Source organism: Manis javanica, chromosome 2, assembly GCF_040802235.1.
Source record: "Manis javanica isolate MJ-LG chromosome 2, MJ_LKY, whole genome shotgun sequence".
NCBI classification, from domain to species: Eukaryota; Metazoa; Chordata; class Mammalia; order Pholidota; family Manidae; genus Manis; species Manis javanica.
In genome coordinates, this window is record NC_133157.1 from 79,610,544 (window position 1) to 79,675,818 (window position 65,275).

Below are 65,275 nucleotides of genomic sequence, written 5' to 3' on the forward strand. Positions count from 1 at the left end.
AATACGTCAAAATACACTAGAAGGTCAATTAGGTCATGTTGACTGGTAGTGTTGTTAAGGTCATCTATATCCTTACTGATTTTCTGCCTACTTGAGCTATTATTTCTGAAGAGGGGTGTTGAAATCTCAAATGTAATAGTGGATTTTTCTGTTTCTCCTTGAAGTTCTGTCAGTTTTGCCTCATGTATTTTCTTGTTCTGTTATTGGATGCATAAATGTGTAGGAGTGTTATGTCTTCTTGGAGAATTTTTATAGCATGCTCCTCTTTATCCTTGATGATTTCCCTTGTTCTGAAGTCTGCTTTGTTTGAAACTAAAGCAGCTTCTTCAACTTTCTTTTTATTAGTGTTAGCCTGAATCTTCCTCCATTCATTTATTTTTAACCTATCTGAATCTTTATATTAAAGTGGGTCTCTTGTGAACAACACATAGCTGGGTCTCAAATACATATTTTTGATGTTATCTCCAATCATCAAATGTCACAGAGCTACCCTTATGGGTTTGAAATTTTTAACATGTACTCCATTATCAAGTCACATGGTCAAATGTGCACTATGAACTGTATCTATAAATCCTATTATACTGTGACTTTAATATTTATATTTTCATGATTTTTCATAGCAAATTATTAGTGTAATAGTTATTGGTGTTAATTTACTAAGTGCCAACATTAAAAATATACTACAGTTTTGAAAACTATTTTGGAATTAAAAAAATTTTCCTAATACGATAAGTACTTAAAAAATGGGACAGGCCAAGGGCATCTCTTGAACCACTGAGAGAAGCTGTGGTGTAAGATAATGTCTAGGATTGGTCACCTGGTTGGGTTTTAAGTGGTAAGTGACAAGAATCCCTTTGCATCTTTCCTGCATTAGGACTTGACTATGCCAAACAATTTCTCAAATGTAATTTGGGAAAATAAAGAAAATCTGGGCTTAACATATTCCTATTCCTGGGAAAAATGAGGTCTTCATGCTTTGTTGTTTTAACACAGTTGTGTTCATTTCTTTGCCCTAACATACTGGACTCATTTGCTAACAGTGTTGTTAGTAAAACAATGAAGACTATTAGTTACCACCACTAGAAGAGAGAAGAGATGCTGTGTGTGTGCCAAAGAAATGGTAGCTACAGACAACCTATTGCTGGGGCCATGATTTCTGCACATCTTGCTTCAAAGGACTCAAAAGCACATAACTTGATGGGATAAGAACTTGTAGTCTCTGGCTTACAGAGGAAGAATTTAACTTGTAGCTGGACATTATCAAATCATTTACTCTAGATTCTCTCTTCCTTTCCCCTTCTTATTTTCCTTCTTTTTATCTTTATAGAAATTCTGAGAAATATAATAACATGAATAAGCAGATATGGATAGAAGAAGTCTTTTTATATCAATCAAACCCTTTTGAATTCCTCTGGAATTAATGACAGAAAAAAACCCTACAAAGATCTATTATTAAAGTCTTTTTTATTGTCAGATGATAATAGATTGGTCTTCAATAAACTTGTTGAAAACAAATAAATGAAAGCCTCTGATTTTCAAAATGAAGTTTTAGTTCAGTCGCTGGAGTCATTAACTTTCTCAACCCCAAAACCAATATTATGAATTCTTCTTTTGTTTATTGATCCTGAGGGTTTTTTCCTCTTTCCCTCTTTTTAAATTAAAATTGAGGTGTAATTTATGTTCAGTGAAATGCACAGATCTTAAGCACATTGCTTGATGAGTTTTGACAAATGCATACACCTGTGTAACTCACAACCATGTTAAATTATGGGATATTTCCCTCACCCAAAGTTAACCTTGTATCTTATAACCTCAAAAAGTTCACCCACTAATTCTAATAGTTTGTATATTAGGATTTTCTCTCTTTACTACCATAAAATCTGAAAATAAATACACCTTTACTTCTTCCTTTCTAACTGTTATGCTTTTTATTACATTTTATTTATTATTTCACTGACTAAGACCTTTAAAACAAAACTGAATAGAAACAGTGAAGGCTGATACCATCTCCTTATTCCTGCACTTGGGAGGGTGGCGTGGGGTGTTTCCAGTCGTTCACTATAAATTATGATGTTCACTATAGTTTTTTTGCACTTGACTTTTATTGGATGAAGAAATGTCTGTTTCTCTTCTAATGTGCAGAGTTGTTTTTGCTGTTGTTTTAATTATGGGTGAGTTGTGAATTTTTGCATCTCTTGAAATGGTCATACAGTTTTTTCTCTTACTGTCTTAATGTGGTAATTTATATTAATTGATTTAAAAATGTTGAACCAATCTTGCACTCCTGGGATAAACCTGTCTTGGTCTTGATATAATATCAATTTTAAAATATATTGCTGGATTCTGATTGCTAATTATGCTTTTCAGGTTTTAGTATCAGGTTCATGTTGGCTACACAAGATGTTGAAAATATCCTCTTTATTTTTTGAAAAAAAGTTTGTCTAATATGAGTTGGTGTTAAATATTTGATGGGATTTGCCAATAAAACCATCTGGTCTTGAGGTTTTCTGATTGGAAATTATTTTTATTTTATTACTTTTTTAAAATTACAAATTCAATTCTTTAACAGATGTAGGGTGATTCAAATTTTACATTTTTTTTGTTTAATTTGGGCAAATTGTGTCTTTCAAGGAATTTTCCCATTTGAGCTAATTTATCAGATTTACTGACATACAGTTGTTCATAATTGCCATTATTTTTAAAAATGTCTGTGGGATCTTCTCTTTCATGAGTGAAATGGGTAATTTGTATTTCCTCTTTTTTTATCGATAAGTCTAGATAGTGACTGGTTACTGTATAAAACCTTTCAAGAGACTATTCTCAGGTTGATTCATTGTTTTTTTTCCTATAATTTGTCCACTGTCTATTTCATTGATTTCTACTTTGCCTCTGTTTTCACTGTTTTCCTTTTGCTTTAATTTCCTATTCTTTTATTAGCTTAAGGTGAAAGTTTAGATCGTTGCTTCTAAGCCTTTCTTTTCTCAGCTAGGGATTTCCCTTTAAACATTGCTTTAGCTGCATTCCATAACTTTTTTCCCATTATCATTCAGTTCCAAATATTTTCTAATTTCCTTTGTGATTTCTTTTTTGATCCATGGATTATCTGGAATTCTGTAGCTCAACTTCCAAATATGTAGGGATTTTACTGATAGCTGTTTGCTATTGATTTGTTGTGTCAAAGATCATTTTATTTGTTTTATTATTATTAGAGAATATTCTTTGTATGAATTCAGTTCTTTGAAATGTATGGAGGCCTTTTTATGGCTCCATGTCTGATCTATCTTCATGAATTTTCCACATACACTTGGAAAATATGTGAGTTGTTGGGTGTAGAGTTCTGTAAATGTCAATAGGTTAAGTTGGTTGATAGTGTTGTTCTGTGTATTCAATTTTATGCATGTTTGTTCTATCAATTGCTGAGAAAGAAATGTTAAAATCTCCAATTTTAATTGGGGATTTGTCTCTTTCTCCCTCAGCTCTGTCAGTTTTTGCCCTGAATATTTGAAGCTTCACACTAGATGCATAGAACATTAAGGACTGCTATGTCTTCGTAATGAGTGGCTTATTGCATCATTGTCAAAAACTTACCATCTTTGGTAATACTCCTTATCCTGAATTCTACTTCTTATAATATTAATGTAGCTCCTCCATCTTTCTTATAATTAGTGTTTGCATTGTATAACTTTCCTAACATTTTACTTTTAAACTGTGTCTACTCTTAAAGTTCATTTCTCAAAAACAACATATAATATGTATTTCTCACTTGTCTAATTCAACAGTCTTTACCTTTTAATTGTAGTTTTCAGTTCACTCATAATTGAAGCAATTATTGATATCATTGAATTTAAGCCTACCACTCTTCTGTTTTTTTGTAAATTTGCTTCATCTCTTCTTTGTTCCTCTTTTCACTCTTTCCTTCCTTCTTTTCTGATTAACCAAGTATTTTAAAAAATTCCTTCTTCAGTCATCCATTGGTTTTTAGCTATTTCAGTGCTTGCGATAGGGATCGCACTATACATCCTTATACTATTATAGTCTTTCTTGAATTAATATTATACTCCTTTATGGATAATGTAAGAATGTACTAGAGTGCACCTTCAGTTACCCCTCCCAGTTAAGTTGACCTTAGTGCTGATGTTGGCTCCCATTTCCCCTCTGTATTTTTATAAACCCCATGGTGCACTGTTACTATTTCTGATTTGAATAGTGAATTGTCTTTAAAAAAAAGAAATGGAGAAAATACTTTCTATTTACCTGCACATACCTTTATGGCACTCTACCTTCCTTCATTTTGATCTATTTTCTATCTAATATCATTTTCCTTCAGCCTAAAGAGCCTTCTTACATTTCTTTTGTTGGGGAAAATTTCTCTTGGTACTTATTTTTGTCTTTATTTTTGTCATTATTTTTGCAGAATATTTTCACTGGATATTAATTAGTCATTTGTCTCTCCCCACTCTCCCAAACCCCAGCACTTTAAGGACATCTTATCATTGTCTTCCAGTTTGTATTGCTTCTGGTGAGATTTCTGCTCTCATTCTTATTGTTACTATTTAGATAACATATCTATTCTCTGCTTGCTTTTAGATTTTTCTCTCTATCTTGGTTTTCAACAAGTTGAATATGATATTTTTATGGTTTTTAAAAGTTTTTTGGATATGTTAGTTTTCACCACATTTGGAAAAATTTTAATTATTATTTCTTCAAAATTATTCTTGTCCCTATATTGCTCTCCTGTCACTCTCAAACTCCTATCATGCATATTTTAGACCACTTGATATTATTTTAATGTTATTGATAATCTGTTGTTTTTAAAAGAAATCTTATAAAATTCATCTGTTTTCAAGTTCACTGATATTTTTTTTGCAGTGTGTAGTCTTTTGTTCAGTTCACCCAGTAAAATTTTCACTTCAGATATTGTATTTTGCAGTTCTAGAGTTTTCCTTAAATTATTTTATGGTTTTCTTTACTCTGCTGAGCTTCTCCATCTGTTTAACCATTATGTCCATCTTTTCCTTTAAATAAATAAACATATTTATAATAACTGTTTTAAAGTCCTTATGGGGGTAATTTCAACTTTGGTATCATCTTGGATCTGTTTCTATTGATTGTTATTTCTTTTGACTATGGCTTACATATGCTTCTTTGCATATCTATTACTTTTTATTCTATGCTGAGCATTGTATATGATATATTATTGAGAGCCTTGACTTTGTTATCCTTTTCTAAAGAATAATGACTTTTCATCTAGCAGGCAGTTAATTTACTGGCACATCAGTTTGACTTTGTCAAGATTTATTTTAACCTGTCGTAGGGTACATGTAGTATAGTGCTTACTCAAAGGCTTCTACTTAAAGCACTGCTTTTCTCAGATCTCAACTGAACACTCAAGGTGGTTTGCAGGGTTTTACCATTTTCGCTAGGCAGAGCTTCGATATTTCCCGCAGTTATCCAATGTGGAGTCACAGCTCAGTTCTAACCACCTCTTCCTCTCCAGTAGCTGTTTCTTCCAGCATGTGTGGAGTCTTGTCTGAACTTCTGCAGTTCAGTATTCAGCTGAAGACTCAACAGGACTCCTGTAGGCTTTTGGGGCTCTTTTTGTTGTCAGCTACTTCCGTTTGGGTGCTTTGTCCCACAAATCCCAACTATCTAAGCAGCCATGAAATTTTGTTTTCTGTGAATTATGAGACTGTTGCTCCTTGTTTGGTTTCTACTTCTCTGTGCTATGATTTGGAAAGTGCCCCCCAGATTGAAAGCTCAGGAGACTGGAATTTGCCTCCTGTGTTTCACCTCTTTCAAGCTAACTGGTATCTAAAGTCCAGAAGCAGTTGTTCCATATTGTCTCCTCATGAGGGTAAATTAAATATCTATAATTACTGTCATGGCTACAACTGGAAGTTAGTCCTTCCTTTTATTTTAAAAACAACTTTCAACCTATGAATTCACCTTTTCATGCTATCCATTGAATTTTGGTACTCTACTTGTGCTTGTATTTTTGTGAATATCTTTATGTTCCCTTCTTGTCCTAACAGAGGGACAGAGATGGTTGTACACAGCAATAGAAGGGCTCATTGATACACATACACCAAAAGAGTTTTCTGCTCCCTTCCTGTTGGTAATGTTTTCTTTCATAGTGCCAGAGGAATTGCCAGAGCTTGGATTTCTGCTAGAATTCCAAGTGAGAGGTGAAAGTACTGGCCAAGAATCTCAACTTGGCAAACATTAGTATATCCCTTGGGATATTTGAAGTCACTTGTCACCCTTCTTTGCCTCTATTACTTCCTGTTGACCTGTCATTCTGTAGACTGTAGTCAACTCTGTTCTAGCCACCACCTCTTGCCTTGATATTCTTATGTATTGTCCGAAATTTGAAATACTCTGCTCTAGTTGCAAAAACCTTCACAGTTAGCAGGACTTAAAACTCTGGAAAAGGTGACACATTGAATTGGCGTCTCATTGAAGTATAAATAACCCCAGGTATTTTCATGAGGACAAAGTTCTGTGGAGAAGGATGGTGATAAGCTGAGGGTATTGTAGGGAGGCAGTGGTGGGTTAAAGGTGGGAATGAAGGAAGAGATGCTGTGGTTGGCAAAGATAAACTGTGTGGATGTCACCCACTGGCTCCCCAGAGTTTGTTTTCTGAGTGTGAAGAAAGCAGTAGAAATGTTTGACAAGCAATGTTCGTGTTGCCCACCCATTTCTGGTGAACAAACGCAGACAACTGAGTGAGTCTGTAAGAGAAAATATCTTCTCTACTTCCAGGGCTCTCATTTGGCTGGTGTAGATTAGCAAAGAAAGTGTTGCCAGAGGAAATGATGCCCTGACTTAGTGCACCAGTTGGTGACAGCTCTGGGTCTTCCAAGATCCACCCCGTCAGCTCTCCGGCTGCAGTCTCTTTAAAAGTCTGTGCATGGCCTCCAGCAAGTCAGCAGCAATGATTTTTAGAGTTAAATTATGTGCAGCCTAGTTTTATCTATAAAGGTAAAATCTTTATATGTATTAATAATAGATCTTTACATTAATTGAGTTGTTTTCTCCTTGGCAATTCCTTTTTGCCCTCTCGCTTTTCTCTTCAAACTGGACCCCAAAATATCTTACCTTGGATACAGGTTATTACAAGCAGAAGGAAAAAACAAAATAGTCCATTTCTTAACTTCTGAGGTCCAAATGCTTGTTTTGATTTTTAAGAACCTTGACTTTTGAATCTACAAAGTCTGAGTCCTGAAGCCTTCTTGCAAGACTTTCTTTCCAGTAAATATCACTTAAGTTCTATATTCCCAAACTTCCATGACTAGATAAAGATTATCAAGGACGGGGGAGGGAGAAGAAGGTCAGAAAAGGTGAATGAGTGTAGGTGCTCATGGCATTTCCCCAGAAGGGCCCTGTGTCCTGTCCCAGCCCTGTTGAATCCTGGAGGTGGGCGGAGGGATCTGAGAACAGAGAGGACATATGCTATCTTTACTGTTAATAGTTTCCAGTTCCTCAAAATGACAAATATCAAAGTATAGTTTTCACCAAACTGAAAGCATGACTTTTACATAAATATATAGTGAGCATGGGAAAAAGGTAATTTATTTGATGAAGGAACCAACTGGAAGGTAAAGCTAGTTCAAAGGAAAATGTAAGAAAGCAGTATGTAACTGAATAATGTATTCTTACAAGGTAATACAATTGTACACTTTGGGATTATCTGTTCTATTGACAGAAATAATTTGTGAGCCTACTGGACAAAGATAAAGTGCAACTTACCAATTTTCTATAAGAAAAACCTGAGCCTTAATTAATAGTAAGTAGTGAGTCAAACAAAGTTGTCTTCCCCTGTTTTATGAATTCTCAATTGAAGGGTGATTTTGTCCCTGGGAAGATGAAAATTAATTCTTAGTGGGCAAAAAAAAAATCTTAGGTTTTACAATGGTTTGTGCCTTCCAAAGCTCAGCCCTACCCGAAAGTATCTTATTGCTGACTATTTTTCTCTCATTAGGGTAAATCAAACTAATTAATCAACCAAGTGATTATTCATTAAATCAATTAGACTAAATTAATTCATTAAAATCAAGATGGAATGTAATTCTGTTTTTCTCTGAGAGAGGGATCATAAAAAACAGATAAGAAACTCTGCCCCACAGCATCAAATGACCTGTAAGAGAGCCTGTTAGATGATGTCCATAAGTTTAAAGAACACTTACCCATGTTTTCATCTTATTTTCAGGCAGTAAATAATTTTTCTTAAACTAGCAAGCTGTGGATTAGAAATGGCTGTGTGGGATGTCTAGAAAGAGAGGGTTGAAAGCATGAACTTCAGAGTCCCTACAAAGGTCTGGGAACAGAAACACACCTGCTGTGGAATCCAAAGACTCCAGGATTCGGCTGAGACACAGTCAGGGCTGGCGTGCAGCAAAGGCTGGAAGTGAGGGGTGCTCTGGCAGCAGCCACAGTCAGCCCGACAGGTGCCAGAGCAGGCGGATCCTGCTGGGTGCCCAGTGTTCTCACACCCTTTTGGACTCCACTGTACCCACAGAGGTAGGAGCAGAACTGGCTGTGAACTGAATCTGATTATGTTTTCACCAGTCAGCACACTGGGGACTCAAATAGAAATTAAGTTCAGATAGAGGAAAATATAACACATCACATGTATGATAACCCCTCACTTGTGGCATGAGATTTTGCCCACTAATGTGCTGGTGAGGACAAGGAGAGGAATACCCAGTGATGTGGTGGGGACAGAGTGCTGGACCCCCAGGTGCCTCTTGGGAATCTGAAACAGCTGCTGAGCAGACCCATAAAGGAGCATGCCCTGGGTCTCGGCCAGCTTTTCCTATGGCAATTCTTACATATGCTGTGATATGGGTGCATAGGGATTGTTAACTTCGTTAGTCAAAAGCCCCAAATTCCAGTGCCAAATTAGAGATGGTGGTCTTTTTCCAGAAAGTTCTGCCCCTGACTCTTCCCTTTTGCTCATCCTGCTACCTTTCCAGGTGGTAAAAATCCTGTTGGAATTTAAGTGCTTAGCATTTTCCTTTCAGAGCTTCTTGAATCCCAGAAAAAGAGCCCTGAGCATGTGAATTGAAGTGCTTGTGAACATTTCTGGCAAAAGTTTACTGCCAAATAAGATACCAGTTCTGTGGGCTGAGTTAACCAGCTCTGCATAGATAGAATTATGGCCATGGCCTGTGTCAGCCACTGCTGCCCCATTTCTTGCCCCCAAGAAATTTCACTGGAGTCTTCTTAGTGTCAAAATATAGTTTCAGAAAGTTGAAACCCAATTCTCATAAAATATAGAATGGTCTTGTGGCAAAAATTGCTATAACTCTTTAATGGATAAGCCAATAAGATGGTGAAGCTGGTTCCAGGAGGATTTGAGGAACTGGGTATTTATTTACAAGCATTTAAACAATGATAAAACAAATTACTAGTTTAGATACAAAACCCATTAATGTCCCACAGGGCAAATAAAGCCCAAATCTTTGGGATTATTTTATATACTAGATGGAAATCATTAGTGTTTCTCCTGGACAGAAGTTACGAGACTTCACAGAATCTAATTACTAGGTAGCAAAGTTAAACATAGTATGTTGTAGATAATTAAATAATTATCTACAGGCCTTTTGTCAGGCCTATAAAGCCATGCCCCAGTGTGGCGTTGAAAGGCTGTCTCTGCCTTATATCCAAGTTTGGGATAATGTATCTTCACAGAAGCTCTTTGAAATACTGGTGACAGTGTCTAGTACTTTATCTCTGAGCTATAAATGCTGCTGTATCAGTGCTTTTGGACATAAATATATATATATCATAATTTAAGAAAGCACACAGAACATTACAGGGGGCTCTGGATTGGAGAGGAAGAAGGGACAAACTGGGAGATACAGCAAATGAATGGCATTTTGTGTCATTGAGCTTTATGTAAGTATTACTTTGGATTTAACGAGAGATGTTTAGCTCAGTTTGAGTTAAAAAGGAAAACAGATTATAGTTCATGATGCGTGATCAAAACCGAAAGTTTCTGTGATGACTGCCCTTGCACTGTTCACCATGTAAAAACTTGTTCGTTATGCTTCAGAAGATTGGAGACTGACGAGAATTAGGCTTGGGGTTGATTAATGATTGTGCATTGAGTCTCCTATACAGAATTTTATTGTTGTTAACAACCATATGATCAATAAATATGAGAGATGCCCTCTCAAAAAAATAAAATAAGAAAAGGAAAACAGATCAAAGAAAACAGGTTGTTTGAATCTGGTTTGGCCTCTGACTAAATATGTAAAATTGCTGTTGGTGGCAGCTTGTCTCCAAAGTGAACTCTGCCTCTGCTTGAACGCCCACTGCAGCTCCTCCCAGTGTGGCACGGACTGGCCCGGGGCGTCCCTTTAACCAGTGGAATGTGGGAGGGGTGACACTGTCTGAGCCTTAGGAAGATATGACAGCCTCTGGTTTTGTGGTCCTGGAAGCCAGTCTGCATTTAAGGAGTTTGTCCTGCCAGAGAGAGAGAGAGAGGCCACCGGGAGGAGCCCCAGAGGGAGAGGGGTGCGGCGCTGAGCGTTCTGAGGGGCCCCCACGTGAGTGACGATGCCATCGTGGGCGCCCCAGCCTGGTCGGGCCTCAGAGGACCCCGGGCCACTTTGTCGGGCAAGGAGACCCCAAGGGAGAGCAGCAGAAGTGTCACCCATTGAATTGTGACAGATACTACATTGTTGCCAGGACGCAGTAAGTTTTCAGTTCTTTTGTTACCTCAGATAGATTCCTAAGACCTTGTTCCCAGCAAAGCCTTCTGGGACTCCCTCCAGCTCGACTGCTCCGACCCTTCCTCTGAGGGACACGAGAACAGGCACCCAGTGTTCGCTGAGTGAAGGAAGCATTTTGCTGTGTTTGTTACACTCATCTGTGGCAGTAAACACTTGGAAAACAAAATGAAGAATTTTACTAAGTTTCTCTTTACCCAAAAGGGAAATTGCAGCCCAGCTTGTAGGTTCCTTTATAAAAAACCCAAGTCTGCTAAATACCCTTATATTTCCCTCATGTTTCTTGGTTTGAATTTTTCATTTCTGTCAAGGCTTTGTTGAAACCCCACCACCTCACTCTCCCCTCCTCCCCGCCGAAGTAGTGCCCCGGACACTTACTGGTTCCTTACTGAGCTTTGTTCTGCTTCATCGCTAGTCACTGCCCAACACATTACCCTTTATTTTTCTATCTCCCTAGAGTGTTAGCTTCCTGAAGACAAGGGCTCGGTCTTTCCTGCTCATGTAACCTCTCCAGCCCCTAGAACATTGCTCGGAACATATTTGCTAGTCAGGGAATGTTTGTTGAATTGACTAATAAATCACTACTTTTTCCCACCTTGGAAAAGAAAGACCATAAACTTGATGGACCTTGGGAGTTTCAAGAGGAAAATCCTGTGACGTCCCAAAGGAAAGAGCTTTGTGCCTCTATTGGCTGCCCTAACGGAGGCACAGGGATGGGGGAGAATTTCTTTTTTTTGCCCAGAGAAAATACAACAGAGAAGAAATGCCTGGGTGCTATGGAAATGCAGAGGAATTTAGGAATAAACCTCTGTGGTGGTGAAACTTTGGAACTAAATGCCTTAAAAGCAAGCAGACAAAAAGCCATTTAATAAAAGCTAAAGATGTCATTGCCAAGCAAAGACAGACTGAGTGAGAGGCCCCCCACGGTGAAGGGAAAGCTAATGAGAAAAGAAGGGTTTGGGTGGGGAATTGAAACTTAACGGCAATGATGAAAAATTGTGGCATATTCTCTTCAAAAGAAGCCAGGGATGCACAATTTCTTGAGTTACTGTAAAGCTGTACAAATCATTGGATGAAGATGCCTCAGGGAAGAATCCTGAGTGATATTTGGTGAGAGAAAGAGAGGCTCTACATAACCAAATAGGTCTTTTCCCTCTATGTGTGGGGAGTTTTATTTCTGGGAGCTCGGAGCAAGCCTGAAAATGGAAGAATTACTTGAGGATGAGATTTACGATGGCCACAAAATATGTGTCTTCTAAGGAAACCTGGTTAAAAACAAGTTTACAAGATTTTAAACAGAAACATACTTTATTTAAAAAAGTACAATAGTCTCATGATTGTTTTAAAATATTTGAGCCTACCCTAAGATAAACCATTCCCTTCATAAATCTTGTCTACACAGTAGCTTTTGAATGCAGAAGAACTAAGCTTTGAAATCGTGTAATCCAATGTGAAATAAAACCAAACCCTCTTTCCTTTGAATTATTCAGAGAAGCTAATTTTAGTATTTACTGATGTTGTACAGGTGGGAGGTTTTCAAGCTCCTCAGGATGTTACCAATAAAGAAACATCAGTACCCAGTGCAGCTTCAGATGTGGTTCTTGGTTTTCTTGAAACATTCTAAAACATCCAACCTCAAGCTGTTTCTTTCTGTCCACTGCTTGTACTGTGTTAGTGACTCAGTTTATGTTTTATGAGCCAGCTGCAGATCCCACGGTGCCCCTGCTCTGTCTTGCTTTGGAGTCTTTTCTTGAGACCTAGGAGAAAGGCAGGAGAAGATTTCACCAGGTCTGAACTAGGGACTGTTTTGAATCATGGGGCTCAAGGAGTGAGAATGGAAGGTCATGGAACAACACCTAAGCAGGTAGCTGCTGTGAAAGAGATGCCAACCCAGCATCAACTCGGTTCTGAGTTGCATCTTCTTGGTTCTCAACACTTTAAATCTTAAAAGGGCTTCAGAAATCACTCTATCTCCATTCTGATAGACAATAACAAACACAGAAATAATATCAGATTTTAGAAGAAACCTTTTAAAATGGTCTAACTTTATGGATAAGGACACTAAGGCTGGTAGAAGTGAAGCAAGTTGTCTAATGACCCAGAACGAATTGATGGTAGAATTTCAACAAAGGAGTGAATGATGTTCAAGTAACACTTAACGAAATGTTTTGGTGCAGGGAAATCATGGACAGTTTTCATGTCATGGCCTTATATGCTCCTGTATGTTGGCCTAACTGCAAAATGTTTTATAGAAAGAAAAATTTAGGGACTTTCAAACCACTAGGATTTTTTGACTCTGAGTCCAGATGATAGATCTAAAGGAACCCCTGTGCATATAGAAACTAGTACAGGACGTCTGTTTTATAATTAATTTTGTTATTGTGATAAATACATGCACATAATTAACAATTAAATATTCTCTGCCTTACTTGATTACCACCATGCCGTTTTTATTCCTAAAGAAACCACTTTTCTTCTATTTCTTCTGGTATTTATACCCAAATTACCATATAATATGCTATCTTATAGAAACAGTGAGATAGAGTGGTTCTCATTGATTATGGACATTATTTATTTACTTTCTATTATGGCAGCAGAGGATTTAGCTCAGTCCAAATGTTACTTGTACTAGAACCTGAGAAGGAATTTTTCTCAAACCCTCATGAGTGTGGACTTAGAATCAAATTTTATTCATTTTGAAAAATCAATGACATTTTTTGCAACCAAGTGTTGTAAGGCAGGTTCATATTTGTTCTCCACAGCATGCACAGAATGGAGTCCTTTACAGATCTAGTCATTTATGGACCAAGTCTTTTGAGATATGTATTATTATTCTTATTTTCCAACATTCTATAATGAGACCTAGTGAGCCTAAGTCCAGGGTTATATAATAAGTAATTGGCAAAGTCAGGATTTAAACTCAGATCTCTTTGATTCCAAAGACCACCTTTTCCCTAATGCTTCATTCAGTCCCTGAAAGGAAGTTTCCCTCAAACAGAGCTCCCTTTGTGCTCTTTGGGCATCATGGCTGCTGTGCTGCTGTTACCATCTTCTTGCACTAGAAACCTCAGAAAAGAGAATTCTGTGGGTCTGGAGGAGAGATGCAGTGTCATCTCAATAATTCATTGCATGAAGAGGTAAGAGTGGAGTAGAAGAGGATGCCTTAGGGGAGCCAGGGGCCAGGCTCCCATTGACTTTGTGAGAGAAGAGGGCAAGGCTGAGGGTAGTAGGCAAGCAGATCTCACACAACAGTTTCTTCCCTCCTAAGGCCCCTTTGAATACAGCTGGGTGGGGACAACTCGGGCTACTAGCAGAAAGCAATTCTTTGCATGTTGCCTTGTACTTTCAGTACCGAGTTTGAGAAAGTGCTGTGTTGAGCTAGGATATTGCTGAATATCATTGTAAGAATGAAAGTGATTTCTACTCTTCCCTTCTCACCTAGACTAGGAGGAAGATGGCTCTTACCTAAGCACGTGATTGTATTCTTAAAAAGAGTAATTTCAAAGTTTTGGCAGCATCTTTGGTCAAAAAAGGGAATGATTGTTTTGAGGTGTTTCTCTCAGTGATGGGGTATTTCTAGCATCAGAATGTCTGAAAGTGGGCATGTGAGTGTGTGTGTGTGTGTGTGTGTAAGTGGTGGAGGAGGAGCCAGAGCAACCAAAAATCGCAGGCATAGTAACATGAAGAGGCAACTCCATGGCGATAGAGGTGGCGTTATAAATCATGGCCTAGTACAATGATGTCTGGTGGTTTTAAACCTGACTGAGAATTCATAATTGTTTTTGGAAGAGGTCGGTATATGTGCACGTATGTGCGTGCACGTGTGTTTTGGTCTGTTTGATTGACTTAGCAGCTACTTCTCAGGCAATAAGAACAGAGAACAAAGCTGCAGGTCACACTGGGGAAAAGACTTTTACAGAATGGGTGTTGGGGTACCTATACCCACCAAAAACTGAAATAAGTTTGATCTCTGTTCTGCTGGAACCCTCAGAACTTAGGCTAACATAAATATTTGAGCACTGAGGAAATGCAGCCCTGCTCGCTATGGGTAGGGCACGAGGTTTTCTAAAATGTTCATAGACATTCACAGGAGTGGGAATTAGAAGAAGGTACTTTTGCAAAAGGGTACAGAACAGTGAATTTAGGAAGTATCCATGAAGGCTCTTTAGAAAGTTTAGACTTAATGGATGCTATTTCCTTTTGGACCTACAAAAAAGCCTTCATGAGGATACAGAAAGACACAGATCTTTCTCCTCCATTCTGGAATTCCCTTGTTAGCTCGAGTCTTCAGTAAAGCCTCGTGTGTAATGTAGTGGAGGAAAGAGAGCCACAACAGTGAAGGCAGGTATGTCTTGCCCTCCATCTAGCCCTTTGGTGAAATCTACTGGGCAGGAGGTGCTCTGGGAACTGAGCAGCCATGCCTTGGAGGTAGCATGGTAAGGGACAGTCAGGGCTGCTTGCCAAGTGAACAACTCGGGAGAGAGACACATGACTTGCCTTCCTCACCTTTCTTACACTATGTTAAGGAATGGTGATTACGGAAGTCAGAGGCTGACACTTCGGTTACCGGCCTTATTTGAGGAGCCACTTAATTCTACCACAAGCTATCTGGGCTGTGAAAATCAGGGCTCATTTATCTTTGAAAAATCAGTATCTGTCTCATTTTCCTATTATAGTTATTTGTACTTTAGAATATTGAAGAGACAACGAACGTGTGGGTACTGTCTGTGATTCAAAACAGAAAATGAAAATATTTGCTCTTGATAACTCCAGGAAGTCTGTGATTCAAAACAGAAAATGAAAATATTTACTCTTGATAACTCCAGGAAGCAACAGCATGGTTTTGTGAAACTTTTCAATTGTTCACAAAAAGGGGTAGAGCAATGAGATAGCAAAAGGAGAAGAGACACAGTGTGTGTCCAGGAATTCCAAAATACAGGTGGGTGTGGACCAACCACATGAGAGAAAGCTGTGTGCACTGGCTTCCATGTGAGAGAAAGTGGGGGAAGAAGGGGACATTGGTGTGTGCCGGCCCTGAGAGCAGGGGGGTCCCCACACTGCCGGCAGGTGCTCCCTGGGAAGTAAGGCCAGTGAGTTTGAGAGGGGGGGCTAAATCTGGGAGAGCTCACCCATTCTCATCACGGAGTAGTGTAAGGGACGGGGGAGGGGTGGGGGTGAGGAGTGGGGGCCCAGTCCCATGTGCGCCCAGGCCTGAGCAAGCTGGGCTTCCTCCCAGAGCAGGGCCCTCACTAGTAGGCGCTTGTAGGTGGGCAGGAGACAGATAAGGGAAATGGAGAAAGATAGGGCCCAGACACAACTGGAGGAGGGGATGGGGCAAGGGCGCATCAGGAGGCAAAGTGGGAGGCACAGAAAGGGGGGCTCTGGGAAGACAGACAAGCTACTGGTACCAAGTCTTCTTCTAAAAGCCCTGGAAAATGAAATGCACATGAAAATGAGCAGCAGAACAATAATAAGGGAAAATCCCATACACAGATATTCAAGGAGAAAAGAGAATAAGGAACAGAGTAACATCCTATGGACGACCAAAGCCTGCTGGGAAGATAGACTGCAGTACAGAGCTTAACCTCTTCATATTAAAGACACGGAAAGAGAGAATTGGAGAAGTTTGGGAAACGGTCAGACAACTGAACAGTGACAGAGCTGGGATGATGGGCCATAAACATGTAGACCTTATGAATTTTAAATCTGATCCTCTTAAATATCATAGACATCTCTAAACCCTTTAAAAATGATTCCTTGTTATCCCTGTGATACATTAAATGTGAAGCTCAGACTGGCAGAAAAACTCTCCTTTGGGGTGCTACATGGCTCCAACTGGTCAAGAAGATCTAAATGCAGTTCAGGACTTTTTGGGTCACTTCATCTGCTGAAACTTAGAAAAAAAGAAAATGTGCCCTTAGGACAAAGGATCTTTTATGAAGGGAGCCCATAATTTTACAGATTTAATTTAATGGCTATGTATTAATCGGGCATGATGATACTTCATCCTGATCCCCTTAAAGGTAGGTAGATTTGTGAAGTCAGACAGGGTGGTAGGAAATAGGTCAAGAAAAATGGAAGATTATACCTTCTCAGAATTTTGTGTGAGTTTAAATTTGTGTGTGTGAGTGTGTGTGTGACAGAGATTGAGAAGGAGCAGAGAAGAGAGAAGGGGAAAGAGAAGGGGAGGGAAAAGGAGGGGAGGGGGGATACTGAGAAGGAAGGAGGAAGTCAAGAACGAGCTCTGGCTTCCCCCCAAATGCTAGAACTAGGTTGAGACCCCCTCTCCTGTGGATGCATTAGTGTGGGAAAGAACGTGTGCTTCCTTTTGGTCTCAGCTTGGTCTTTACATTGCCTCTTTAAGTGCTGACTTGGTCACGCAGGAAGTCTCCCAACTGTGTCCCCATCACCCCGTAATCTCTATTCAGGTAGAAGATGGGACAGGGAGGAGGCCCAGAGAATCTTCATTTCCAGCTGAACCCTTAGTGGGGGGGGATGGGTAGCGCTGTAAGGGCAGCAACGGGAAGGTCAGCCCAGGACTGGGTCTGCTTCCACGTGGCTCCTACTTTGCTCCAGAAGATGATTTCCCTCGAGAATTCAAGTTTCTCCATTTTTATTTTCCCTATTATTTCCTGTGTATATTTCCCTGTTATTCTGCCTATTTCTTCTCTCTCCTTTATGTGTCATTGATGTTTTCATAATCTTTGTGATTGAAAATCTAATTCTGGACTCTTTCTATCTCAAGTTATTCCTGACTGTTTGTTTTCCCAATGGATGACTCGCATCTGTTTAGTTCCAGGGAGGAAAGAATTCCTTGGGGTATAGTTCAAAGAATTTGGTGGGTTTATAATGGGGTAGAAACACAGATGAGTGTTAAGAAATATTACCCCACCACCCTGACATTATGTAGATAAGCTCTACATGCCATCACTTCATTACAAGTGGGTGCCATATACAATCTTGGTAGCCATCTCTCTAAGGAGAAGGTGACAGCATAACCTTGACAGAACTGAAAATGGACCTAGGAAAATGAAGGAAGCCAAAAACTATATAACAAGGAGGCACACCTGTGAACATTCCCCATGTATGTGCAATAAGCTTGCTGTGTGAGCACAACAGGTCCAAATTTATGATGTTGACAGAACCTACATCTTGACCTCTGAGGCTAACCTGTTTGGGTTACTACAGAATTTGCAAATTTAAGTCATCCTAAGCTGGTACACTTTGGCTGGTGGCCAAGATCAGGTCCAAAGTCCAGACCTTCCAGTGACCGAGTACAGAAAACTGTTAATGCTTTGGAAGTGTTTCAAATCTTTCAGGCCATTTGGAGATCATTTGGCATTCTAAGAAAGGTAATTCACTAAAACAAATTGTAATAGTATGAAATAGCTAATGCAACTCTCCAAGTCAGTTGTTTAATTCTTATTCCCTCACAGGCTCAGGGCACCACAGTTGGCATTCATCTCTTCCCACCAGTTCTCACATTGCTCTGAGTGCTAGTCTGTTAGAACACTTGGACCAATCTGCCTTGTGTTAAAGTTGTTTGGCACTAAAGTGAAACAAGACTCTGTCATAAGGGCATCATAGGAAGCAGGCTGAGCTGGAGGTCCAGGTGGGCCCAATGCCTCTGTAGGAGCTAGTGGGACAAGAAAGGACTTCCAAGTCTAGGCAGGAAGAACAAGAAAGAGAAGTCAGACACTAATTAATGTTCCAACTCTTCAGCTGATGTTGGGTTTTCAGAGAGATGATGGTTTGGCTGAGGTTGAATTAAGAAAGAATTGGTAGGAGTTTCAAGATCCATGGCACACAGCGGAATCCCCAAAGACTGGGAATCTAACAGAGAACACATCTCAGGGCTTATCATGTTCCTTCTAGAAAATCATGAAGAAGTTAGTTCTGATACTTTGGGGAAGTTCCCCCAAAATGTTTCTAGATTGATTTAAGGCAGGTTCCCAATCTTATTGCTGTTTACATTTTGGATCTAAAATTTCTTTGTTGTTGAAGGCTGGTCTAAGCCCTGTAAAATGGTTAGAGGATCCCGGGCCTCTGCTCACTGGATGCCAATAGCATCTCCCTGCTGAGCTGGGTAACTGCTCTTCCCTCCTCCTGGGAGCCCTTGAGACCCAAGTGAGGTTGAGGACTCTGGGGGACTGTAACTGTGAAAGCCAAGGGTCTCTGGGAAGGAGTGCACCTCCTTTTTTATACTTTATCATCTGGGGGATAAAGCAAGTTGTGGTACCCCTGTGTTTTTCGGAAGGGAGAATTCTAAAGGAATTCTGCAGAGCAGTAACTTCTAGTCTGTTCAAGGAATACTGCAGAGTCCAGTAATTCATCTTCCCTCCTTGATCTACAATCAAATTTGAACCAGCTGAGTCTGCCCAGCAGGGCAACTCTCAGTGACAGATGCCAGCTTGTTCTTCTAATTCCCTTTCCGTCTGGGGATCCTGTACTGGACGGAGCACTTTCTGTTATTCCCCCTCTTCTACATCTCAAGAAGCCTTGATTCTCAGGTCTTAGGGGATTGCAGGACAGGAAGAGAAGTTCCCTGAGAAAAACCTTTTTCTGGTTTTCGTTCTCAAATCACAGAACAGACTATGCTGGGTCCTCTTGAAAGAAGGGAGAAATATTTCCCAAGTCAAGAGGGCAATAGAGGTGTGTCGTTTCCAGAGACATCCTTTTCCCTAGCAGTGCCCTCAGGGAGGTCATAGAATCTCAGAAAGGAGGTATACCTGGTGTCCCTAAGGATGTTTAGATGTTACACACCAAGACTCCTGCCTTGGCAGTGATTTTCATGCCCATGTTTGATCCATGAGGATAATGCCACCACTTCCACAACTATAGACATTTGACTGTCAGGTAAAGGTTACATATTGGCTACAATGGTATCTCCCATCTTGCATGCCCATCTACAGTGCAACCTTGCTGACCTCCCATCAGAAGGTGGGGCCCATTTCCTCTCCCCTTGAATCTCGGCTGGCCATAAGACTCTCTTGAAACCAACAGAATGTGGTAGAAGAGCCTCTTCCTGACACCCAGAGTTAGATTAGAGGAGTCTGTGAAATTTCTACCTGATTCTCTTGGGACATTTGCTCACTGAGAAGCCACATCTGGAAAGCCAATGACCCTGAGATTTCCGTACTGGGGAAGACACTTTGCACACGTTCTGGCTGACAGCTCCTGCTGACCTCCAGTGGGAAGTCAGCCACATGCTGCAGCATCTGGGTAATGAGCCCAGTGGAGTGTCCCGATACCCAGAGCCCAAGTCAGCCCCTGACCACAGGCATGTGAGGGAGTGAGCAAGAATGGCCCGGCCCAGCCCTTGCCCAATTCCTGAACCTCGGAATCATGAGAAACAGAAAATGGTTGTTTTAAGTCACTAAGTTTTGGGATAATTTGTTACACAGCAATAGTAACTGGAACAACTTCCCTGAATTTCCAGGTCTCTTCAACAAGCCTAGGGCTTCCTCATGGCACTGGGAAGGGCAGGCACCTCACTATAACTCTGTCAGAGAGAGGTCCTGAGTCAAATTGATCTGATTTTACTTTTGATATAATAATATGACTCATCCTGAATACATGAGCTTGAGAAGGAGAATTGATATTTGCTATACTTAACTGCCCAACTGTTTTTTCCTTTAGAATGAGTTCTTCCTCAGATTTTCATCCTTTCTGTGAATAGGCTGCTGGGATCCTCATCAGACCAAGCAGATGTGTCTGAAACCTGTGGTCAGCACCACTGCGACTTCTTCTGGAATCTGGGTGGAGAGAGCACTCCCTCTAATGGATCACTGGCAGAGTTAGTCCAGCTTGGGACACCACCATAACCCGAGGGCCCTTCGGGTCATGAACTAAGCCACTTCAGGAACCCTGGCCATCATTGCCTTGTCCACTGCTGTATACCCTGCCCTGATATGACATTCCTAACCCATACTATATCCCAACAATATCTCATTGTGGATTTAATTTGCATTTCTCTGATAACTAGCGATGTGGAGCATCTTTTCATGTATCTGTTGGCCATCCGAATTTCTTCTTTGGAGAAGTGACTGTTCAGCTCCTCTGCCCATTTTTTAATTGGATTATTTGCTTTTTGTTTGTTGAGGTGCATGAGCTCTTTATGTATTTTGGATGTCAAGCCTTTATCGGATCTGTCATTTACGAATATATTCTCCCATACTGTAGGACACCTTTTTGTTCTATTGATGGTGTCCTTTGCTGTACAGAAGCTTTTCAGCTTGATGTAGACCCACTTGTTCATTTTTACTTTTGTTTTCCTTGCCCGGGGAGATATGTTCATGAAGAAGTCACTCATGTTTATGTCCAAGAGATTTTTGCCTATGTTTTTTTCTAAGAGTTTTATGGTTTCATAACTTACATTCAGGTCTTTGATCCATTTTGAATTTACTTTTGTGTATGGGGTTAGACAGTGATCCAGTTTCATTCTCCTACATGTAGCTGTCCAGTTTTGCCAGCACCGTCTGTTGAAGAGACTGTCATTTCCCCATTGTATGTCCATGGCTCCTTTATCATATATTAATTGATCATATATGTTTGGGTTAATGTCTGGAGTCTCTAATCTGTTCCACTGGTCTGTGGCTCTGTTCTTGTGCCAGTACCAAATTGTCTTGATTACTATGGCTTTGTAGTGGAGCTTGAAGTTGGGGAGTGAGATCACCCCACTTTATTCTTCCTTTTCAGGATTGCTTTGGCTATTCAGGGTCTTTGGTGTTTCCATATGAATATTTGAACTATTTGTTCCAGTTCGTTGAAGAATGTTGTTGCTAATTTGATAGGGATTGCATCAAATCTGTATATTGCTTTGGGCAGGATGGCCATTTTGATGATATTAATTCTTCCTAGCCAAGAACATGGGATGAGTTTCCATTTGTTAGTGTCCCCTTTAATTTTTCTTAAGAGTGTCTTATAGTTTTCAGGGTATAGGTCTTTCACTTCTTTGGTTAGGTTTATTCCTAGATATTTTATTCTTTTTGATGCAATTGTGAATGGAATTGTTTTCCTGATTTCTCTTTCTATTGGTTCATTGTTAGTGTACAGGGAAGCCACAGATTTCTGTGTGTTAATTTTGTATCCTGCAACTTTGCTGCATTCCAATATCAGTTCTAGTAGTTTTGGAGTGGAGTCTTTGGGGTTTTTTATGTACTGTATCATGTCATCTGCAAATAGTGACAGTTTAACTTCTTCTTTACCAAACTGGATTCCTTGTATTTCTTTGTTTTGTCTAAGTGCCATGGCTAGGACCTCTAGTACTATGTTAAATAACAGTGGGGAGAGCGTACATTCCTGTCTTGTTCCCGATCTCAGAGGAAAAGCTTTCAGTTTCTCGCTGTCCAGTATGATGTTAGCTGTGGGTTTATCATATACGGCCTTTATTATGTTGAGGTACTTGCCTCTATACCCATTTTGCTGAGAGTTTTTATCATGAGTGGATGTTGAATTTTGTTGAATGCTTTTTCAGCATCTATGGAGACCATCATGTGGTTTTTGTCCTTCTTTTTGTTGATGTGGTAGATGATGTTGATGAATTTTTGAATGTTGAACTATCCTGTCATCCCTGGGATGAATCCCACTTGGTCATGGTGTATGATCCTTTTGATATATTTTTGAATTCGGTTTGCTAACATTTTGCTGAGTATTTTTGCATCTACATTCATCAGGGATATTGGTCTGTAATTTTCTTTTTTGTGGGGTCTTTGCCTGGTTTTGGTATTAGGGTGATGTTGGCTTCATAGAATGAGTTTGGGAGTATTCCCTCCTCTTCTATTTTTTGGAAAACTTTAAGGAGAATGGGTATTATGTCTTGTCTGTATGTCTGATAAAATTCCGAGGTAAATCCATCTGGCCCGGAGGTTTTGTTCTTGGGTGGTTTTTTGATTACCACTTCAATTTCTTTGCTAGTAATTGGTTTGTTTAACTTTTGTGTTTCTTCCTTGGTCAGTCTTGGAAGGTTGTATTTTTCTAGGAAGTTGTCCATTTCTTCTAGGTTTTCCAGCTTGGTAGCATATAGGTTTTTGTTGGGAGCAAACCTGTGGGCCTTTAGGCAGACTCGGTCACAAAAGCCTTAAGACAACAGCAACGTTTGAGTAAAGTCTTTCCTGTAAAGTCAGCAACAATGAATCCATCCACGCGTTAGAAACAAGTTTTCCCCTATTACCAAGAAATGCATTTAGTGAACTCCTAGGTTAGAGCTAGTGGTTAGGTTACCTCGCAACATGTGCTTTTCTAGGTTAGAGCTAGTGGTTAGGCTACCTCGAAACATGTGCTTTTTCTGTCCTTTGTTAATCAAGAAACACCCTCTGCCCCAGGAGAAAGCCCCTCCCTTAAAACCTCCCTCCCAAGGGCCCCAACCCCCAAAATGGCGAACTCCCCGCTTCTCTTCTGGGTCCTCCGTTCCCGCCGGCACCAACCAAGACCCAATCACCCCTGTACACCTCCCCGCCGGCGCCACCTAAGGTCCAATTATCTCCTGACCCACCCCTTACTTGCTAACCTGTATAAATTGAGCCTGCAAACAATAAACTGTGCCAGCTTGATCAGACATTCTGTCTTGCTGGTCTTTCTTTGTGTCCCTTGCCTCTCTTTTTTTTTTTTTTTTTTTCAATTCTCTCCTCCAGCTCGTCGACCCCCGTTGATAGTCCTGCAGGTCAGAACAGGTTTTCATAGTATTCTCTAATAATTCTTTGTATTTCTGTGGAGTCTCTCATGGTCTTTCCTTTCTCATTTCTGATTCTGTTGATATGTGTTGATTCTCTTTTTCTCTTGATAAGTTTGGCTAGAGGCTTATCTATTTTGTTTATTTCCTCAAAGAACCAACTCTTGGTTTCATTGATTTTTTTCTATTGTTTTATTCTTCTCAATTTTATTTATTTCTCCTCTGATCTTTATTATGTCCCTCCTTCTGCTGACGTTAGGCCTCATTTGTTCTTCTTTTTCCAGTTTCAATAATTGTGATGTTAGGCAATTCATTTGGGATTGTTCTTCCTTCTTTAAATATGCCTGGATTGCTATATACTTTCCTCTTAAGACTGCTTTCACTGCGTCCCACAGAAGTTGGGACTCTGTGTTGTTGTTGTCATTTGTTTCCATATATTCCTTGATCTCTATTTTAATTTGTTCATTGATTCATTGATTATTTAGGAGCATGTTGTTAAGCCTCCATGTGTTTGTTAGTCTTTTTGTTTTCTTTGTACAATTTATTTCTAGTTTTATACCTTTGTGGTCTGAAAAGTTGGTTGGCAGAATTTCAATCTTTTGGAATTTACTGAGGCTTTTTTTGTGGCCTAGTATGTGGTCTATTCTGGAGAATGTTCCAGAAGAAAGTGTATCCTGTTGCTTTTGGATGTAGAGTTCTATAGATGCCTGTTAGGTCCATCTGTTCTAATTTGCTGTTCAGTGCCTCTGTGTCCTTACTTATTTTCTGTCCAGTGGATCTATCCTTTGGGGTGAGTGGTGTGTTGAAGTCTCCTAAAATGAATGCATTGCAGTCTCTTTCCCTCTTTAGTTCTGTTTGTATTTGTTTCACAAATGCTGGTGCTCCTGTGTTGGGTGCATATATATTTAGAATGGTTATATCCTCTTGTTGGACTGAGCCCTTTATCATTATGTAGTGTCCTTCTTTATCTCTTGTTACTTTCTTTGTTTTGAAGTCTATTTTGTCTGATATTAGTACTGCAACCCCTGCTTTCTTCTCGCTGTTGTTTGCCTGAAATATGTTTTTCCATCCCTTGACTTTTAGTCTGTGCATGTCTTTGGGTTTGAGGTAAGTTTCTTGTAAGCAGCATATAGATGGGTCTTGCTTTTTTATCCATTCTATTACTCTGTGTCTTTTGATTGGTGCATTCAGTCCATTTACATTTAGGGTGATTATTGAAAGATATATACTTATTGCCATTGCAGGCTTTAGATTTGTGGTTACCAAAGGTTCAAGATTAGCTTCTTTAGTATCTTACTGCCTAACTTAACTCACTTATTGAGCTATTATAGACACTGTCTGGTGATTCTTTATTTCTCTCCCTTCTTATTTCTCCTCCTCCATTCTTTATATGTTGAGTGTCTTATTCTGTGCTCTTTTGTGTTTCCTTTAACTGCTTTTGTAGGTAGTTGATTTTATATTTTGCCTTTAGTTAGTATTTGGTTGGTTTGCTTTCTTTGCTGTGATTTTATTTTCTCTGGGGATATCTTTTTAGTTTTAGGAGTGCTCCCATCTAGAGCAGTCCCTCTAAAATACCCTGTAGAGGTGGTTTGTGGGAGGCAAATTCCCTCAACTTTTGCTTGTCTGGGAATTGTTTAATCCCTCCTTCATATTTAAATGATAATCATGCTGTGTACAGTATTCTTGGTTCAAGGCCCTTCTGTTTCATTGCATTAAATATATCATACCATTCTCTTCCGGCCTGTAAGGTTTCTGTTGAAAAGTCTGATGGTAGCCTGATGGGTTTTTCTTTGTAGGTGACCTTTTTCCTCTTGCTAGCTGCCTTTAAAACTCTTTCCTTGTCCTTGATATTTGCCATTTTAATTATTATGTGTCTTGGTGTTGTCCCCCTTGGGTCCCTTCTGTTGGGAGTTCTGTGCACTTCCGTGGTCTGATCGGTTATTTCCTCCCCCAGTTTGGGGAAGTTTTCAGCAATTATTTCTTCAAAGACACTGTCTATCCCTTTTTCTCTCTCTTCTTCTTCTGGTACCCCTATAATGCGGATATTGTTCCTTTTGGATTGGTCACACAGTTCTCTTAATATTGTTTTATTCCTTGAGATCCTTTTATGTCTCTCTGCATCAGCTTCTATGTGTTCCTGTTCTCTGGTTTCTTTTCCATGAATGACCTCTTGCATCTTATCCATTCTGCTTATAAATTCTTCCAGAGATTGTTTCATTTCTGTAATCTCCCTTCAGACGTCATCCCTTAGCTCTTGCATATTTCTCTTCAGCTCCATCAGCATGGTTATGACTTTTATTTTGAATTCTTTTTCAGGAAGATTGGTTAGGTCTATATCCTTCTCAGGGACTGACTCTGTGATTTTGGTCTATATCAAATTCTTCTGCCTTTTCATGGCGATAGTGGTAGTTGTTCAGAGCTGGCGTGTGTGTCGGCTGGGAGAATGTCCCTTCTTGCTGGTTTGTGGTCTTCCTCTCCTGGGAGAACAGCGACCTCTAGCGGCTTGTGTTGGGTAGCTACGCACAGTTGGGGCCTCTGATTCTTGCCCGGCTGCTGTGGAGTTAAGCACTGCGATTGCTGTGGGCGTGACCGGCCTCAGTCTGCTGCTCCAATATGGCAGAGCCATATCAGAGGGTAAACAGGCCAGAGGCTGTTTATTGCCATGAGTGTCCTCCGAGCTGCACTGCCACCCAGGGGGTTAGGGTGCCTGGAGTTCCCTGGTATTCCCAGCTGCTGGGCTAAGTGTCCCAGAACACTTCCATCCAGCTGTGGGGTCCTTATACCTTTAAGACTTTCAAAAAGCACTCGCTTTTCTTTGTCCCAGGGGTGTCGGCTGCAGAGACCCACTCACGGGTCTTACTGTCCCATTTCCCTAGTATCCAGCACTCCACGCACTGTGTGTCCGTACTCTGGTGCGGATGGCTAGGGCTGGGTGTTTAGTAGTCCTGGGCTCCCTCTCCTTCCCCACTCTGAGTCCTCTCCTCCCACCGGGAGCTGGGGGGAGGGGCGCTCAGGTCCCACCGGGCAGTGGCTTGTATCTTACCCCCTTCACAAGGTGCTGGGTTCTCTCAGGTGTAGGTGTAGTCTGGCTGTTCTTCTGTGTCTTCTGGTCTCTCTTTTAGGAATAGTTGTATTTGTTGTATTTTCAAAAATATATATGGTTTTAGGAGTAGATTTCCGCTGCTCTACTCATGCCACCATCTTGACTCTGACCCCCCAATGATTATATTTTTATCCAAATAATTTACTCAAACAAACAGGTTTGTAGCAAAAGGCAGAGTTGGGTGCCTTATAACTACAAAGGATCAAGTATTTATAAACTTTGCATACATAGTAAAAACCTTCATGTCTATAGGGTTGTATGATACTGGAATATCTCAGGGAGTTTGCAGACTCTCTCTGGACATCTTAACCATAGTTTAAATTAAAAATAAGATCCTGCTTTCTGAAATGGTGTAAATTAGAGCTGTGTGGGTAGGAACAGAGATTCATGGAATGCCTTTCACTATGTTTTAAATCCTTGAAACCATTACAAAAATTTAGACTGACTCCCTAATTCTTGCTTAGCTAAAATAACATACAATACTATACAGGAACTAAAAAGTTATTACACTGGAGGAAACTACTGTCAGAGATGCTCACATTTACCAAGCATATCACTTTAAGTTGGCTGAAAGCTAAAAAGCTTGAGAGCTGACAAGATTTCTACAATTCCTTTTTATATTTACTTTAGCACCTGTTGAAGGGGACAACCTGGTTGTATTTTTCACTGCAGCTGTTGGTTGATATAAAATTTGTCCCTTTCCCTCAAATACTGCAAAATAAAGTATTTACTCTTCTCCTGTTACTTAAAGTCAACTGTTAGATAATGTACTTTCTGCTAATTCCCAGAGCACAAAAGTAAAAGCAGCAAGTTCTGGTTAGGTCTGTCCATTCTGTTCATTCACACATATATTCAAACAATCAACCAGCATTAACAGATGATCCACTAGGTATTGAATTCAGTTATCTTACATTGACCCAAACCAACAACAGAAAGTTTTAAAGAATTACCAGAACTTTTATTAAAAAAATTAATATGTCATAAAGCTTTATTTTCCTTTAAAGAGGAAAAAAAAGGAACAAGTTTCATGAAATCAAATAAGCAATGGTAAGGTCTCCTAACTTGAGAAAATCGGGAATCACTGGCCTACTAGTTCTAATTGAATGAAAGAATTGTTAACTGCCATAGCTGGGTGTTCATGCCAATGGCAGCAAGTGAGACCAACTAGGGTGGAGTAAGTAACTGTGTGGAAGCCCTGACAAGTGCTTAAACAGACTGATTCATTGAGACATCAGTGTACATATATCTATCTTGCTTTAAACAATACAGCAGTTCCTGAAAAGTTTTGTGTAAATGAAACAACCACAAACACAGTAAGAGAGCTTGGTATTTGAAAAAATTTCAAGATGTATTCTTCTGTGAACAACCACTTCCACTTTTGTAAATCCAGTATTCACTTTCCTTAAGGCAAAGTATACCTGGCTGCTGCCTCTCTGAACTGCAGCATCAGCGTATTCACCTAACACTGCTCCACCTGGGCCAGTGACACTATTTCCAAGTTTGTGTTTCTATTAAGTAGTGTAAAATACGAGTCAGCCAGCTGCATCTGGAAAAGCAGGCATAGGAGTGGGATCACCACCTTTAACAATATTTCCAAGTCAACAAAAATTTTTGAGAGTCTACTTTGTGCAAAGCACAGTAATAAACCTTATCAATTTGGTTACAAATGTACTTCCTTTCTCTGAAACCTTCAGTCAGGGCCTAGATCTGGAACCCTACAATAAAGTAATACTTCTAATCCTCAGGACTGGCTTTAACCAAGTTAGCTGCTCAAATCCTTCAATTTGGGGTGTAATGGAAGATACTGAGTTTTCCAAGGCTGAAGCTTAATGACATGAGAATCACATTTCATATAACTGGTTAGTGACAGTTTTTGCTGGTGACAAAAAGTTTTCAAATGTTTCTTTTTTTATTTTTGTACTTCCTCTAAAGAGAACTCTGAATTTCCAAAGAGACCCTACAATGCCAGCTGCTCATGGCCCCCTAGGGTCTCCAAGCCCTTTTCCAACTCATGGAGGGCTAATTCTGCAGCTTCAGGTGTTTCCACCCTTTGCCAGTTCTGGGGAAAGCCCCACCCCTCCAGGAGGTACTTTACCCTAGACCAATTCCCCAGTAGGGGTTCCCAAATTGGAAGCCCCACACCTGGGGGGATAATAACAGGTGATGGCACCCTCTGCCACTGCATCTGCTGGGGCCTCCCCACCATCCTCCCAAAGGTCGCACCCATTATGACAGATTTTGGGGTCAGAGGCACCCTGCTTACTGCTGCCAGATGTAAGCCTGGGGAGAGGAAATTCTGGGGGAAAATACTTCTAAAAACTGAAATCAGTCAAAGGGAAAAAAATTAAGTTTAAAACCCGTTTATTGCTTACAAACTACAGTCCACTGCCATCTCGTCGCTCTTCCCTGCTCTGGAAGGAAGCAAGCTCCCAAGCCGGCCAGCCCCTCCTCTTAACCTCTCAGGTTCAGACATGCCCTCAGTTGCCCAGGTAATTACCCATTGACATGGAAATGAACTTCTCTCCACCCCTGAGGATATGCAAATACACTAAAGCCAGGCAAGATACTCTGAAAATGTTACAATTTTACCCACATCCCCAACAAGAAAATGAGGTCATGTTCCCTGGACAGCAGCAGATCATTTAAATTATAAAGCTTATTTACCTGCAGTTTCAGGTCTTATTCTTCCTATTCAGAAGAATACCTGCCAGATTTACAGAAGAATTACAAACAATAAAGGCCATTCATACCCTCCAACCACCCAGGAAACAGCTGAGAAAAATTGTTTCTAGACCCTTCTACAATTAATCAGCTGAAATCAATATTCAGGGGCTGGTAGAAACCAAGTTGAAATTATGTACTGAGTTTTCTGTTATAACTCTTATACAGTCATTACAAAGTCATAAATACTTTGATTTCCTTCTTAGTTGGAAATCTCCCCATATAAAGAAGCAACTTTACTTGAAAAGGTGGGCCAGTTCCCTCATATTCAAGCTGCAATTAAGTTTTTCAGGAAAATCACAAACTGTCTTTGTTCTGAAAATTTCTACAGAAGCAGAAATACGGCTCAGGAAGAAATTCAAATCCCAGCTATCTTTAAATCCTCAGACTTCACTTATTCTTCTCAAAATGCTTGTTCATATTGGGACATTGGAAACAGAATTATCCTGCACTTAAAAACAAGAAGGAAAAAATTTAAATACCCTAGACCTCTAATAATAGTCAAATATACCCCAAAAACTCCACCTTGGTGAAAATAGGGACACTTTTTTTGTGCCTTTATGATGTAAATTTTTACCCCCACCTTATTTAGTCCTTAAGAGTCATTTTTTTTGAAGCACAAACTTTAGGGAGAAGTTTCTTAACATAAGGAAAAAAAGAGAAAGGTATTTGGAAATTGGGCCCGTAACATCCTATCCAAAAATACTAGTAATTACAAGATCTTTGCTCTGTGTGTGTGTGTGTGTGTGTGTGTATAGTAAATGTGAGAGTTTTCTGCTTCCATGTGGTATTTCTATAATTAATTTGTGAAAGAGCTACTTTTAGTTGGTTTGAAGACAAGTGCTTATAAGAATTGGGCATTCTAAGCTCTCAGAAATATAGAAGTTCTTATGGTCTAAAAAATATTTGGTATTAAAGTAGATTAAGTTTTGTTGGCTGAATTAAAATAGATATGTCTTTAGAGTTATCGCAGTAAAATTAGAACTTTCATTCTGCCTGGGTTTACTGAAAGTTATTACCAGTTCATTTAGACCTTGGTTCTTTGTCTTCTCAAAGGAAAGAATTCAATCAAGAGACAGATTTAGGACAATCTTAGAAGCAGGAGTTTATTAGGCAAAGGGAAATCACACTCTGGTAAAGGGTGGGAAGCAGGCTATATGGAAACCAGAAGCCGCCCCACTTCAGGGTTTTAGCAGATTTTTTAAATGGTGGAAAGCTCCTGCCCACATCTTAAATAATTTTACATGTTGGTTGACAGTTGCAGGATATATAACCTTCTTTCTGTTAGGAAAGAGTATTGAAAGGAAAGGAGCGACACACAACAGCAATTTACCGGAGAGTTCCGCTTTATTAGGGAAAGGTGCTGGGATATATAGGATGGGGCATAGGGTGATTGTGGTGTTACTTCTACGGGGCTGGTGGCTGTTGGCTAGGTGCTGGGATTGGGAGGGGGGCGAGAGGTGATTGGGCTTCAGGTGGCGCCGGCGGGAACCGAGGACCCCCGAAAAGAAGCCGGAAGTTCGCCATCTTACTGGTGGGGACCCTTCAAGTATAAAACCTAAATGTGATTTATTCCCACTAGGATGTTTAAACAATTTTAACAGTGAGGTATTAACAAAGGGCCACGTGGTGGAAACTGCTCAGGCTGAGAGTGGGGGTGGGGGTGGGGGAATTGATATGGGTCTGGCAATACCTGTTTACGTTTTTTAAACCTACAATAAGATTAAGACAAATGTAAAGGAAAGATATAACGGGCTTAGGAGGCGTCCAGGGAAGAATGTGAACCCTGTAGTACTCAGCCAAAGAGGAACAAGGGGAGGGACTCACGCACTAGGAGATAAATTACTGGCGCCAAACTCCCCAGGTGTGCCTGCCCACCAGACACCTGATCTTGCAAGACTGTCATTAAAGCTTCGCTCCACTGTTCTCTTTGTCTCCGTGTCCACTTTTTGAATTTGGACCAGTGAGTGTGTTTCTCACATTTCTAGTTCGCAGGTGCTTACCCACAAGTACCTAAGTGAAACCTGGGGAGGGGGGCAAAACCACTATGTAAATGTATTATAATTATAGCATTATGAGCCCCGAGGTAGCTCCAGGTCACCTTCTGAGACTTAGTGTGCTGCGGTCAACCTGTATTGCTGGTCTGAAAGCCCCCTGAGCTTTTTACCTCTTGTTTGTCCCTGATAAGGCAGGAGACTGAACCATAAACAGGAGGATGTGGGACGTGTTCTGCCATCGGTGACAAGGCAGTAGGTGGGTGTGGGAGGACCTTCTCCAGGACAGGCTGGGACCTGCTCTTGTCTGCCTCGCTACCCAACAATGCCAAGTAACTTGATGTTATCTCTGTTACAGGATGTCCAAAAGGAAGCAGTAGCTTGGAAGAATGAACACTGATGCCTCATGGTTAGCTTTTCATGGGCAATCTAACGTAATTATTACAAATGAGTACACTGAATAGGTGTGTAGGGGCCAAGGGCAACCTGCCCCAAGACATGCCTTTGTGATGTGCAGATTATGTCAGCTGAAAATAATCACAGCACACAAGACTCAGAAAGAAACTTGACATTTCAATCCACCCACCTGCTTTACAATGAATTTAGTTATACAAAAAAAAAAACCAAGGTTTCATTTTTTTTCTACCTTATTGTACTTTCAATGTTTGTATACCAAGTTATCTCGAAGACCAATAAGAATGCTGAATTTAAAACATAGCATATGAACATCTACCCAATAAGAGTTAACCAGATTTTAAATTGAATTTGAAATTATTAGACACACATAAGCACACATAAAGCACCTTTTATGTTCATAATGGCAACAGTCTCAGAACATTTTTATATGGTCTTTGCTGCCATATGTTAGGACATAACACATATATCATAGATAAGGCTGTACATTGACTTTTGACAATTTACCTTATTCTGTATGGATAGGGAGGGTTCACCTAAGTATCACTGATAACAGGGATTCAGCCCAAAGTAAAAGACCGGAAGAACAACAATAATCGTGTTTTCAAAACAGAATTTACAATGTTGTTGTCATGGTTAATTATATATGATACAGGCATATGGAAGGACACTAGTTGAAAAACATGATCTTCTCTGGTATTTTCAGCTGGCTCCCGTCGGGTCAGGGCCCCACTCTGACAGGTGACCTTTAAACCAACAGGCTTTGTGGCCGTGCTGTGTGCAGGGGGATCCTGAAGCTTCTGTTAAGTACAGACCACAGATGTGTTTTGTGTTCCCTTATATAGTACCCAATATTCTACCACCTTCAGTACTAACCTGGCATAAACTCAGCATCTTCCTCTGCCCTCTGTGCGCCAACATCCGAGTGCACGTTGGAGAGCAGGCCCTGTCAGGGGGCAGAGGCTGCCTGCCCAGGGACTCTAGCTTGGGCCCACCACCAGACCCTGCTGGTGATGAGTGAAAAATGAAAACACACACCGCACACTGCAGAAACATGCCTGTCTGTACCTCTGTATCAAACTCAGTGGAGTCCATTCGGGGGCGGGGGGTGCAGCAGTGGGTTGTTCAGCCAGGGAGAGATGGGCTGGGCTCCAAGTTCAATGAGGACAAGGGAAGACATATGGCTAAAGAGAAATGTAGGTCAGTGGGTGGAAAAGTGTATGACAGAAACATCAAGGCTTCTAGCTGGACGGAGTGCTTTGGGCCCTTTATGAGATTGTCAGCCAGATTTGGCCACCAGAGGGGATGGGGGCAGCCAGCCTCACACACAAGGTTTCCTTCAATCACAGGTCCCAGAGAACAGGTGATGAGGGGTCATCGGGCCGATTTTGCCAAGGGAGATGCAGAGAGAGCCTGTGACAAGGTCCTTTATGGGGGACAGGGTGGGGTACACCAGGAAAGGCAGGGAGATGTCACTGATGCATTTGAATGTCCGTGTCAAAGTTGGGGGTAGGAAGGGAACTTGTGTCACGGCTGCCTCGTCACAGGGGCCTCTGGGCCACTGCTCACGGCCTGTTTGTCGGGGTGCTGAGACAGCAGGAAAATGGGGAGTTTGAATGGTTACCATGCACAGACTCCACAGGATTCCCGTGAAGGCAGGCCTGGGCAATCAACTCTGAGGGGCGAGAGGATAAGGCACCAGATCAGGATGAAGGGTGGGCATTTTTACCAAACTGACCCAGCAGGATTCCTGCTGGAAGTGGACCAACAGGCCCAAGGACACAGCCCAAGGTTGGGTCCTCCAGGGCTCAAAGGAGTCTGACAAGACTTGGGACAAAGAGAAAGACTCCATTATCAGCTGCCTCTCCCTTCCTGCCTCCATTTCTGGGGCTGGCCTGGGAATCAGGAAGACAGGTTGGTAGCAGCTTGGGCCCCAGTGTCCTGCATGGAATTCTAGGGAGCGGGCCATGCTCTCAGTCATGGGCAGTGCTGGGCAAAGTACACACATGGCATCCCTGGGCTGCACTGAGTAAGCCAGCCTTGGTCAGAGTGGCTTCTGGAAGCATATCAAGGCAGCATGAGTGTCCCATGGTTACTGTGGTTCATGTCACATCCACATGGACGGGGCTGGGTCTCCTGCAGACAGGACCAACATGCCCTCAGTCCTCCGCATGGACAGGCATGTTGGGCAGAGATCAAGGTGTCTTGATCAACCGGGCAGGAGACACAGAAAAGAGCCACAAGCCAATGTGCCCTGTCACTGGGGGTCCAGTGTTGGGTAGAACTGGAAGCAGGTTTTTGTCTTTCCCTGCCACAGGCAGAGCAGACACACACTTCACACAAGGACCTGCCCGTAAGCTGTGTAAAGTGGGAACTCCCACTTCTTGTTTTCTGACTCCATTTTAGTGGGGTTTCCTCTTATTTTCACAAAGGGAATATTTATATTTGGAGCTCTGCAGATGGTAGATGTTCTGGAAATGTTCATTGGCCATCACTGAACTGAAAGACCAGACAAGGTACTCCTTTCTCCAGGTCCCAGTTTCTTCAACTGTACATCCCTACTCAGGAACACTGAAGCCTTGCCTCTCTGGCTAAGTGGGAAAAACAAAGTTAGTGTAGGGGTAATTGAAACAGTCGTTTAAAAAATGCTTCATGTCCACTTGATTGTTTACGAAGACACAGAGTAATATGAATTTGGGGAACGAAGAAGGTTGGGCAGAATGTAGTTGGAAATGCTTTTAATCAAATATTTTAAATGACAATAGCACGTTTTAAAGCAAACGGGCCCTTCAAAGGCGTGCTCTTTCCCCTTATGTAATTTACTTGGTAAAAGGATCCCAATAAACTAGCAGAGCCATACAGCCATGACATACACCACTGTGATCCAATCTATATTTGACACAAAAAAGTCCACTTTATGTTATTGTGACAAAATGCCAGGTTAAAAAATACTGTGTACAGTATGATCCCAATTTCATAAAATAGCATTTATACCCATCTATCTATACGGGCATCATTTTGAGAATGGATACTTACTGCCTCATGCTGTGGGAAAGTGTGAACTTATTTTCTGTTTATTCTCCTCACAATATTTTTTTAACTAAATAAAAGCATTTCCATTGGTGGAGGAGGAACAGGGTCCTGCCTGCTAGGGCAAGGCTCCTGAAAGTTGAGAAGGGACCCCGGGGAGTGAGACGGCAGGTGAAGGGGATCCTGGCCTCCCCCTCCGAACCGCGGGAGGCTCCACCCGCAGGCTCAGGCCGGGGAGGCGGGGCGGGAAGCGGAGACGGCGGGGCGGGGCTGGCGTCTGCCCAGGTTGCTGCGCCGCCCGCCGTGCCCGGGAAGGCGGGCGCACCGGCCTGGAAGGCCGCAGGGAGAAGCCAGTTCGCGGCCATGGGGGCTCCGGGAGCGGTGCTGGTGATGGGCGTCAGCGGTTCGGGGAAGTACGTCCCGAGGGCCGGGGGCGGGCGGGCTCAGAGGAGAAGGAGGCGCGGGCGCAGCGGAGGCCCGACCCATTGCCATTCCGGGGACAGGAGGGCCCTGGTTAGTTCCCCCGCTTTCTGTTGCAGATGAGAAAACTGAGGCCGAGAGCATCTGGTCCCTCACCCCGCGCTCCAACCTGCTCGCCCCGGGGCGCCTAGCCCGGGAGCACATCAGATACTCCGGTTTTCCAATGAAAGCGCTTTGTAAAGAGGAGCCTACTGGGGTGCAAATAAAGTAAAAGGTTCCAGTCGCGCCCTGGAGAAGCTCGGGCGGTCACAAGTGGCCTCGTCAGAACACAGTGGAAAGGTGCAAGGGCCAACGCACAGGGGCAATCCTTGTCCTGGCCTCCTACCGACCTTTGTCGGGCCAAGCAGGGCAGCAGCTCCCTCCTGCGAGGTCGTGGACGTTTGTGATTAAATTTTAGAAAGGGAATTTAACCTTCCGGTCTATTCTCCCGTTTTTTTGACCATTGTTTACCAGCTTAAATTGGGAAAATTCAGTGTTAATAGTGAGGGTGACCCCGGGGGTCTGTGAGGAAGAGAAACACTAATGGAAGAGCCACGGGGCTTGGTTCTGCTCCTGCCTGGCTGTGTGTGGGCTGGGACAATTCATGTACTCCGTCTTGGATCCATATAAATCACACTTCACCAGCCATGGAGTTCTGCTGGGAGGGTTAGTGATGGTGAGTGTGAACCATGTGATTTATATGGTTATATTCATGCATTCTGTAAATATTTATTGAGCTCAATCTTTATTCTGTGTCACTGATGTATACTGAGTAGGACAAACAAAAGCCCTGCTTTTTCTTTTCCTTCACTCTCCTTCCTGCCAGTCTTTACACCCAAATCTGGTTAGCTCTTCCTTGAGATTATGAATGGTGGCTGGCATGTGCATTCCTGGCTAACTTACCTTGGTCTTGAGTGTGATTTCTGTTATGCACAGCTCTGGCTTCACCAGCCATGGAGTTCTGCTGGGAGGGTCAGTCCGCAACATGTGAGTGAACAGACTAGAGAAGCCCCTTCACCTGGCCTCTTCAATCCTTTCGTTAAATCCGGGAGCAGGTCTCTGCTGGGTACAGATGTGTTTTTAACACCTCCCTGATACTTTTTTAGAAAAAAGGGAGGTGACCCTTGGTAGGTAACAGTATCCAGCTAGAATTTAATTGCAGTGCTTTGTTTTCATTACATACCCCTTTTTGGTCACCTTCTATTTAAGACAACTGATGGTGGCTTCCTGTGTAAAGGAAAGAAGACATTTCCTTCTTTGACAAGTTTGTTTAATTTTAAGAAGTGAAGCAATTAAAAATATCCACGTAAAAAGTTACAGAGTTGGTTTACAAAACAGGAGAGAGGGCATGATGAAATGGTAGGAGGATACAGGAAGTTGAATGATGGGCATTTGGGCAACATTTCAGAAACTGAGAGCAAGAAGGGGCTTCATTTATCATGAATTATCTGTCAGCCTCTAGCCATGACCCCTGGTGCTAGGCTGTAGTGAGCCTCAAAACGGCTCAGACCATGTACAGGGGGCTGACCATTATATGCTGGGAACTAGTAGGTGCTCCGGAAATACTGAGTGAAATGAGTAGTGAATACATAAATGTAGCTCAGTCCCCTTGTTTTGCAGGTGAGAAAACAGGTTTAGAGAAAAGATGACTTGCATAGGAACACAGTCATTTAGTGGCAGGAAGGCGACTGTGGCTAGTTCTCTGGTTTGAGACCCAGGCCCTTTGCACTCAGTGTGTTGCCTCTTAGGGCAGGAACAGACTGTAATTCTCCGTGGCCTTAATTTGATAAGTGTGTCCCTTTTAACCCCTGAGCAATGTTTTAATGCTTCTATGAGCTCCTTGAAGCTTGTGTGGGTTCTGGGAGGCTACATCTGCCTCAGACCCCTCCTTCTAATATCCTCAGTAGAATCTTATCACATTATTCATTTAGTATTTTTTTTTTTCAAAAAATAAGCATCTTTAGAGTGGGCCAAAAACTTCAGTTTCATATCTTATATATTGCTTTTGGGGAGAAAAATTAGTGGTGACTGGAAAATTATTTCCCTGAAGTTCCTGGAGAAAACTAAAGCCGTTCTCTAGACTCCAGAGTCAAGACCATCAGCCTCCCTGCTTTCAGTAGTGTGCAGGTATTGGTGTGTAATAGTGGTGCGGCAGCAGTCTCTTTCCAAGGGCATCCCAGGATGGAGGGAGGCACCACGCAGGTTGGGAAAGGCTGTCATCTGAACATCTGTGTCTTCTCTACAGATCCACCGTGGGTGCCCTGCTGGCCTCTGAGGTAAGCTGTTCTGATGCCTCCCAATTGCAAGTGCCATTGTGTCCTCTCATTCTCTTCCTCGTCCCCGGCCTTTCTTCTGGTCTCACCACAGACACCACTTAGCTTGTGAAACCCAGTGGAGCATTTTCATTTTTTCTCCTTGGTGATTACAAATACCGATCAAAGAAAAACCAATCAGAGGAGTTATGGCTGCCAGGTGAGTGGGGCCAGTGAAGCGGCATTACAAACCTCCGCCTTCCTGCCCTTAGTGGTTATCCTCAGGCTGCTGCTCGGGAAGAGAGAGGTGGGGTTTTTCTACACCTGCCCTTAGTATTAGTAACGCCATGGTGGCTGTCACATATACCCTTTCACTTTGTTGTTAAAGCTAGGATGGAAATTCTATGATGCAGATGACTATCACCCGGAGGAAAATCGAATGAAGATGGCAAAAGGGATACCGCTGAATGACCAGGTAACGTTCACTGTCTATTTCCAACACAAGTATTCCAGCTGGGAGAAGCAGGGTGGGATCTCTGAGCGCTTGGTACAGTCGGGTTCCTGCATGAGATAACTCATATACACGCTCCAAACACCAGGCGCACAGTGGGTCCTCTGTGTATGTCAGCTTTGGCCCTCAACTTTTCTCTGAATTTAGCCTCAGGCACAATGCTGTCCTCTGCTCTAGCTTGGGCAGAACCTGCCAGGACACTTTGTTGTGGAATTTTAATCTGCAGCATGTAATCCCAGCAGAGGCTCCCTGTGCTTCATACATATGGGAGTTCATCCTCTCTTCGCAGGTCCTGTCAGCCTGCCGTCCTCACCAGTCTCTGGCATCCACCCCAAAGCCACAGTAATCTTTGCCAGTTCAGACCTGGCTCTTTGGAAGTTTCCCATCAGTCCTAGGGTCAGGAACAAACACCTGAACTCCTAAATGTGCATGGTCAGGCTGGTACTAAATGTACACGTGGTAGCCACATGTGCTGGTGGTCCCCAATCCAGACAGTGCAGAAAGAACATTCCCATCACAGCAGAAAGCACTACTTGCCCCAGGCTCTTTGGGTGCCATGTACCTCTGCCCTATCACCACTGGATCCACCCTGGCCACTTTTAGTCGCTTCTTCACAGTAGGCTGCTCCCCTGCCAGGAATGCACTTCCTCCCCATCTTCTCAGTTAACCCACTCATGCTTCACGCCTCATGGACACTCTCCCTGACCTACTTACATAAAGCCTCCCTTCATAGACTCTCATACCACCACATCCCTTATTGCACTTGTCACAGCTGCAACTTGGCATCTGATGGTGTGAGAATTTGATTAATATTGATCTCTGCAACTAGATATTACCTCCAAAGGGGCAGGCAGGGACTGGCCATTTCTGTTAACCGTTGTGTAACCAGGGCCTGACAGTCAATGTCAGAAAATATTTGTGGCACATTATAGCGAAGGAATGGGTGGATGAATAGCTCCTCATTCTTGATGCACCACCAAGGCCATTTCCCAGAGAGTCTCGCACAAACCAGAGTTACAAGCAGTGGATTTGTCAGCATAACCAGCTGTAGCCCAGGAGAGACTAGAAGGGCAGGGTCATGGGCCAGGTCCACAAAGCAGCTAAGATCCGGGGTCCCAGTCAGGCCCATGTGCCGAGTGTCCAAAGGGCAGGAACAGAACAGTACTGGCCAAGACCAGCACAGCTGTTCTCACTTTTGGTGACCTTGGCTCACCCCCAGTAGCTCACTCTCTTCCCTTTGTCCTGTCTTGAAGGATTAGTCACTAAATCATTACTAGATCCAATTCTAGAATGCTCTGAGTGTACACCGAGTGTGTATCTGGGAGTGCAGCTTCAGTCTGCAAGGGTTCAAGCCTTGAACCGTCAAAATTAAGCTTGCAACATTTGAACTCTGAAGATAGGAGGAGGCAACCATAAAAGAGATACAGAGTAATAACTCAAACATAATAATGCTGTTATGCTAGAGATAAGAGACATACTATACATGACCTGGCTCCACCACTAGGCTTGTGTGACCTTTGCCAAATGACTTAGTCTCTCTGTGCCTCACTTTCCTCCTGTGAAGTAGGTGTGGTAACAGGACCTATTTCATTGGGTTCTTAAGAGGGAGAATTAAATGAGAGAATACAAAAATGTGCATAGAGGAGTGCCCAAAGCATGCAGTAAATATCAATTCTTATTGTTGCTAATAACACATCTATATATACATGTCTGTGACATACCATTGCTATAGAGTATGTAAAATGTTACTGTACCAGTGTTATTCTTCTCTTTGGTAAGTATGAATAAAAGTTAAAGAACAAACAACCCAAATAGACAGATTTTAATATGGCATTTAAACATCCTTCCACTTGCTCACAAGTGAGGCTTGTTTAGTGGGCAGCATGGATGGTGGGAGGGGGTGTAGCATTCCAAAGTGGAACTTACTGGACAGAAGAAAAGGTTATCTGTTACTGGAAGAAACACGGTTAGTGACTAAATATATTCAGGAGAAATAGTGCAAGTTAGCCAGACTTCAGAGAGAAGAAAAGCAGCACGAGAAGGAGGTAGAAAGGTAGATATTTCTTATGAGAGCCCAGCGAGTCTAAGAATGAAGGTGTGGGTCCCAGGTGGGGTGGCACCCATGCCCCTCTGGCCACCCCAGCAGCCAGTCCTACCTCCTGATACTGTGATGCAGATCAAGTAGAGAGTCTGAAGGAAGGCATATGGGTCCCACCTGGGAAGAGTCCCAGGAGGGCTTGTGGAGGTTCTTGTGCTCAAGAGGCCAAAGTTTGAAAAGAAAGAACGTGAGATGAATATGTCAAGGGCTCCTGAGTCTTCAAATGTAAATTAATTAAAATAAGATGTAAACTCTAGTCCCTGGATACACTACCACATGTCAGGTGTTCAATAGCCACATGTGCTGGTGGTCCCCAATCCAGACAGTGCAGAAAGAACATTCCCATCACAGCAGAAAGCTCTACTGGCCAGCGCTGGTCTAGAAAGGCCGGCCCTCCAGGCTGTGATATGATGTTAATAGCGTGATGAGGATGATGATGCTGATAACAGAGGACTTACAAGCTGCCAGTCAGTCAGTGTCCCCAGTGTCCCCAGTGTGCCAGACCAATGCTGTCCTGGCAGCCTGCAGGGACATTTGAACTGGCTTCAATTTCAATGTCTGTTACACAGTTTTTTGATAAAAATTGTCCTACTTATAAATGTGATACTTGCCTTGTATAAAACATTTTGAAAGTACTGAAAAAAAATTTCATGAACATGACCCTTGGTGTCATCTTCCATAGTGAATTTTGGAGTTGCCTTCCTTCCTTCCCTTTTTTTTTTTTTTTTTGGTATTAATTTTTTTAAATGGATTCATTCTTCTACTGTCTCAAGTTCACTTCTGAACCAGGTAAATCCAGTCCCTCATCCTTGCTGCTACCCTCCTGCTCTTTTCTGCCCCTCGCCTCGCCTCCCCTAGTAGTGCTGGGCTTCAAGAAGACACTTCACTTTTCCAGATGATTCCGTCAGATCACTGAAATCATAGCCCCAAGAATCTTTGTCGTCATGATGTTCTGATTTAACTCTTGGGAGAACATTCACTGTGCCTATCGCCTCTAAGCTCTGGGCTGGGGCTGGAGGTACACCATCCCCCACACCAATCCTTGCACACAGGGACTATCAGGGATGAGATGACCTTGAACATCAGATCCAGCAGGCAGAGGTGCTCATTTGGGCTATGTTGTTTCCCCCTGTCTTTCCCCTAAGACTCTTTGTGTTTGACTTTCATAATTTATCGTATCACCCATAGTAACTATTCACAGGTCAGTAAATTTGTTGTTCTCCTTTTTGTCCCAATTGCTGCTGCTTTTACAGAGGAGATCTGGATCACTCTCTTTCTTCACAAACATATGAATGAAAAAGTCCTCCCTAACACCCTTACAATAAAGTCCAAGCTTCCTGACAGGTCATTCAAGTCCTTGACCATTTAGTCCTGCTCTACTGAACCTTCCATTAGAGAGACTATTATAGAAAATAAAGCAAAGAGGTAAAAAAAGAAAAAGATCATCTAAACAGTGTTATCCTTTCATCCCCCATTAGTCCATGAACATGGTAGAAAAGCACCAGAGGAATACAAGAAAGGAAGTTAGAAAGATGCAGAGTTCAGATGGGACCTTAGAAGTTAAACTCAGAGTGATCATGTGTAGAGTATGAACAAAAAGCACCCAGACGTGTCTGAGTCACCCTTAGTGCACAATAAACATTTGTAAATGGATGAAGGGAGTTGTAAATCCAAATTTGTGCTTGAATTGGCACCTTGTCCCCATGGGCAATATTCTATCAAAAAATGCTGCACAGCTCAGTAAGTCCAGCTACTTATTCCTGCTACCTACAGTCTTTGACATCCTTCTTTCCCCCCCTTGCCATGAGCCCAGAGAACACTATTGCAGTGGTACTTTCAAGTTGCATAAATAAACTTTCAAGTCCAACTTTTTTCTCCTCACAGACTTCCCCAGATCATCTGGGTTTTTAGTATGATGTCTCAGAAACCTTGCCAGTAATAAACATTAGGCATATACACTTCTTTTCCAAGGACATGGTTCTCCCCAAAAGCATGATGTTTGTGATTTGCAAATCTGGAGCTGGAAAGCCTCATATTCTTGTTACTTTATTTACAAGTAAACACACTATTCCACTGAATGCACCAGACAAGTGCTAACATAAACAGATGTTTTATTTATTAAATACACTTGAACTACAATATGTGTACACTGTAGTAGTTTTAATTTGAGCAATGATTTCTGTAAATTATGTAGTTACTGTTACTTAGAATATCATTTGTGTAAGTGGTGTGGTGGTTGTCGTTTGATCTCTATCTTGTGGGGATTTTGTAATTTGTATTGAACTCCTAAGTGGTCTCTGGTTGAATAGTGTGTACATGAAGGTAAAACCAAAAGAAGAAAAATCTGTGATCAATAAAACTTCCTGGACCCTCAGCCCTATACTAGCCCAATTTGTTTGATATGAAAAGGAAATGCTATGTATAATCCTCCTCTGCCTTCTGAGAAGGGTGGGTCCTAGTAATTGGTGGGTGGTTTGCCTTGGGGAATGGCTTTTCACTTACTGAAGACTGAATTACTCTGAATAAAAAATGTGGAAAGCAAAGCCTGAGCCCAGGAGAGATATCCAGGAGCCAAAGGTGGTCCCCAGAGCTGGAGAACTCGAAAGGCTCCTGATGGAAAGATCAAGGGGTGAGTTGCAGGGGAAACCAAGGGCTTAACCAATGTCAAAAGAAGAAAAGAAAGTCTCAGCTGCCAGGATTAAAGTGGCAAGATTTAATTAAACCTAAATAACCTTCTCCTCCAGGTTTTGGAACTGCATAAACAGGAGGGTGAGGGCTGAGGTGTTGGATGCCCTTTGCAGAGATGGGAGATGAGGCTGTAAGCCTGTGTGAAGCATTGAGCTGCACCTGGGGGTCTTGTATAGTGTCTTTAAGTGAAGGATGCCTTTGAGTGGGGATTACAAATATTTCTATGCACTGGATTCAAGAAACAGCAAAGAATCTAGCTTTCTCTCTTAGGTCATGGGTGAAAAAATGTCATTCTTGGGAACCACAGAGCTTACTATACTAATCCACAGTATATGGCAGAGACCAGGCTGAAAAATTACTAAAAAACTGGCCTAGAATCGATGAAACTACTTATGGAAATGTTTCCAAAACTCAGCACTTCCACAAGGGAAAGTATCTGAAGATAAGCCTGCAATTAAAGTACAAATCATACAGGGAAATGAACCACTAGGAAAATCAGTAAAAGCACAAATGGAAGAGGCTGCACTATAAGAAATAGACATAACAGAATCAAATAGAAGCCAGGAACAATAAAATTTGAAAAAGAATGAAAAATACTAGAAGTGAAACAATAGATAGATTAAACCACTTAAACACAGCTAAAGAGAGAACTAGGAAAGTAGAAGGATAAGGATTAGGGAAAGAACTAAAGAATTAGAAAATAGTCAAGAAAAATTAAGGGACTTGTATGAGAAAGTGAGAAGTCTCACAACTAAAAGGAAGCCAAGGAGAATAGAGTAAGTGGGGAAAGACAATATTCAGAGATAGTAACTGTTTTCTAGGGCATTAGTCCTCAGACTAAATATGCAAAATGAATCTTAAACAGGATGAACAGTAAAACTGCAAATCATCAAAGACAAACAGGTTTTTTTTCCTACCTAAAGCTACCAAAGAGAAAATACATAGTCTACAGTTTTGCCCAATATATCAAGAGAGATTTCTCAACAGTGGAGGCCCAAAGACACTAAAGTAAGTATTCAAACTGTTGAGGGAATATAGCTGTCAACCAGGAGTTTTCTACCAATTGGAATTTTATTTACAAGTAAGAACAAAGTAATGACATTTACTGACATACACAAAGATGGAAGGGAGAAATGTTAATCTAGTAGAAGAATTTAAAACCCCTCTCTTGAAAATGGATACATCAAGCAGATGAAAGAAATTCATAAGTAAATAGATGTGAATAAATATATCAAGCTTGACATAAACATGAATAAAAAAATAATGTGGCTTGAGAATCAAAAGTGTCCAAAGATGTCCATATGTGTAGTCTCTTCCTCTTAGATACTGCATTACCAACACAGAATCAATAGAACCTGAATTTAACATAATGCTTATTAAAGAAATTGAATCTGTAGTCAGAGATCACCCCTTGAAAAGGCCCCAGGCTCAGACGGTTTTTCAGATGAGGTTTAGTCAACTGGGACTGCTCTAACAAAATACCATATGCTAGGGGACTTAAACAACAGACACATATTTCTCACAGTTCTGGAGGGTGGAAATCCAAGATCAGGATGCCAGCATGGTTGTGTTCTTGGTGAGACCTCTTCCTGGCTTGCAGATGTGGAGTGCGTAGGAGACAGGAGAGAGACAGTATGAATTAGGTTTCTGGTCTCTTCTTATAAGGGCACCTAAACCCATTGTAATGTTTCTGTGCCTAACTGCCTGGTGACTTGACCTCTCAGCCTGGGTGTGGCCCTCAAAACCACTAAGATGTCTCAAACATGATTAACTGTTTCTGTGCAAACAATACCTAGAAAAGTCACATTGTGTTTGCTTTAATTTCAGGATAGGATCCCATGGCTCTGCAACTTGCATGACATTTTACTAAGGTAAGAGCATCAGGCACTGGAATAAAGAAAATCCATTAGAAAGTACAGGAAAAACATGCTCTTCAAATCGCAACTGAGTGGTAAGACTGAAAATAAAGGATCCCAGAAGTGGAATGCACTTTCCTCAGGTACCCAACGATGATTTTAATCAGCCATAGATGTGTAGGTTAGTTGGGTTCTAGAGATGAACCTGGACAGCTCCACAGTTAGTAGCTGGGAATCTTGGAAAGTCACTTGGCTTCCATAAGCCTCTTCATCTGAAAATGGGGATAAGTATAGTTCCTACCCACAGACTATTGTAAGAAATTAGTGAGATGAGGCATGGATGGCCCATATAATGGTATCTAATATGTAGTACGTGTTCCAAAATGGTAATCGATGCCACCACTGTTACAGCCATATCTTAGTCATCACTATTTCTTCCCTGTTTTGAGCTGTGGCAACCAGGAGGACCTGGGGTCATTTGTAAATCAATAGATCACTGGCCACCAGAACTGGCATCCCAAATTGTTCTACTCTATAGCATGCCTCCGTGTAAAAGAGGTCCCCTCCACCAATCAGTGGGCCTGACCCCTGGGAATCTTGGTTGGGACATGGAGGATAAAGAAAAGGTGGGGATTGGGTTATATATCTTGCTTTCAAAGATGACATTATATTTATAAATCTAAAATCATCTGAGTCATATGAAATTAGAATATACTTAAAATAAAAAATTCAGTCTACTTTTTCCACACTGCACTGACATGTCTGGCAATCCTATGTTTGCATGGGCTTATGGTTTTTATTTAGGGGCTTAGGGTTTCAGGGTTTAAGAACTATCCACCTGGGTCTCCAACATGAATGGATGTATCGGAAGTCAGATATACTGACCTGTGATGGAAGCAGAAGTGCAGATCCTCAGGAGAGCAGAGATGAGACCTCCAGACCCAGAATAAGTTAAGTGCTCACCCATTGCCCTTGGAAAGAGCCAGAAGGCTCAAGTACATGTTTGTTGATGACACACCCACTGGGTCTTTCCAGTCTGCAGTGGCTATACATTAAAGGCAGCCCCCTTCACAGTTCTCAGTTTGAACTGAACGTTCTACTAAGTCCTGCCCATCTTGCCTCAGGACGGGGGCACACAGTGACTGGGTGGAAGCAGGAGCTCACGCTCATGCTTTCTTGGACCATTTGGTTTCCCTTCGTGGTGCCTTGTTACTCTGCCTCTGTTTTTGGCTCAGGTATTTTTCTTAGCACATCCCTGGGAATGTCTAATGTCCTCATGGTGCCCACACAGGGCCTGTTGCTCCCTTTTCTCCTGCGCTAACTCTACTCTGATAACTTCCCCCGACTCTTCCAGAGTACTGTAGAGTAGCAATGGGGAGAAGCCAGTCTGAAATTCAGATCACTGAACACCTGTGGACAACCTGAGCCCAACTGTGTGAGGGTGTAGGCAGCCACATCCTACACCCTTGGAGCAGACATTTCCAGAGCATTCCTGTGACCTGGGCACCTTGGCAACTTCCTCACGACAGTACTATGGCAGGAACTCTGAGGAGCCCCATTTAACAGAAAAGAACTGATGCTCAGAGAGGTACATACTCTGCCCAAGATAGCCCAGTTCACTAGTGGAAGATCTTGACCTCAAAGCCAGGACTACCTGATACTTGAGCACAATTTTGTAATGCCTGTTGCTGGCAGAGGACTGGTGTACTCAGCCTAGGATTAACACCAATTATTTAATTTATTTTTTTGAAGTTCATATAGCAGGGTATTTTTTTGTTTTTTATATTTTTTATACTAAGATATCATTGATAGACAATCTTATGAAGGTTTCACTGAGCAACATTGTAGTTACTTCATTCACCCATATTATCAAGTCTCCCCCACATACCTCATTACCGTCACTGTCCATCAGATTAATAAAATGCTATAGAGTCACTACTTGTCTCCTCTGTGCTATACTGCCTTCCCCATGCCTCCCTTACATTATGTATGCTAATCATACTACTACTTAATCCCCTTCTCCCACCCTTCCCACCCTTCTTCCCCACCCCATTTCCCTTTGGTAACTCCTACTCCCTTCTTGGAGTCTGTGAGTCTGTTTCTGTTTTTGTTCCTTGTTCCTTCAGTTTTTTGCTTTGTTATACTCCACAAATGAGGGAACTCACTTGGTACTTGTCTTTCTCCTCCTGGCTTATTTCACTGATCATAAAACCCTCTAGCCCCATTCATGTTGCAAAAGGTAGGATTTGTTTTCTTATGGCTGAATAATGTTCCATTGTGTATATGTACATCTTCTTTATCCATCCATCTACTGATGGACACTTAGGTTGATTCCATTTCTTGGCTATTGTAAATAGTGCTATGATAAACATACAGGTGCACGTGTCTTTTTAAATCTGTGATCTTGTTTTCTTCAGGAAAATTCCTAGGAGTGGAATTCCCAGCTCAAATGGTATTTTTATTTTTAGTTTTTTGAGGAACCTCTGTATTGCTTTCCACAATGGTTAAACTAATTTACATTCCCACTAGCAGTGTAGGAGTGTTCCCCTATCTCTGCATCCTCACCAGCATGTTATTCTTTGTCTTTTGGATGGTGGCCATCCTAACTAGTGTGAGGTGATATCTCACTGTGGTTTTAATTTGCATTTCCCTGATGATTAGTGATGTGGAGCATCTTTTCATGTGCCTGTTGGCCATCTGAATTTCTTCACTGGAAAAGTGTCTGTTCATATTCTCTGCCCATTTTTTAATTGGGTTATTTGCTTTTTGGGTGTTGAGGCATGTGAGTTCTTTATGTATTTTGGATGTTAACCCCTTATTGGATATGTCGTTGATGAATATATTCTCACAAACTGTAGGATGCCATTTTGTTCTGTTGATGATGTCCTTTGCTGTACAGAAGCTTCTTAGTTTGATGTAGTCCCTTGTGTTCCTATTTTTGCTTTTGTTTCCCTTGCTTGTGAACATGTGTTCAGGAAAAACTTGGTCATGTTTATATTCAGGAGATGTTTGCCTATGTTGTCTTCTAAGAGTTTTATGGTTTCATGACTTACATTCAGGTCTTTGATCCATTTTGAGTTTACTTTTGTGTATGGAGTTAGACAGTAATCCAGTTTCATTCTCTTACATGTAGCTGTCCAGTTTTGCCAACACTAGTTGTTGAAGAGGCTGTTATTTCCCCATTGTATAGCCATGGCCCCTTTATCATATATTAATTGGTCATATATGTGTGGGTTTATATCTGGACTCTGTTTTGTTCCACTGATCTATGGGTCTGTTCTTGTTACCCAAGTGTCTTCATTACTGTGACTTGGTAGTAGAGCCTGAAGTGGGGGAGCATAATCCTCCCAGCTTTATTCTTCTTTCTCAGGATTGCTGTGGCTATTCGGGGTCTTCTCTGGTTCTATATGAATTTTAGAACTATTTGTTCCAGTTTCTTGAAGAATGCTGTTGGTATTTTGATAGGGATTACATTGAATCTGTAGATTGCTTTAGGCAGGATAGCCATTTTGACTATTAATTTTCCTATCCATGAGCATGGGATGTATTTCCATTTATTGGTGTTTTCTTTAATTTCTCTCATGTGTCTTGCAGTTTTGAAGTTACACATCTTCCACCTCCTTGGTTAGGTTTATTCCCAGGTATTTTATTCTTTCTTATGCAATTGTAAATGGAATTGTTTTCCTGATTTCTCTTTCTGCTTGTTCATTATTAGTATATAAGAATGCAACAGATTTCTATATATTAATTTTGTATCCTGCTACTTTACTGAATTCAGTTATTAGTTCTAGTAGTTTTGGAGTGGATTCTTTAGGGTGTTTTTTGTACAGTATCGTGTCCTCTGCAAACACTGTTTAACATCTTCCTTATCAATCTGGATGCCTTTTATTTATTTCTATTGTCTTATTGCCATGGCTAGGACCTCCAGAATTACGTTGAATAAAAGTGGGGAGAGTGGGCATCCTTGTCTTCTTACCGATCTTAAAGGAAAAGCTTTCAGCTTCTCACTGTTAAGTATAATGTTGGCTGTGGGTTTGTCATATATGGTCTTTATTATGTTGAGGTACTTGCCCTCTATACCCATTTTGTCGAGAGTTTTTATCATGAATGTATGTTGAATTTTATTAAATGCTTTTCCAGCAACTATTGAGATGACCGTGTGATTTTGTCCTTTTGTTGATATACTGGATGATGTTAATGGATTGTAGAATACCATCCTTGCATCCCTGGGATAAATCCTACTTGATCATGATGGATAATCTTTTTGATGTATTTTTGAATTTGGTTTGCTAACATTTTGTTGAGTATTTTTCCATCTATATTTATCAGGGATATTGGTCCGTAATTTTCTTTTTTTTGTGGTGTCTTTTTCTGGTTTTGGTATTAGAGTGATGCTGACCTCATAGAATGAGTTGGAAGTATTCCCTCCTCTCCTACTTTTTAGAAAACTTTAAGGAGGATGGGTTTTAGATCTTCTCAAAATGTTTGATAAAATTCAGTGGTGAAGCCAGCTTGTTCCGGAGTTTTGTTCTTAAGTAGTTTTTGATTACCAATTCATTTTCATTGCTGGTATTTGGTCTGTTCACATTTTCTGTTTCTTCTTAGGTCAGTCTTGGAAGGTTATATTTTTCTAGCAAGTTGCCCATTTCTTTTAGGTTATCCAATTTGTTAGCATATAATTTTTTACAGTATTCTCTAATAATTAAAAAAATTTTTTTATTAAGGTATGATTGATATACACTTATGAAGGTTTCACATGAAAAAACAATGTGGTTACTACATTTACCCATATTATCAAGTCCCCACCCATACCCTAATGCAGTCACTGTCCATCAGTGCATCAAGATGCAACAGATCCACTATGTGCCTTCTCTGCTATGCTGTTCTCCCTGTGATTCCCCCACACCATGTGTACTAACCATAATACCCCTCAATCCCCTTCTCCCTCCCTCCCCACCTGCCCTCCCACACCTTTGGTAACTTCGCCTTTGGTAACCACTAGTTCATTCTTGGAGTCTTGGAGTCTGCTGCTATTTTGTTCCTTCAGTTTTGCTTCACTAATATACTCCACAAATGAGGGAAATCATCTAGCATTTGTCCTTCTCCACCTGGCTTATTTCACTGAGCATAATGTCCTCCAGCTCCATCCATGTTGTTGCAAATGGTAGGATTTGTTTCTTTCTTATGGCTGAATAGTATTCCATTGTGTATATGTACCACATCTTCTTTATCCATTCATCTGCTGATGGACACATAGGTTGCTTCCATATCTTGGCTATTCTAAAAAGTGCTGCGATAAACACAGGGGTGCATATGTCTTTTTGAATCTGAGAAGTTGTATTCTTTGGGTATATTCCAAGGAGTGGGTTTCCCAGGTCAAATGGGATTTCTATTTTTAGTTTTTTGAGAAACCTCCATATTGCTTTTCACAATGGTCGAACTAGCCTACACTCCCACCAGCAGTGTAGGAGGGTTCCCCTTTCTCCACATCCTTGCCAGTATTTGTTGTTAGTCTTTTCGATGCTGCCATCCTTACTGGTGTGAGGTGATATCTCACTGTGGTTTTAATTTGCATTTCCCTGATGATTAGTGATGTGAAGCATCTTTTCATGTGTCTGCTGGCCATCTGAATTTCTTCTTTGGAGAACTATCTCTTCATATCCTCTGCCCATTTGTTAATCGGGTTATTTGCTTTTTGGGTGTTGAGATGTGTAAGTTATTTATATATTTTGGATGTTAACCCCTTGTCAGATATGTAATTTACTAATATATTCTCCCATACTGTAGGATGCCTTTTTGTTCTGTTAATGGTGTCCTTTGCTGTACAGAAACTTTTTAGTTTGATGTAGTCCCATGAGTTCATTTTTGCTTTTGTTTCCGTTGCTCAAGGAGATCCATTCAGGAAGAAGTTGCTCATGCTTATATTCAGGAGATGTTTGCCTGTGTTGTCTTCTAAGAGTTTTATGGTTTCATGACTTACATTCAGGTCTTTGATCCATTTTGAGTTTACTTTTGTGTATGGAGTTAGACAGTAATCCAGTTTCATTCTCTTACATGTAGCTGTCCAGTTTTGCCAAAACTAGTTGTTGAAGAGGCTGTTATTTCCCCATTGTATAGCCATGGCCCCTTTATCATATATTAATTGGCCATATATGTGTGAGTTTATATCTGGACTTTGTTTTGTTCCACTGATCTATGGGTCTGTTCTTGTATACCAAAGTGTCTTCATTACTGTGGCTTTGTAGTAGAACTTGAAGTGGGGGAGCATAATTCCCTGTGCTTTATTCTTTCTTCTCAGGATTGCTTTGGCTATTCAAGGTCTTTTGTGGTTCCATATGAATTTTTTTAAAATTTTTATTTATTTATTTATTATTATTTATTTTGTTATCAGTAGTCTACAATTACATGAGGAACATTATGTTTACTAGACTCCCCCCTTCACTGTCCATATGAATTTTAGGATGATTTTCTCTAGTTTGTTGAAGAATGCTGTTGGTATTTTGATAAGAATTGCATTGAATCTGTAGATTGCTTTAGGCAGGATGGCCATTTTGACAATATTAATTCTTCCTATTCATGAGCATGGGATGTGTTTCCATTTATTACTATCTTCTTTAATTTCTCTCATGAGTGTCTTGTAGTTTTCAGAGTATAGGTCTTTCACTTCCTTGGTTAGGTTTATTCCTAGGAATTTTATTCTTTTTGATGCAACTGTGAATGGAATTGTTTTCCTGATTTTTCTCTCTGCTCTTCATTGTTAGTGTGTAGGAATGCCACAGACCACAGATTTCTGTATGTATTAATTTTGTATCCTGCAACTTTGCTGAATTCGGATATTAGATCTAGTAGTTTTGGAGTAGATTCTTTAGGGTGTTTTATGTACAGTATCATGTCATCTGCAACTGGGACAGTTTAACTTCTTCCTTGCCAGTCTGAATGCCTTTTATTTCTTTGTGTTGTCTGATTGCCGTGGCTAGGACCTGCAGTACTATGTTGAATAGAAGTGGGGAAAGTGGGCATCCTTGTCTTGTTCCCGATTTTAAAGGAAAAGCTTTCAGCTTCTCGCTGTTAAGTATAATGTTGGCTATGGGTTTGTCATATATGGCCTTTATTATGTTGAGGTACTTGCCCTCTATACCCATTTTGTTGAGAGTTTTTATCATGAATAGGTGTTGAATTTTGTCAAATGCTTTGTCAGCATCTATGGAGATGATCATGTGGTTTTTGTCCTTTTTGTTGATGTGGTGGATGATGTTGATGGATTTTCGAATGTTGTACCATCCTTGCAGTCCTGGAATAAATCCTACTTGATCATGATGGATGATCTTTTTGATGTATTTTTGAATTCAGTTTGCTAATATTTTGTGGAGTATTTTTACATCTATGTTCACCAGGGATATTGGTCTGTAATTTTCTTTTTTTTGTGGTGTCTTTGCCTGGTTTGGGTATTAAAAGTGATGCTGGCCTCATAGAATGAGTTTGGAAGTATTCCCTCCTCTTCTATTTTCTGGAAAACTTTAAGGAGAATGGGTATTAGGTTTTTGCTAAATGTTTGATAAAATTCAGTGGTGAAGCCATCTGGTCCCAGGATTTTGTTTTTAGGTAGTTTTTTGATTACCAGTTCAATTTTGTTGCTGGTAATTGGTCTGTTCAGATTTTCTGTTTCTTCCTTGGTCAGCCTTGGAAGGTTGTATTTTTCTAGAAAGTTGTCCATTTCTTCTAGATTATCCAGTTTGTTAATATATAATTTTTCATAGTATTCTCTAGTAATTCTTTGTATTTCTGTGGTGTCCATAGTGATTTTTCCTTTCTCATTTCTGATTCTGTTTATGTGTGTAGACTCTTTTTCTCTTAATAAGTCTGGCTAGGGGTTTATCTGTTTTGTTTATTTTCTCGAAGAACCAGCTCCTGCTTTCATTGATTCTATTGTTTTATTCCTCTCAATTTTATTTATTTCTGCTCTTATCTTTATTATGCTCTTATCTCCTTCTACTGACTTAGGGCCTCATTTGTTCTTTTTCTAGTTTCATTAATTGTGAGTTTCAACTGCTCATTTGGGATTGTTCTTCTTTCTTGAGGTTGGGCTGTATTGCTATATACTTTCCTCTCAGAACTGCCTTTGCTGTGTCCCATAGATTTTGGACTATTTAGTTGTAGTTTTCATTTGTGTCCATATATTGCTTGATTTCTCTTTTTATTTGGTCATTGATCCGTTGATTATTTAGGAGCATGTTGTTAAGCCTCCATGTGTCTGTGGGCTTTTTTGTTTTCTTTGCATGATTTATTTCTAGTTTCATACTTTTGTAGTCTAAGAAGTTGGTAGGCACAATTTCAATTCCTCTGAATTTCCTGACTCTCTTTGTTGCCTTGTATATAATATATTCTGGTAAATGTTCCATGTGCACTTGAGAAGAATGTGTATCCTGCTGCTTTTGGGTGGAGTGTTCTGTTAGATGTCTGTTGGGTCCACCTGTCTAATGTGTTGTTCAGTGCCTCTGTCTCACTTATTTCTGTCTCGTTGATCTGTCCTTTGAAGTGAGTGGTGTGTTGGTCTTCTAAATGAATGCATTGCATTCTATTAACCTCTTTAATTCTACTAGTATTTGTTGCATATATTTCTGTGTTCCTATGTTGGAATGGTTTTATCCATTTTTTGGATAATGGTTATATCCTCTTGTTGGACTGACCCCTTTATCATTGTATAATGTCTTCTTTGTTACTTTCTTTGTTTTGAAGTGTATTTTATCTGATACAAGTATTGTCATTTCTGTTTTTTTCCTCCCTATTGTTTGCATGAAATATTTTTTTACATCCATTCACTTTTAGTCTTTGTATGTCTTTGTTTTTGAAGTGAGACTCTTGTAGGCAGCATATAGATGTGTCTTGTTTTTTTATCCATTCTATAACTCTATGTCTTCGGATTGGTGCATTCAGTCCATTTACATTTACAGTTATTACTAATAGATATGTACTTATTGCCATTGCTGGCTTTGTATTTGTGGTTACCAAAGGTTCAAGTGCAGCTTCTTTACTATCTACCAGTCTAACTTAACTCGATTATACTATTATAAACACAACCTAAAGTTTCTTTTTTTTTTAGTCCCTTCTTTTTCTTCCTCCTCTACTCTTTATATGTTAGGTGTCATATTCTGTACTCTTTGTGTGTCCTTGACTTTGTGGATAGCTGATTTAATATTGCATTTGTTTAATAAGTAATTGGGCTACTTCCTTTACTGTGGTTTTATTTTCTCTGGTGAGAGCTATTTACCTTAGGAGCATTTCCATCTATAACAGTCCCTCCAAAATACACTGTAGAGATGGTTTGTGGGTGGTAAATTGTCTCAACTTTTGCTTATCTGGAAACTGTTTAATCCCTGTTTCAAATTTATATAATATTGCTGGGTAGTGTATTGTTGGTTCGGGGCCCTTCTGTTTCATTGCTTTAAATATATCATGCCACTCCCTTCTGGCCTGTAGGGTTTCTGTTGAGAATTCTGATGATAGGCTGATGGGTTTTCCTTTGTATGTGATCTTTTTTCTCTCTCTGGCTGCTTTTAATACTCTGTCCTTGTCCATGATCCTTGCCTTTTTAATTATTACATCTCTTGGTGGTGTCTTCCTTGGGTTCCTTGTGTTGTGAGATCTATGAACTTCCATAGCTTGGGAGACTATTTCCTTTCCCAGACTGGGGAAGTTTTCAGCAATTATTTCCTCAAGGACACTTGGTATCCTTTTCCCTCTCTTCTTTTCTGGTACCTGTATAATGTGAATATTGTTTCCTTTGGATAGGTTGGAGTTCTATTTCTAAAGATCCTTTTTTCTCTCTGTGCCTCAGCTTCTTTGTATTCCTGTTCTCTGAGTTCTATTTTATTTACCATCTCCTCTACTTCTAGTCTGCTTTTAAATCCCTCCATTGTATGGTATCATTTCAGATAGTGTATTTTTCAAAGTTTCTCTTTCTTGAATTCATCCCTGAGATCTTGTATATTTTTCTGCAGCTCTGTTAGCAATGTTTATAACTTTTATTTTGAAATCTTTATCAGGAAAATTGGTGATTTCAGTTTCACAGAGCCGTTTTTCTGGTGTTTGAGGGATTTGGATTGAACAAGGTTCTTCTGCCTTTTCATAATCCTACTGAATAATGTGGAATAACAGCTTTGTGTAGGTGGCACCCTCTAGTGCCCAGCAGCAGCTCTACTCTCCGGAGCTGCCCAGCATCTAGAGCAATGGCAGGGGTTGTAGGCAAGAGGCACCAATGCCTGCCAGAGGAAAGAGCTCTTTCCTGCTTCCCAGCTGCAGTGCCTGCCTCCATAGCCACAGACAGTGAGCCCAGCGCACAGGGAGCAGTGTCTGTGATATGCCCCTGTACTGCTGTAGGTGGGGCTGCCCTCCAGCTGGCCTGGTGCGATGGCAGGGGCAGCAGGTTTGCAAGCAGGCTGCATATCATGGTGGTGGTCCTCAGGGCTGCATTGCCAGCCAGGGGGATGGAGTGCCTGAAGCTCCTGAAAGTTCCCAACCTGCTGGGCTGTGTTCCGCAGTGATTTTCCCACCTGTTCTTTCTCCTGAGCAATAAATTCTGTGTAATCCTTGCCCCTTTAGCAGCCCTCTCACTGTTGGGAGGTCTTTCAAAGCGCCTGCCCCTTTTTTTTTTTTTTAGGAGAGCAAGGTACAGGCTTTTATTTAGAAATAAAGTGAGAGAATAGAGCTCCTGGCTTACACCAGGAGGGGACGAGAGCCCATAGTGATGCGTTATCTAAGGGGTTTTATAGGCAGTTGAAGATTTTTCAAGAACATGAAAAAAACTTAGGGGTGTGGACTTGTATCACCTACCCTGTCCCCAAGGTGGGCTGGGTCATACCATAGTCTGATTGCTAGGGCTGACAGCGGAGTCACGGGTTATGCTGATACCCTTGCAGAACACTCAAACATTCCAGGCCAGTTGCTTCTGGCCTTTTGACCTTTAACTGATCTCACTGAAGATGTCTGTATCTTTACCCTAGAGAATTAGTATGACCTTTACTTTGCATAATGCTTAACAGAGTTTCAGTGGGGATTTCTTTGCCCATTGTTACATTGCTCTCACTGTAAATATTCCGCCCTGTTTTTCCCAGAGGTCCTCACCCTACTCTGACTACACCCACGGTCCCTGTCTCATTCCCCCCTCTACAGATGGAGACCCTAGCTGCTGCTAGGGAAAGGGGGTGATGACCACTCTGGCTGCTTCATGCTGAGAAGGGGCACAGTAAAGGGTGCAGTTAGGTCTCCATCAGTGATCAGTTGAGAGGGCCTTGGAAGATGGGCACTTCTTTTCCAGGCTCCATTTCTATTACTATTTGCAGTTTTGTGGCTTCTAGGCAAGATAGAACAAATTGTGTTATTAGGTTAAATGGTAATATCTGGAGTCGGATTTTCCATTCTGGAAGGACAAACTTGATGAGATTAAGAATGCATGGTTGAATATGAGAACTAGAAATAGTAAAACTTTAATTGAAATGATAGAAGAAAACTAAAACATCTAGAAAATCATAGCCAAATATTTTGAAGAAGCTAGAATTCTGGATCTAGTTTATGTCCCAATAACTAGTATTAGGATTTAGTATGGATAAGGCTGCATTATTGAAATAATACTTTTCTCTACAATCACCCTCATTTTTATTAGAAGTAACCAGATTAATAAAATAATTAACACTTGGCTTTATTATTTGCATAAGTGCAGCAAGAACAGCAATTGATTACATAGGCTCTTTTAAATGTGCTTTGCTGGAACTTTTTGTAAGGAATTTCAGATTGAACTTTTAAAGGCCTCTCGAGGCCAGAAAGCCAAGCCAGACTTGTCGTCAGGTTTTGCCTGCAGTACCTATAGATTTGGGCAAATTCCTCTCTTCTTGAGGTTCCCAAGACATTGCTAAGGTTCCTGCACTGCCAGGAAGTGACCTTCCTTACTCACCTGGTAAGGCTGCTGGGAACCCTGTAAGCAAGGTACCAGGCCAGTTCTTCCAAGGGGCTTTGTTGGCTTTATAAAGTCAACCTTAGTTCCTTAAAGCTGTTCATATCTGAGTTTATGCACATGTCTCTCAGGTATGACATTCCAGTCAAAGCCTTGGTAGTATAACCTGTCTTTTTAATTGTCCTCTGACAAGGAAAGCAGGTTCTTATTGAACTTATGCAAATAAACATACTGCCATGAAATAGAAAAATAGTCATTGAGAGTTTTTAAATTCTGGAGGGATCAGGTAGAGAGAAAGATAAGTTTCAATTCTGCTTATAAAGATTAGTCATTTAATAAACTGTTGTCAGCTTAAGAGAAAAAGCTTAAAACACTTTATCAGCAACATTTGAAACAAAAAGCCACAAAAATCATCTTCCTTAGTTTACTTAATCCTATGTAACCAATACCTGTTCTGCTGAAATCTAGTTCTTTACTAGTTTAGGAGTAACAAAACAGTGACTATAAATGACAAAAAACTTACAAATGACAATGGTTAAAGATCTGATGAGAGCTTACTGTAAGACAGTTGACATAAGTAAATTTGGATATTTCTGTAACACAAAACATTCAGTAACAAATTTTAGCATCATTCCCTTTGACAGTGCTTTCCAGGTAATTAAGCAGGTAATTATATATCAGATAAATAAGCCAAATTAGCCAAATACTTTCTCCAATGAGAAAAAATTCCTCTGACATGTTCCAGGGGCCCTCTGGAAAATATCAAGAGTTAACTAGAGGTAAAAGCACCTTTTTGCATTTGATTTTTTTTTTTTTTTGGCACTTGCTTAAATAGAATTATACATTGCCATGAAGCAGTACTTATCCATTTAACCAGAATGACAACAAAATACCGCAAAGGCAAATAAAGAAGGTTACACAGTTGTTAGCAAAGTTTAGCTTTTAGTCCTTTTAATATTAAGATCTCATTTTCTTAAATACTCTGACAACTCACTGAGACTTTAAGCATGAGAAACTGCTTTGATAAAACAATTAGAGAACCCTTTGCAATCTTTCAATATTAAGAGCAGACTAACAGTTAAGAAAACTGTCTTTTTAACTGAAAACAAAATTCTAATTTTGCTGTGTCTTTGATACCGACTTATTTGCTTTAATTTTATATAGCATGACCATATTAAATTCTTCCACAAACTTTCTACAACCTTCTTTTTACATTTAGATTTCTCCCTATAAATAAACAGCTGTACTTTAGAACAAAGATACTTTATCAAAAGACACATTCTTTTGCATGCAGATGTTTTCCTTATTACTTTAAGTAGTTTTAATTAGAACTTAAAACCATTAGGTACCTTAACTTTTAGTGAACAGTGAGAAGCAGGCTATTATAAGCTGTTACACTAGCATTCTTTGGATTGACAAATATATGAACATTTCATAATTTCTGTAACCATGAGCTTTACAGCACAATCTCTCACTAAACACAAAGTATATCTTCTTAACTTAGCAAAACTTTAAGGTTTTCACAAAGATTCTCAGGCTGTAGGTAGGTATACACACTGTAACACACAATTATTAAGCTGTTCACTTGCCACACTTATTTAGTTCACTCATTCCTAATAACTATGCTAGATTACTTACAAAACCTTTACTGAATATTAGACAAAGTCAAGCCTCTAAGCATTTTATTCTTGAAAGATTTAGCAGATAGTATCAACTTGAATGACTTTAGGTAAACTTAGGCAGCTGATAACCATACAGACATGTCCGTTTCAGTTCAACTTAAATTAGCATTAATGCTTAATATTTTCTATTAGAATTTTCTGGAAATTTTAGAATGCCCAATTTCCACAAGCACCTGTCTTTAAATCAATTTTATTAATACCATCCGGAGGTAGAAAAATCTTTCATTTACACACTTAGACACACAAACATACAGATTGAGACATAATGACTAGAGTTGGCAACACTTTTCATAAAAGAACATATACACAGACGGATGAACTGATACTGAGATTTGAGTTACTGATATCCAATTGCCTTTCCTTTTAGCTTATTTGACTAAAAAGTATCTCAGTTTTCAAGAATACACTCTACAGGTGAGCAGTTTATATAACTGGGTTAAGGTTTAGATGGCCCCAGACTAACAGGGCCGATGAAGGCTCTAAACTGATAGGGACTGTGTGTCTCCAGGGGACTGGAAATGAAATGCAAGTACAATTCTAGCACCAGTCATTTAAAGCCAGGCTGTATTGCAGAAGATAAATTTCTTCTGTTTCAGGGAGTCTAGTTTAAAAACCTCCCAATTTTTGAAAATAATGAACCTAATAAGTAGAATAGATTCCCACCAAAATAATTTAGAAAACTAGTTCCATATTGTAGTAGTTCATAGGACTTTTGACTATTTTCTTTCCTTGCATTAAAATAAACTTAGGTGTATAACCTTATTATATTGTATACTTCTCTCAGGGGTCAAGCCTTTCCATTAGAGAGTTTGTATTGAGGCCAGGCTTGTGTGCAGAAACAAAGCACTTTTTAGGGTCTGAGGATCAAAATTGCTCCCAGTTCTTTGGAATGCATGCCAGAGGCGTGTCTGGCTTTAAACTTGAAGAGGAATCTCCCACCTGAAAGAGAGAAAAGCAGGTGCAGGACACCTGGTCGGCCTTTTCTCTGTAAGGGCGTCCCCTTGCCTTGGAGCCTGGGTGACAGTGGTCAGTCAACGTCCTCTGCCAGGCCTACTGGATTTAACCACTCTTTTCCAGCGTGGCCTGTACCTTGCCTTGATTCCCCTCTTGCCTTCCCACTAAGCAAGAGTTGCTTCAGAGCCCTGGATCTAGGGGGAACCTCACCAGTGTGCTCCTACTTTATGCCTCTGGGAGTCCTGATCCAGACCCTAGGTTCTCTGCACAGGCTTTAGCATACTCTGCTCAGGCTTCTACTCCCTCCCTGCTCTGTTTCTCTTCTTTCCACCAGTGAGCTGGGTTGGTGGGCGGGCTTGGGTCCGCTTGAATCACGGCTTTACTACTTTACCCTTTTCTGTGAGACTGTCTTTTCCCCAGATGTAGGCCGTCTGTTGAAATCTTTCTGGTCACTCTTTTAGGATTAGTTGTATTTGCTGTATTTTCATATTATATGTGATTTGGGGAGAATATTTCTGCCTCGCTTCTCACAGCACCATCTTTTTCTGGTCTCCAACACCAACTATTTCAAATGTCTTTATTCTTCAGCACCTCGCCTCACTTTTTTTATTTAAACAGTGATGTGGCCTCCAGACAGCACGTGATTCTAGCCTGTTCAGCTCTGAAAAAAGCGTACAGAGACATCTTAATTCGAGGGAAAGATGGTGCACCTCCCAAGTGTGATGATTCAGTGAAGGAAGAGAATCCGGCTGAGGTGGAACTCCTGGTGGTCCATCTAAGTGGGTCATTTGAGATCATCTCTGGACGCTTACTCAAGAGAACAGGACATTTTATGCCCCCTGAGTTACTGCAGTCCCAGTTTGATACTCTGGAGCCCCCATCAGCTCCAGAAAATTTCATCCAAATCAGTGTTGACAAAAGTCTTTCAGAGATAATTGCTACAATTGTGGAATCTTTAAAATGAAGTGAGAATCATTTCATATCCATGGTCCAGAATAGAATTAGGCATAAATCTCTTATTCCATCACAAATCATGTTCTAGTATCCTTGTTGATTCTGTATTCTAAGTTTTTCTAAGGTGAACAAACCACAGTGTGTTGAGATATGCTTGTTTGAGTGTATTTTAAGGAATTTGGATTACTTTTTCATCAAGGTCTTGAATATTAGGAGAGGAAACTTTAAATGTAAGCTTTAATTGAAGTTTAAATTCCTATGACCTAATCAGATGATCAGAGGAAATTCTTTAAATTGATACTGTAAATCATGACCTTATTTAGAACATTCTTGGCTGTATTTGGACAAATAAATGAAACTTCGCTATCCTTGGCATCCCCTGGAAGTTGGTCTCGGGCAGAAATGGATACAAAATCAACCACCAGTCAGCAAGTCATGTCACACCACATATCTCCTAACCCTCTCTCCCTTGGGTCATTTCAAGATAAATTAAAAGTACACATAGTTCATGGATATAAATAACTGCAAAGGTGGAACTTGAGTGAATGAAGCATGGGCTCAGATCCAGTCTGCATCCTCCCCTTTTACATAGAGATCTCTGTGAAAGCAGGCTGGTGTCAGCCCACCTGCCTTCCTGCTGTGAAAGCCTTTTGTGATGGACACTAGGAAGACAAGGAAGGACTGGCCAAGACATAAAATGAAATCTTCCACTGGGCAGCAATGTGCCAGCAGCAGCTGGGTTGGCCAGGGCTACACAGGAAGTTGGAGACCAGTGCATTCTTGGTGTGCAGCTTACTGGGCACCAGGTAGGGAAGCAGTCAGGCCAGCATGGGCTTGGTTGAGCCCTTCCCCCATAGGGCTTGAGGAAGAAACTTCCTTATCCCTATATCCTAACTAGAGCCACAGGAACCAGCCACTCTGCACAGCCACTGGCTGCCTCTGGCCAGAGAGTTTTGAAAAGTTACCTGTTTTCTTTCCCAAGGGAATGCAGTCTTTTGGGAACTACAAATAGAAAATGAGCATGGGGCACCAGGGAGACAGAAAGAAAGGCCCTTGCAGGTGGAGAGATCTTACCTAAGAAATATGAAGCCTCAGATTTTCCACTCTTCCAGGCTATTTGGGCACCTCCTGCCTGGCTTCAGTTTACACTAACCCTCATTTTCAGGGTCCAGATCCTCAAGTTGTCAGCATACTCTGGCCAGCTGAGTCACCTCCAGGCATAAATATTCAATCGCTCCATTGTACTCAGTGAGTCTGTACTGGGTTCTGTGTTGGGCACTCAGCAGGGTTTGAGGACAAGTCACACAAAGCCCTGCCTCTCAAGTGCCTTAACTTGGGGTGGGAAGATTGGGCATCTCACATCCCCTGACACAGGCTAGAGTTCTGTGAAGGCAGTTCCTCACAGAATTGATTTTCAAGTATCTCACCAGACATGAATGTAGGACAAAATGAAAAAGCCTGTTTATAATTATATGAGTCTGGAATCCAAATCTATTTTATAAAATAAACGGAAAATTTTTTATTATTTTATAATTTTAATACACACTGAAATTTCTAAGAATCCATAAAGGAACATGGTATTCCATTCTATTTTTAACCTTAACAGGAGTTGTTAACCATTTCAGAAAATCAGTGTGTTTGGGTCACCAGTCTCACACGCCTACATCCACCTGCACTTGTAACTCTTCATTCATGGTGAGCCACAGATAGGCACAAACATCCACCTACTACACTGTGTACATCTAGTGGAGCCCTGTCCCAAGCACTATATATCGAAACCCATTACTTCATTACAAGTTACTTTCCTTTTTCCTTAGTTAAGTAATCATATTTGTTATTTGCTTGACAATTAATGTCAAGGTGGTAAAAAGGGCATCAGAAAATAGTTCTTTAAAAAAGGACGCATTGACGATGGGGGCGGGTGAGACATCTTCCCAAGTGGACTCAGGAGACTGAGGTGAAGCCGGTACTGCCCTCTGGTGGCCCAGCAAGCACAAATTCCTCTCAGCCCTGAGCACCCCTCCAGCGGCCAGGGGACATATCCCTGGATGAGGGACAGTGGAATTCTGCATCCCACCCAGACCTGATCATACCACTGCCAGCCTCCAGAACCTGGGAAGAAGGGGCAGGTGAGAAGTGTTCGCCGTGGTGCAAAATAAGTGCCAATTAAAGATTCCTTCAACCCTACTGTTGCTCTGGGAGGCAGGGATTTCCAGCCCCTATGCAAGTTCCCTATGAATATGGTGAGATAGACTAAAGGTAAGGGCAGAAGTTGGGGGTTTAAAAGGGGTACCACATTTGTTCTCATGGCAGTAGGTCTCAGTCCCTGTGGACTCCGCACTGCTCGCCAGCATGGGTTTAATCCTCTCCTAGCTCCCTCCCCGAGCCACTGTTCTCTCCTACTTCTCCCTCCAGGCTTCCCTTCTCACTCTCCAAGCTCTCTGCACCCAAGATCGCACCACTCTTTCCTTGCTCTCCCTGCTCTCCACTCCCTACCCCGAGCACCCAGAGGAACTCTCTGAGCACGTCTCTGTGCCTGGCAGGATGCCTGAACAATTACATACCAGGAACTGAAGAGAGGAGAGAATGAGTTTCCTCTCCACCCCTTCCCTGGGCCAGTACTCCCATGACTGACCAGCTGCTCTGTTCCCGGTAAACATCCCACAGATGTGCAAGCAGGCTCTTATATATACATATAGTGGGCACTATCAAGGCTAGGTGGGAATCCTGGTCAGAAATTTCCATTCTCTCCACACCTACAAATACCACTTACCACTCTCTCTGGTAGACCTCTTCACTATTGGAGGAAGCTGGGGTTAAACATTTTCCTCTCCTATAAAATGGGGACACTTGCCTGCCATATAAGGTTGTGAGAACTGAGAACACAAGCAATGTGCTGAGACCAAAAACCAACACAGTTAACTACTCAACAAAAGTTAGCTCCTGTTGTCAGGGAGTATGGCTATAGGACAAAAAGTTCCACTCCTCTGCTTTTCTGTGAAGGAAACTGAATGCCTTCTGTGTGAATCTTAAATCTTTCAGCTCCGATAGGTGTTCGTCCTTCACTGCTGCCAGGGCTGCCCTTCAACCCCAGGGCCAGGGCAAATCAGGCAGGGTCTTTGATGCTCTTGAAGCCTGAGTGATGCAGTGACTCGCTGAGCACCAGCTCTGGAATCAGGACCCAGGAAAGGCTGGGCTCCGGTGCAGTATGATCACAAGCTCACTGGGTAACCATGCAGACTCCCTGTGCCTCTTGTAGATGCTCTGATGAGCCATTTTTCAGTAGGTGGGATGCAAGGAGAAATTAAAACAGGTTGACTTTAATCAAAGATACTGACGAGGGATTTTAATTTTCTTGAACTGTGTTATGCAAGTTTATTCTCCCTTCACTGAATAGCAAATCTGTGTATTCAAAAGGATTTAGATTTGGATTATGGGCATTATGAATGCACATCAATTACCAAAAAAGAATTCGATTAGACATTGGCCTAAGTTGTGCTGGGCATCAGTGTAGGGAGTTGTTTTACCCCCTACAGAATCTCAGGTGTGGAATGTAGCCTGGTAATTTCTGGATGATTTTCCTCCTATCTTAAATGCTGTGGAAATTAAATTTCACTTTGTGGGTGAAGGTTGGAAACTCATAGGCCATCACTTAGGAAGACCCCAGACCTAATGTTGAGTATCTAACACATAACATACCTTAGGACATCCAAGGACTCAATCAGATGGTGGCTGGGGTAAATGTCTCAAACCATGACAGTCCATGGCAGGTCTCAACACACTTGATTGGCCAGAAAGCTAAGCTAGCAAAAACAATAATGGTGGGATATGGCATGCAATAACAGAGTGGTGAGGACTGTGACAAAATGGAAAATGCATGTCTTATCAAAAACTTATCAAAAAAGGGCAGTCACTACTCAGCTCCAGATAATGCAGGAACACACCAGCATTAAGTTGGGTTTATTATTGCTCATTGCATATGGGAGAACACACTTTCAGAACCATGGGGGGGGAAATCTTAGTAAAATAATACAAAAGACTTACAATTTGAACACATTAGGTGATTTGAGGGAGACTTCAAGCAAGCAGGGACCTTAATGGATGCTGTGAGGAAGTGGGGGATGACCAAGTACCTTAACAAGGTGAGAGCAACAAAGTGTGGCTAAAGCCATCATTCAAAAAAAGGGACATCAGCCAGGACATAGGCATTTGATCCTTTTTGTAGTTTGGACAATGTTCATGTTTTTCTCTGTTTTCAGGCACAATTACAGAATGATCTTTTGTCTTGTTGACCATAGTCACAGTCTCATAATTATGTAGGTGTTTTGAAAAACTGTGTATGTTCAGCAAGATGAGGCCTTGCTTACCTGGGCTGCCACCTGGATAAAAGGGACTGCCTTTCTTCTCATCATCAGAGATCACATCACTACAGCTTTTAGGCCTAGATTTGAAATAGTTAAGGAAACATTATTTATCTTTAGAATGACAAGCAAAGAGCTCAGAGTTTAACTTGAATTTCCCTTCTCAAGATGAAAGAATTCGGAAGGTTTTCCACCTTAAGGGTGGGCCAGGTTGTGGTGGCTGCCTATACCTTGAGTTCAGGGGATTGAGAGACAGGGAGCTAGTGGATTAATCCCTCAGGACATATACTACTGCCCCTTCTGTAGCTAGGACTCTTGCTGTTAACCTTTTGAGAGACTGCTGAACTCTTTTCCAAGTAGCTGTACTATTTTACATTACATCCCCACCAGCAATCTTGGCCAGGACTTATTTTTTGTCCTTGTGGATGTGAAGTGTACCTCATTAAAGTTTTGATCTGCATTTCCCTAATGATGGGAAGCATCTTTTCATGTGCTTATTGACCATCTTGTTTATCTTATGTTGAAAAATAAAAATATCTATTCAAATCCTTCCTCCTTTTTGAATTGGGTTGTTGATACTTGTAATTGTTGAGTTGTAAGAGCTCTTTACATACCCAGATACCAGATTCTTATCAGATACATGGTTTGCAAATATTTCTACCCATTCTTTGGGTTTTACTTTATCTACTATGAGGCACAAAAATGTTTAAGTTTGATTGTTAACTTTTCACTGGTTGCATCTAAGAAATCACTGCCTAGTCCAGCATCACAAAGATTTACACTATGTTTTCTTCTAAGAGTTTTGTAGTTTTAGCTTTTACATTTATATCTTGGATCCATTCTGA

The 65,275-nt window shown here is 41.1% G+C and overlaps 1 protein-coding gene and 1 long non-coding RNA gene across 9 annotated transcripts; both read left to right on the forward strand.

Moving 5' to 3' along the window:
- The first annotated feature begins 10,293 nt into the window (after positions 1–10,293).
- On the forward strand, positions 10,294–23,292 carry LOC140847716 (uncharacterized). The gene is made up of 2 exons (XR_012127768.1): positions 10,294–10,701; positions 20,376–23,292. It is a non-coding gene; the product is annotated as an uncharacterized lncRNA (long non-coding RNA).
- An 11,626-nt stretch (positions 23,293–34,918) lies between these two features.
- IDNK (IDNK gluconokinase) lies at positions 34,919–60,437 on the forward strand. Of its 8 annotated transcripts, none has more exons than XM_017678252.3 (6): positions 34,943–35,081; positions 35,208–35,427; positions 37,373–37,403; positions 37,768–37,854; positions 44,504–44,547; positions 59,734–60,437. In XM_017678252.3, the coding sequence occupies exons 4-6, from the start codon at positions 37,819–37,821 to the stop codon at positions 60,077–60,079; spliced, it is 426 nt and encodes a 141-aa protein (XP_017533741.1). In that variant the 5' UTR covers positions 34,943–35,081; positions 35,208–35,427; positions 37,373–37,403; positions 37,768–37,818; the 3' UTR covers positions 60,080–60,437. The 8 variants fall into 8 exon arrangements, with proteins under 8 accessions (XP_036879436.1, XP_017533741.1, XP_073084811.1 ...); XM_073228710.1 differs by having other exon boundaries at positions 37,772–37,854; XM_037023541.2 differs by lacking the exon at positions 35,208–35,427 and having other exon boundaries at positions 34,919–35,081.
- The last annotated feature ends 4,838 nt before the right edge of the window (positions 60,438–65,275 follow it).

Coding starts and splice junctions, on each gene's coding strand:
- IDNK (XM_037023541.2), top strand. CDS start 35,032: ATGGGGGCTCCGGGAGCGGTGCTGGTGATGGGCGTCAGCGGTTCGGGG. Junction 35,082..37,372: donor GGCGTCAGCGGTTCGGGGAA/GTACGTCCCGAG, acceptor TCTTCTCTACAG/ATCCACCGTGGGTGCCCTGC. Junction 37,855..44,503: donor GGATACCGCTGAATGACCAG/GTAACGTTCACT, acceptor CTTTAATTTCAG/GATAGGATCCCATGGCTCTG.